The following is a 72,089-nucleotide window of genomic DNA, read 5'->3' as shown; positions in this document are numbered from 1 at the left end:
ATCTTTCAAAGTGGATCACCAGCTACAATTAGCTGACGTCAACTCTCACTCTGCCATTTAGCACTCCTCTGAAATCTGTCGCCTCCTTGAAGACCTTGACCTTCACGTCCTCCCCCTTACTGAGACATGGTTCAAGGCCAGCTCTGTCACTGCTTTTGACACTCTTCTTCTGAGGGCTACACGATCATATCCAACACCAGGCCCCTCCCGATCTGGTGGTGGAGTGGATCTGATCTTCCCTGAGTGGGTTCCTGCCTCCATCATCCCTACTCAATCTTACTTTTCCTTTGAAAGCCTAGTCTGCAGGCTGACTGTCTCCCCTTTGTTCTCTGTGACTCTTGCTACCATCTACAGACCCCCCAGTCCTTCCTCCCTCTTCCTCTCTGAATGGGCCGACCTCTCCTCCTCTCTTCTTGCCTCCTCCACCAAACTTATATTCCTCTGTGACTTCAACATCCATCTCGACTTCCCTGATGTGGCCACCACTCTCTTCTGCAACCTCTGAAACTCTCACTCCCTAACTCTCCTTCCCTCTGGCCCAACCCACTCTGCAGGGCACACTCTGGATGCCATCATCTCACCATACATCCCTCTTTCCAAACATCTAACTGCCCCTCTCTCCTGGTCCAAGCACGCTCTCCTCTCTTCCTTCCTTGACCTCCACTCTCCCCAGTCTCCTTCCCCCACACTGCAAGTCTTCTTCTCCTTTGCCTCCTCCTACATCCCTCCCCCGTCCCCTTGTTTGGATTCTCCCCCTGATTCTGTCCTATCTAACCTCCATCTCTCTATCACTGACACCCTGGACATCTTTGCCCCTGTCATGCTGTCATGAGGATCCACATGAAGCCTGCCACCAAATGTGACTCTGGGTATAACTCTGACTTAACCTCTTTGAAACAAGAGTGCAAAGTGGCAGTGCTGAAGTGGCAGACAACTAGCTCATCCCCTGAAAAACTGGTCTGCCGCCTACTCCAAAGGCAATCCCGTCTCTCCATCTCCTCCAAGAAAAGAGCTAATGTCCAAGCTTGCATCGCTGGAGCCAAAAACAACATAGATTAACTCTTTAAAATCTGCAAGGAGCTCGCCAATCTTACCACAGTCTCCTCTTCTTATCCTCCCTCCCAGGCCTTATGCTCTGCATTGGCCTCCCACTTTTCCTCCAAAACTCTCTCATGTACTCCCTCCTTTATCCACCTCTTCAAAGCCCCCACACTCTCCTCCCTCTCTCTCATTGCACCAGATGAGATCTCTGGAATTGTCTGCTCTATGAAAGTCTCCTCTAATCAGGTGCTACCGTGCTCCTCCAGAACCATCAAGGACAACATTGAAACCCTTGCCCCTGCCTTGGCTGACGTCTGCAACCACTCTTTTGCCACAGGCTCTTTCCCTCAACACCTCAAGCACTCCCTTGTGAACCCTCTCCTAAAATAAAGCCATCTGCTGACCCCTCTTGCCCAGCTAACTATCGACCTATCTCTAGCACCCCTTTCTTAGGCAAACTCATGGAGAAGTTGGTCATCCCCCAACTGACCCTCCACACCGAAATGGTGGGCTGCCTCCATGACCACCTGGGCAGTTTATGGGCAACCAGAGGCACTGAAACTGCTCTCCTGAAAACCCAAGAAGACCTGCTCTCTAATCTAGACTCTAACTCCTTCTGTTCTGTTCCTCCTTGATCTCTCCTCTGCTTTTGACTTGGTACAACCACTCCATCCTCATACACCATCTCTGTGATACCGTAGGCATCACAGACAGGGCACTGGCATGGTGTACCTCTTTCCTCTCCTACCGAATCTCCCAAGTTCAAATTGGTCTTTTCTCTCCCCCACCTCAATCTCTAACTGTAGCATCCCTCAGGACCCTACCCTATCACTAAGGCTCTTCAACATCTACCTAGACCCTCTGGCCCACCTGATCCCCACCTACTCTCCTCACCTCCAGTGTTAAGCAGATGACACACAGCTCTCTTTCCGGCTGCCTTCCCTTATCTGTTCCTCATTCTCTTCCTGCCTTATACCTGACTGCCTGGCTGCTATACAGGGATTGTGCTCTGCCAATGATCTCGGCCTCAACGCCAGCAAAACTGAGATCCTCCTCACTGGAACTCCTGCTCACAGTTGCCACCTCACTATCTGGCCAGACTCCTTGGGTCCCCTCCCTTCACCCACTTGTGAGGCAAAAATCCTAGGGATCATCTTTGACTCATCTCTCTCCTTCTCTCCACACATCTCGGACCTTGCCAAGAAGTCCAATGTTCACCTTCATCTCTTCAGGGGCATTCTACCTGTCCTCACCTTCCCCCAGAATCTCAATGTCTCCAGAGCAGTGGTTCTCACTAGGCTTGACTACTGCAACAGCCTCTTCCTCAACCTTCCTCTTTCCTCCCTTCGCCCCCTCCGACTGATCCAGAATCGGACTGGAAGACTTATCCTTGACCTCAAGCCCAGGGACTGCATCTCTCCAGCAGCCTGAAAGTCTCTGCATTGGCTCCAGGTGACTGCAAGGATCAAATTCAAATCCCTTTGCATCATCCGCATGGCTGGCTGGGGCCTGGAACCTCCCTACATCCAGCTTTCCCTCCCTAAATACCTCCCAGTCAAAATCCTTCAGACTTCTGGCTCCAACTCTCTGCAGGTCAGGCATTTCTCGAAGCAGAGCATGGGAGGTAGAACCCTCTCCGCAGCTGGTGCCTCCCTCTGGAACAGCCTCCCTCTCCCCATCAGACTGGAGCCAGATCTTTTTAAATTCTGAAAACTTCTGAAGAAACATTCTCCTCTTCCTTCCCTCTCCCCCTCCCGTGCTAAGCTCCCCACCTGCCACTGTGACTGGGGCCTGGTCCCTTCCGAGTCATAAAGGGACCATAAAAGGACCAGACCACCCCCCTACCAGTCCTTCCCATCATCCTTCACCAGCACTTGCCCTCAGGCTCCCTTTTCCTGAATGAATCCAACCCAGTCCTCCTGTCCACTGCACTTTTCCTCCCCTGCCCCTTTTTCCCCCGACACTAGCTGACCACACCCCATGGGGTCCCCTCACTATTGCACTTCTCCCTCTCCCCCTTTACCCCCTTGCACTTATCACTGTGTCATGCACCTGCACAGTAGGGTTGCTACATGGTCAATATAACCGTTTCTTTGTTCTTGTTGCTGTTTTCTTATGATATGTCTGCCCCCTCCAACCCCGCATTCTTGTCTTGTGGGGCCTGGAAATACTTGTGTATAGACGCCATACAAATGTTCAATAAATAAATATATAAAATACATAGTTGCCTCATAAAGTTTTATCGAGATTAGGATGTTGGCATGTGGAGGTCTGCGGAAGCTATGGTACCTCGTGGAGTTCAGACAGACCTACATCCTTCAGAGTGGAACTGAGGAAGTCAGCCTTTGCTGAGGTCGGCGTGGTACCTGTGGTGTGCTGCTGCTGCTGTTGGCTGCTGTATTGCTTGAGTGCCTGATTGCAATTGCTCTTGGTCCCCGCTCACTCAACCAGCAGGGATTACTCCTGGAGATTACCCTTTGCTGCAGATTTTCTTCAAAAACTAAGTGAGGACTCTAACAGAGTTTACCACTTATTTTCCCATTTGAAAATCATGCAAATTAAGGTTTTGTTACGTTGCTTTTCATCAAACTCAGAGAACACTCAAGAATGTATCACTTAGGTGGATGTGGTCAAGATAGCAACTAGGCATCATTATCTATATTATGCTCTGCGGTGTCAAATCATAAAATACCATATAGATGCCCCATAAAGTTTTATAGAGATTAGCATGGAGAGGTCTGCGCAAGCTATGGCGCTTAGTGGAGTGCAGACAATCCTACATCCTTCAGAGTGGCACTGAGGAAGTCATCCGAGGTTGGCGTGACACCTTTGGTGTGCTCTGCTGCATGCCTGATAGCAATCGCTCTTGCACCCCCCCCAACCACATGTGTTGAAGTTGCGCTTCAGAAAGCAGACCCTTGGTTGAACTTCGGAGCATGGTAGTGGCTCTGGTCATGTCTCCTGGGAACTGTGTGTGGTGGGCCCATGACTGGTACTTCCCTGTGGAAGAGCAGACTGTTGCCCTCTTTATCCCCTGCGGCTGCTGGATTGGCGCACCTGCAACGTGAGGTGCAGGCAGGCGGCTTTGGTCTCTCTCAATCAGCCTTACAGGCAACATAAAGAAAGGACTGTTACAGCAGTGGTGGGGGCAGCCATTTTATAACGTGAGTGTCCGTATGCAAATGCCTGAACTCCCATTGCAGAATTCATAATCTGGGTTGATTTACACAATCTGCCATGGTGTGGAATAATTGCACATTGCTATTCACTGCAAGGAAATATGTGTAAAGCGACTCGATGTACACGGCCTTTTCTATTGAACTTGATGGAAGAGTGTTAACCCTTAACAAAGGTGGAACAGGAGGACTCGTCTCCTAATGAGCAAACAGAAGAAGGTGCAGACAGTACAGAACCATTGTAGACAGTTTAATCTACAACGAACCAGTTAAGTTTTCAACAATGGCACCTAGCACTCTACAGGGCTCAGGTCCGGGTGGTAGATGTCTACTAATGATATGATAGGTTATTTATAACGCGCCTAATACCCAGAGGTTTCTAAGCGCAGATCCAGAGATCGAACCTGTGGTGCACCGTGTCATCCTGCTTCCAAGGCGATCACGTTGCCCCTGAGCTATCCTCCCGAGACGTATTGTGGAGCTTAAGGAATTGATACAGGGAGGTAACAAGATCAATGAATAATGTATGCAATGGCACTGTGTCTCTCACTGATGCAGCAAGGTATGAATAATTTCGGGGACGGGTGGAATCGCTACACCACAGGGTGTCTGAAAACGATGATGCTCCTAAAAGAAGAATGTCTACTACTATATTTTTACATGCAAACAAGCTCATCATTGTATTATTGAGAAGCTGACTGCTTTAGGGGAAATAATATTCCCATTTTGGGCCTAGTGGAAGGTACAGAATCTGCTGCAATTAGACATTTCTTCTGAACCTATCCCCGAGCTTGACGATCCAGCGCAACTGGCAGATATTGTCATTGTTGCGGGGCTGCAGCTGGTGTTAACGGTCAGGCAGGATAATCTGAATGTTAAAATATCCCGATAAAGTCAAGAATCATGTGACAGACCAACATCCAGGGGAAGTGCAGTATGATGGCGCTCAGTTGGCTTTCTATCCGGATTATTTATTTATTTGCATTTTTAAAGCACTCACACAGCCCGCGGGCATCGAGGCGATGCTACAGAAATGGTTTGTTTTTTAGTTGCGTAATTGTTTTTTTTGTGTTTTTTTCTTAGTTGCGTATTTATAACACGCTTAAATACCCAGAGGTTTCTAAGTGCGGACCTGGGGATCGAACCTCTGTTGCTTTGTGTCGTCTTCTTCCAATGCAAACACGTTGCCTCTGAGCTATCCTCCTGGGATTATAGTAGTGGCACACAAAAGATCCAACAAACATTCTATGGGGTGGAGAAAAAACTGTCAGACAAGAGCATTAAGTATACACTACATCTTCCGGCCAGACTTGGAATTGATCTTCTTGGCAAGAGACACTTTTTCAATGACCGTGATGCAGTTCATTGAAAACACGTCGGGGTGATGGGCTGATGAGATGATTGTGGACTATGCAGTTCCACCAGATTCATGGGTGCTGGCAGACAATAATTATGTTTAGGCAATGCAGCTGTTGCAGTGATTGATATGCTATGCTTGTTTCATGATAGGAGGTAGGGAGTGGGTTCTAGAAAGTGAACGCTCCTGTGCTGAGCTCTGTGTATTTGTTGTTATTTTTCCGTTGTTCTTTGACAAGGTCACAGGGAGCAAGGAGCAAACCCAATGCCCCTTGTAGAAATGTAGTAAAGAGAGGTCCTGCTTACCTTGCAGTTAGACGTGATATGTTAGACCCTTGTAAATAAAGAGGATCTCACGCCAGTTGTTGTGTCTTAACGTGTGATATTATTGTCCATGATGTGGACACATAGTTAGAATGAGGGTGGTCAGCCGACACGTGTTTCAACCCTGAAGGGTCTTTATCAAGGAAAAAGTAGTACGTCTGGGGGATTTAGCCCTGTGTCGTTCGGACGGCCAGTTGGCAAGTTTCTCAGTCTACAAAAGTTCCCTAAGGCTGTTGCCTTGTGTTTGCGGATCGCTCGTCTACACAGACGAGCGATCTACACAGACGAGCGATCCGCAAACACAAGGCAACAGCCTTAGGGAACTTTTGAAGGGTCTAACATATCAAGTCTAACTGCAAGGTAACCAGGACCTCTCTTTACTTGTTTCATGACAGCTTGGTGGTCGCTGCAGAGGTAGCATCCCTCTTTTTAGTGGAACCCTTAAGTGGGTGTTCAAGCCCAATTAGGTGCTTGAATGTTTTGTGGGTGCTAAGCGAACTTGATGCTTTCAGCATGGATGTTTCCATACTTGGGCTGTCTTTTTATGTTTTATGTTTTGATTTTTTTGTGCAGTGGCAGGTGGAGCATCAAACTGTGGTGAAGGTTTACGGAATATAAGTGAGACTCTTTGGTTGGGATATGAAATGTTGTTCGAGTGGGAGGAGATTTGTTGGGGGCTCGCGAGCATGCAAATTCCAGATGTCTGCATCTTACTGCGAGTTGCAGCATTGAGTGGGGGTCACAGTCATACAAGTTGGGGATCCATAGCTTGAGCAAGTGAGATTGCATGTGTCACGTGGAATCTAAGGGGAATACATGGTTTCATTAAGAGATAATGTATTGGATCATAAATTCATATAACAGGTATTAAAATTGCTATATTACAAGAAATGCATTTATAGGTTGCTGGAAGTTTGGAGTTAGGTCATAAGTGAAGTGGACAGCTGTACTTCTCATCTTTTGCAACTTCAGCTCGGGGTGTTCTTTTATGGCTGGATCCACTGATCCCATTCCAACTGGAACTTAGCATTTACGATGATACAGACCGATATAAAGGCCTTGTTGAGAGGCTGGATAGTAGACCAGTTTTTATTCTCAATGTATGCTCTACTACTGAGGAGGATGCCTTGTGTCAGAGATGGTGAGATGAACACACATCAATTCTCAGATATGGTTCAAGGGGACGTATTGGCAATTTAGCAGTGGGCCTAGTACCCATCCCTCTTTCTGTAACCTAGGGATTGACAATCCCACCCTAACACAGTGTAGGGAATTTCCCCATCACTCGCTACGCTGCCCTTCTGCTAGGTAGATTGTGGCAGGCACGTTGGACTTGCTGGTACCTCCCAGAACTGAGGCGAGTGCCCAGTGAACCTTATGTATGACTTGTCTAAGATGGCCGACTGATAGAACCTATCGGCCCAATCCGAGATAGGCATCAGGCCTCAGAATGTATTCCATAGACGAAGCATTACTCACTCGTACTCGGAATGGTGTCCGACTCGAATAAAAGGAAGAGATGTGCAGTGCACTGCATCTTGCCAACCGAAATAGGTAATTAGTGTGTGTTTGTATTGTTTGTTCCGTATTCTGTTCTTTTATATTCCTTTGATGCAATGGGCTTTCTTATCAGAGGTTGTATCATCTCACAAACCATCTTTAAAGACACCAGACCATTCAGAAAGCCTTTTTCTCTGTGAAAGAAGAGGAAAAACATGAACCGAAATCCTGGTGGTTCTAGAGAGGAACAGGTTATATGAGTGAAATTCAAGGAGGTCCCTATACGTTGGTGTGACAGTCATAATTAAGGTACAATTGTCACTCCTAATGCCTGTCACCTTATTGGTTTTCCCTTAAATAGCTCCTGACAGCATTACCAAGGTTCTAATAGAGGAGGCAAAGCCCTATGTCAGCCCTGCCCCCGAAAAGGAAACTGCCTGCACTGTGGTTTATTATAAAAGTGTCTTCCTTTTTAGGGAATTGGTAATATTTTCTTTAGCCAAAGACACTCCTGAGAGCAGTGCAGTGTCCAGGCGTGATGTCGAAAAGTCCTTTGATTCTGTTGTCTGGGATTATTTATGGCAGACTCTGGAGGAGTTTGAATTTTGAGGGGTTTTCTGTAGTTGGTGCTGGCTTGTCCATAAGAGCCCTTTGGCTTGGGTGAAGACGGGATGTGATATCTCACACCTATCTCACACCTTTCCCATATGTTGCAGAACCAGTCAAGACTACCCAGTATCACTCCTATTATTTGTGCTGGCAATGGAGCCCCTGGTATGTGCACTCAGGACAATGCACCACGAGCGTGGCATTGGAGTTTCAAGAGAACAACACATTGTTATCCCTGTTCATAGATGACGTGTTGCTACATGTATACAAACTGGAGCACAACCTTTTGTACATGCTGGATCCTGTGAATCCATTTGGAGCTATGTCTGGTCTATGTATAAATACCACGGGATCCATTCTTTACCCTATATTGAACTGTGATGTGTGCACATTGTCCGAGTTCACGCGACCTGTTCAAATACTTGGGGGTATGGATTGATGTGAACCACGGCAAAATGTATGAGGCTAAAGGGGATTATGTAGCGGGCGCCTGCAGAGCTCTGTTAAACAGCGGTGCAAATTGGCCTTACCCATCATGGGACACGCACCTCTCACAAAGATGCTCAAGCTCCCTAAAATGCTGTAAATAATACCGTCTATTCCTAATCTTCTTCCCATGAAACTAGGAAGAGGCTAGACAGGCTTCTACCCATGCTGATGGGAAAACACCCAGGTCTTCCCTATCTATAAAGAAGCTAGGTTATGAGGATGAAGGGCATGGAATGCCTGACCATCGGTTCTAGTACATGGATTCTCAGCCGAAGTGCTGTGCAGCCTGAGGCAGAGGGGAGCCGTTTGCATTCCTGAAAGGGAGCACATCTCCCAGGCTAGACGTAACGCCCACTGGCTCCTTGTCCAAGAGCGCATTCTCTTCAAAACGCTCTCCATCACTTACATGTGCCTATCTCACACTGCTGCTGCCTACCTATCAGAACAAATTCTCAATGCTACTTCTTAAAGACCCAAGCGAACCCAATACTCCAACCAGCTCTCTCTCCCAACTTTTAAAAGAACCAAAGCAGGAGGCCCAAGTTTCCCCTTCTTAGCACCAAAGAATTTGAACGCTCTAACTCTTTCCCTTAGGAAAGAAACCTCCATCACAATATTCTGCAGAGCGCTAAAAACCAAGCTCTTCAACTAGGCCGGCCTCCTTCTAACTCAAGAATTGACAGATTCCCATGTAACCCAGGAACCTGTCTATTCCTTAAGACTTTGTCCCATAAATGGTTGCACTACTGCCTGTCTGTAATAATGTCTGAATGTATCCTCTAACTGTATCATGTCTCACCATGCAAGTCCTGAATGTATCATTTCACTGCACCATGTTCTCTAAGCAAGCCATTCAGTAACAGCGCCACAATGCCCCAGTGCCCATGGTGTGCTTTATAAAGCCAAATAAATAAAATAAATAATTGAATAAATTTGATCTGCGCAGTAAAATGACCCATAAGCTAATCGAGCCAGGATTGCTGGCAAATTTGCTGTGGCCTGACTGCTTGTTTCTTTCGGGGTTTCCGAGGCAGATCTGCATGGACTGAGAGTTGCGGTCCTGCCCTGATAACAGGCAAGGCAGGGTGCCCTTATACTCCAATTATATATTTCTGTCTGACAGGCTTTTCAAGGGCACAAGGCTTTTATGCAGCAGGCAGCGCTGGGTAGCAAATGGGTGTCCGACAGTGGGCAATTTACACTGTTAAGGTAGAGGGATGTCCTTCAAAGCTTCATCGCTACATGGAGGTTGGGGTAGGGTCAGTTCCGAAACATTGCGGCTGTCACTGCAACAATCTGGAAAACTTGTTCAGGTTTTCCTCTACAGCCTAAGTTCCTCTACAACCATGCGTCTGCCTGGGAAAGGTAAACATTGTGCTACAACTTACAGAGCTCTGTTGCTTACTGGGACGCAAGTGCAACTCAAACGCATGGAAACATGGGAAAAAGACGTTGGGACACCAATAACTGACAAGGCTTGGGTGGCTATGGCCCTCATTCTGACTCAGGCGTTAAGGGGCTTAACGCCCGATTACAAGGTTCCCTTTGCGGGATGGCTTTTAACAGCTGCTTTTTTGCAGCCGTTAAAATCCATGCCGCAAAGGGACCTTGGCGATAATTTAAATTACGGTGCCGTAATTATCGCCTTTCCCCATTCCCATTATGCCCTATGGGGCGAAAATGGGAATGGGGAAGGGTAAAATGGGAAATGGGGATTTACCGCCCCACTCACCTTGGAATGGGGCGGTAAATCCGCCAACCACCATGGCGTAAACATAGTTTACGCCATGGTGGTAAGGGTACGACCCAGGCGGTAACTTACCGCCTGGGTCGTAATGAGGGCCTATGTGTAAGCACAGGAGCGCAGTGTCCAGGAATGCATGTTTTAAACGTATACAATCTAAATTCCTGCATAGAGCCTATATCACTCCTGTCCTTGTGAGTAGGTTTAAAGTGGAAGGTGAAGGAAGGTTTTCAATATGTTAACTGCTGTCTGCTAGCTTCTTTCATATGGTGTGCAGATCTCCTAGGAGTCCAGCCCTGTGCAAGGTGATGTTGTAGGGCTTGGCCAAAATTACTGGGTGGCGGTTCTGGGTAGGAAGGAGCTCCAAGAAAATAGAAAACAGAGCTGTATATAAACTTGCTGCGTGGGGCCTTATATTAGTCCAGAGGCGTATAGTGATGCATTGGGAGACATGAGCAGCAACAACAATAAACATGTGGTTGTGTGAAATTGTCACGTGGGCCACGGCAGAAGGGGGACAGTGCTACAAGGTGAACTTACCTATTGATGGCTTTGGTGACTTTGAGCCTTTTCACTCTATCCGGGACTCATTTCTTGATGCTTTCAGCACTCCCTCACATTTGATGCCACCATGATGCAATATATATCTGCACTTTTAGTTGAACAATTATATTGTAGATTAGTGAACACCGTCAAATTTGGCTTGATGTTCAACTGTATACATAATCTGTACGCCCTGTAAACCCTAAAATAGACCATGAATACAGTAGGTGTGTATGTTTTAGTTGCTGGATGTCTGGAATGTGCTGTTCTGTTGTATTGTTAATGGAGTTGTGTTTCTTTTTGATAACTTGTTTCTATATGTGCTTAGAAAATGTTTGCAGGGTTTTGTACTCCTGTATTGAACCTGTGATGGAAGACTAAAACATAATAGTCCACGTATTTCAAAAAATTAAAGTAAACCTATTAGAGATGTCTTCTTCTTTTAATAACACAATCTGCAGCAAATAGTGTATGTAGGTTTCATCTGCAAAGCCCTGACTTTCTATTGACATTTACAGACAGATACATTTTCCGTTGAAAGAAATCACTCAAAGTCGTTTTTACAGCATTTCTTTCCTACACGTTGTCAAAGGTTTGCTTGCACAATAATATCATCATTTCTCAATTCTCAGAAGCGAACGAATAATGCTTTTCACCCAGTTACGACAGTGGGATTTACAGGCCCCACACCCTTACTTTTATCTCATTTTATGTGTGTACTGGCTTGTTGGTGTAAACCTCATCTGCATTTCTTGTTCTCTATGAGTGCTCCCACTTTTCATGTTCGAATGGGGTAATCTTCCTGTTGTATCTTTTTTCTCCATTTGACTTCCTGCATCCACTCACAGGTTTCCCGTGATGGTTGCATACATGCAATGCGAGTTACATATGCACAGGTGATGTTTAAAAGGAGCATTTTAAATGCGTTTTCTATTTGTAAATCACACACAGTTTGCATATGCACAACGTGCACATTTTTTTAGAGCTGTGATTCCTTGTCATGCACATTTGTAGATAGGGCCATAGGGGATCTTGCCGTTTCTAGCATCACTGTATATATGTCTCTAAAGTCTCCAGGCCCCTCCTGTAATTCAGATGCTCTGATGATGCTTATAGGCAGGGTTGCTGTAGCAAACTGCATTGCCTTCAGACACACGCACCGTGGTCCATGGTGAATGCAGGTTTACAACGATGCCATAGTATATTAGCTACAGGAATTCTTATGCAAAACAGAATGTAAAACACTCTGGGGATGTTAACCCTTTCTCTCGGGTTCTGCTATGCAAAATCATTTTACGTGAGTAAGAGAGTTACATTTTGAAGAGCAGGGACTGACTGGGTAAACTTGCTACTGTCAATGAACAAATAAAGTTCTCTTTTGTAGTGTGCAGTGAAACCTTCAAGCATAGTATTATTCCGCGTCTTCTTGTAAACAAGCTGTGCTTAACAGCAGTAAGAGCCCTTTCCAAGAAATGAAACCCCTGCTGTACTGAAGAGACGCCTTAAGTAAAACATGGAGTCCCTTTTAGCAGAGTATAGTGAAGGAAACCTGCTATTCAGACCACTTTGCAATCCCTTTCATGCTCCCTTTAGCACACAGGATACCCCCACCTGCCTCACATCCCTCTCACTCCAGCCAGACAAACCAAACACATTACAGACACTGCCTTAGCACTACTCTCACTACCCCCGCCTCGCCGCGCACACACCCCTCCACTCGCCTCAAAATTACAACACCATCATCACACAGGCATTAGACAAAACCGCCCACTCAAATCACACACACCCTACAGCAATCATTGTGAATCAAGGTTGAACAATTCCCTCCTCCCTATCAAGCAGGAAGCCAGACATCTAGAAAGAGACTGGGAAAACAACCCGTGCTCCAGCCCACCACTCAAACACTGTCTAAACAAATACTAACAGCCATGCACAATGCCAAAGCCACCCGTTACTTTCAAGAACTCCAAACCACCACCAAGCATACTCAGAAACTATTCAACATTGTAAAAATCCTTCTTCAGTCCACCATCCACCCTTTCCACACACCCATCCACTGCAGTATGTAACACCCTCATGGACAACTTCAACTCTGAAATACAATACACAACATCAGGCAAGCCCTCCACACTGCTGTCCCACTCCCACCCCCTTCTTCCAAACTTTCCAACACATGGGACACCTTCCACTCCATCGACACAGACACCCTCATTACCTTTCCTACCAAAACAAAACCTGCACACTTCCTGCATGATGCAGGCACACCTCAAGCCACATGCAATTTCATCACCACCCTTGCTCTCTACTGGCTCAATATCAACTCCTGTCTCTCACATGGTACTGTCCACTCTGCACTCAAAACTGGGCAAATCCCACCCGTCCTCAAAAGAAATCTCTCGACCTCATACACCCTGTAAATTACTGACCCATCACTATCTTGCCATACCGTGCCAGAATCATGGAATGCTACGTCACTACATAACTGCAACAACACATTACCATAAACAACATATTCAAACACTTTCAATACAGCTTTCGACCTAGACACAGCATTGAGACCCACACTTTGCTTTATCTATGAACTACACATCACAGACAAATGTCAGAAAGCACTACTTGTACTTCTTGATCTCTCTATAGCTGTCGACACCATCGACCACACCATTCTACTCAACATCCTATGCCACATGATGAAACTCTCACTGCCATCGACTGGTTCACCTGCTTCCTTACTGCAGGACACACTTTGTCCCCATTCACATTTTTTGATCTGACCCCACCCAGTCAGGTACAGGGTCCTGCAAGGCTCCTGCCTGTCTCCACTCCTCTTCAACCTGTTTATTGAATCCCTTCGACAGATCCTTAGCAAACACAACTTCCATTACCACCAATATACAGGTGACACACAAATAACAAATCTTAACCCTCTCACACCTTAACATCATTAAAAGCTGTCTCTCCACAATCATCATCTGGGTGGTCACCGACATCCTCAAGCTCAATCATTTCAAAACAAACTACTTCCCCATCTGTCCCCAGACACATACCTGAACTCACCACTGAATCAAACAACTCACCACAGACAACCCACAAAAAACCCTCTCCACACCTGTCAAATCCATTGGCTTCACCATCAACTTAAACCTTTCCATCATACACCACATAGCTGTAGTCAACTAAACATGCAATCTACACCTAACCCCCTATGTGAGATCAGGCACATCCTTCCTCCTGATGACTTCTGCACCACAGTCCAAGCAGTGGCCGGATGAATGTTTCACCTACCCAAACATTCACACATCCCCCAACACCCTCCCAGCTCCGCTGCCTCCCTGTACCTCAAATAATTGCCTTCAAATAACTATGAATTGTTTTCAAAACCATCCTCCACAAAACCCCATTTTACCTTCACAACAAAATCAAACCCACAACCCACATAAACCATAAACACCAGACAAGCAGGCCAGCATCTCCTACACATTCCACTTTGAAAGGTAACATGCACACCAAAACAAGCTTGTACCCACTGGTGCCCAGGGCATGGAACATACTACTTCTTTACATCCACAAAGCACCCGCATTCACCACTTTCAGGAAGACCATCAACACATACCTGTTTCCACACATATAACTCCAGCCCTCCATCTCCGATCCTATGACGTCTATTCAAATCTGTCTATCCTAACATTTTGTAACTTTTAGAAAATGTGTATAAATAGATTTTTTAAAAAAATTATTTAGCAATACAATCTTTCAGCTTTGCTGCATTGTATTCTAAGAGTGGTTATATCAAAACACCCAATCAAAGGATCCTGCTTATTGTGATTTTGTAGTTGTAAGAAAAAAAACAAAATCAGCTGATTAAAGCCATTACTGTGAGAACATATTTAGTTTCACTTGTTGACTTCACACACCCTGGTTTGTGCCAGAACTCACAGCATCAGTTCCATCGTGCAGTTGGGGGACGTTCCTGCAACAGATAACAAATGCACGGCTACCATTAGTTGCAAGAAGAGCATGTACCATATTGGTTCAGCAGTCTAAGAATGTGCCTAGTGTGTGCTGAGCAATTCACTATAGATTCAAAGAAAATGAAGTACCTGGTACCTTATTGGGCCTTTCTCTATTCCAGCCTCGGAGAAGCCTGACAACAAATTCAGCACTTCGTTTCTGCTTCTGATACAGAGATTACCAAGTCTGGTGTGGCTATACCGATGATGTGCGTAAGTCACAGCGAGAGTGCTTTAAAAGCCATTCGTCATTCTCTCTCTCTCTCTCTCTCTCTCTCTCTCTCTCTCTCTCTCTCTCTCTCTCTCTCTCTCTCTCTCTCTCTCTCTCTCTCTCTCTCTCTCTCTCTCTCTCTCTCTCTCTCTCTCTCTCTCTCTCTCTCTCTCTCTCTCTCTCTCTCTCTCTCTCTCTCTCTCTCTCTCTCTCTCTCTCTCTCTCTCTCTCTCTCTCTCTCTCTCTCTCTCTCTCTCTCTCTCTCTCTCTCTCTCTCTCTCTCTCCCCCCCCCCCCTCCTCTACACAGTGCTTTAAATGGGATATAAAATTGAGGGGGTGCTTGTGAGGCAGCATCTTTGGAAGAACCACACTGCTTGATACATCTCTTGAATCTCACACTACTTTTGAAGGTTACAGGGTTTACAGGAGATCATGGTGGAACAATTACAGCATTGTTCAAATAGTCTATTTACTTCTTCCCAGCTCTCTCCTCTTGATCTCAGTTGACATTCTGAATTCTAGTCCTCAGGGCATCTTCTTATATATTTATTTATTTTAATTATGTATATACAGGAGGAACAGTGTTCTTTTATCACAAAAGAACATGCAATAGATAAAAAATCAGATTTGACGGGATGTAGTGAGCTTCTTACAGTGGGGTGAGTTTGAGGGGCATTTCGGCTAGGTTGTGGAAGGGAGTAAATGGAACAGCTACCAGGTTCAATACATAAGAAGACATACATAGATTAAGGACAACTGAACCCACGAATGGGCCCTTGTAAATCAGTTACACGTCATACAAGGATGGGGAAGCAGAATAACTCATACACCAAATAATAAGACTGACTCAAGAAGTTGGCAAAATGTCTCCTCTGACTGTTTTATTTTCAATTGTCTAAAACAGGGAGTTACAACAGACATCAACGGACAAACACACTTAAGTACTAAAAATGTGTCATAAGTAACATCATACTACGTGTCAAACTAAGAAAACCTATGTGGGATTGTGATAGGCTCATGGGGAACATCTGAATATAGTTTGTTTAAGGGGTTGGGTTATGATTGTGTCTCTACAGTCAGGTGGACAACTTATACCCACCACTAGTCCAAGTCATCTTCATCAGTTACTAGATACACGGTATACCGTTGGCTCTCACACTGTAAGGCCCTTCCTTATATGGCCTTCTACAATTGTTGCCATGCTCGTGCCCTTCTGGAACATTCGCCTCACTAGCAGCACGTAAGCTGGTACCGCAGGTGCTGGTGGGTGGACTTGACCATGTCTCCCCACCCAATTAGCCCATCATCTCTCAACAATCATGCCATCTGCCATTCTGTTTGTCTTTGAACTTGGCCTTGCAAAGTATGACTGAACCTGAGAATAAAAGGGAGTACAGGCATATCCTTATCGTAGCTCAGGTTTGCACATCCACTCCTATTTCCATTCTCGACTCATGGGACAAGAGACCATATTTTGACCTGGTTTTCAGCATTTCATTGTCTTGAATTAATAAACTTGCACTCATGGTGTTCTTTCCTCGCACCTTAACAGGGGCTGATTCAGCTTATCACGTCCACTGTTCTTCAAGGATAGATAACCAGTTCTTGGCCACTCCACCTTTTGACACCAAGCCAGATAGTTATTCCAGGGCTTTCCTTGGTCTTCAGCAGTTTTCTTACTGTGACATACAGCCCTCTGATCCTTCTTTCTTCACAGGTCTGAGCTTACTAAATATGTGACAATGATGTCCAGAATTCTATATAATGGCGGCACTGCCTGCAGTCTATTCACTACGTATAGCCAGCCTTTATGATCACTTAATCTACTTGCGTTACAGCATCTGTACAGTTATAAAACAGCTTGCATTTTCTGCAGTACTCTCCACATGTGCAATCTTCATTCCACATATGAAAGTATTCTTGATTCTTCACTTTGTGATCAGATTCTATAAGGTCTACGCATCTTCTTTGACCATTCTTCTCAGTGTGTCACGCTTATTTCTTGTTACGTCACCAGCCTCTTTTCTTCCCATCTTCATATTTCTTCGGGGATCTCCTCCAAGAGATTGTCATCTCTGCAAGGGTATATCACATAGGGTCTTCTCAACGGATACCTTGTCTCAAAGGCTCTTCGTGGAATAGGCACCATAACTGGCATTGTGCATGTCGCAATTTCTGGCTTGCAGCATATAGGCAGAATGGGGGTGGGGCTTGCTGCAAAGGCATTCATCTGCTCCTCTACACGATTGGACATTTCTAAGTGTAGGTAGGCAGAACGGCATGCATTTCTCGGGATGTGACCAATAAGGGTGAAGTGCTAGAGTGGAGGTAAATGAAGTGAGGGATAGAGTGAGGTTAGAGGCAATGGTAAAATGTTAGCTAGCATGCAGAAGAGAGGTAGGTTAAGAGGGTAATTCAGAGGAGAGTAGTTAGTTAGGCTTTTAGTTTGGTTGTTCTCTGTGTGGACTCATACATATCCTACTTCCTCCCTGTCTCCAATCTCTCCAGAACAGTCTGCAATCAAAAGGAGAAGGTAAAACTGTCCCTCCCTTTATTTTATACACTCCTCCCTTCCCCATTGGTCTTTCTTGTTCCTTCTTTGGTCTTGATTGCTGCGCTTCCCTCCTCCAAACAGCTCAAGAACCAGAGGGCTTCCACTGCTGTCCTCTCCCTACTACATGGCGGCAGTTCATGCTCTTCACTCTCCTTAGTAAGTGAGCATGACTCACACCTGTGAACTCCAGTAACCCAAGTTTCGACTTGGGGTTTTTCTAGGTAGGATGCCACGTCTCCATGCTTAGGGCATGCAATGGAATGGTGGGCTTGCTGGGCTGCTCCGTGCTGCATTGCAAAACTACACATTGCATTTCTGTGGGGCCGCTGAGTCACCCCACTGCGCCTCACAGTCCAGTGGGATCGGTGGGCCATAATCCGCTCATTCATCCCCCAACCAAAGACCTGACGATCGAGCACAGAGAAGGAAGGGGAAAGGTACTGCTCCTGGCCTTGAAATATCCCAGAATGTGAATGTGAATCATCATAAAGGCGTAATGGCTGCAGATACAGGAACAACTGGCGGACACAGGGGTCTGAGTACTTCTGACTGGACAGCATAACCAAAGGTGCCTGGTCGGTGACCAATGTGAAATGGCGCCCCATGAGAAAGTACTGCAAAAACTTGATGGCCCACTTGACCACCAAGAATTTCTTCTGAGTTCTGGCATAATGTATCTCATAGCGCATTCCTGCTAATAAAGAGGATATGGCAGTCGTTGATTCCCTGCTCCTGGAATAGCACAGCTCCAAGACCAATCCCGGAAACGTCTGTGCCGCATGCATTTTCAGCCTTTATATGGAGTCTACATTGTCTTTCTGAGGTCAGATTTTGCGGATCCCCACAAAGTATCCCAACTACTTAGTATGGAAGGTGGTGATAGAGGTTTTCTTAAGATTCATCTGAATACAGGATCTGGTTGGCGCTTCTATGACCTTGTGGTAATAGGTCATATGGGATGGGCAATCATTGAGGTAAATTATCATGTTGTCTAGATACAAGGCAGGATATTTCCCATCTGTGAAAGGCACAGTGAGTAAAAGCAGTGGCTGCGAACTCTCAAGTGGTTAATAACCACTGAACACGTTATCATGTCTGTTCTTGCGAGAGAGGGGCGCCTGCTACCTTTGTAAAACTATTTGTTAAGGAACCTGGGATTGGTAACCCTAGGTCTCCTGGGGGCAACCAGACGTGGTCTCCCTCTCACTGTGCTTAGAGAGGCATCAGCTTCACCTCACTGATGATCCCCAACAAGGGTGAAACACGTGTATGGGGTTGCTGGTGGTACTCTCGTTCAGATTGGAATTGCCATTGTATTTCGGTGCTGGACTGCCCCTGGGCAGGACAAAGACTGATATGCAAATGGATATTTCCCATCTGTGAAAGGCACAGTGAGTAAAAGCAGTGGCTGCGAACTCTCAAGTGGTTAATAACCACTGAACAGGTTATCATGTCTGTTCTTGCGAGAGAGGGGCGCCTGCTACCTTTGTAAAAGCATATTTATCAAGGTTGCAGAGGATCTTATCCATGAACCTCAGAAATGTGGCTGGTGCCACGTGTGGGCCAAATGGCCAAACAGTGAACTGGTATAAACTCTGGGGGGTGACAAATGCCTTGTTTTCTCCTTGTCCTCTGAACAGTGTAGTATTTGCCAATATCTTTAGGTTAGGTCAATTGTCATGGTGTATCCGGATTTTCTGAGTTTCTCCTATCCTGTGCATTGGGTAGGCATCAAACATGGGTACCCTATTGAGTTGACTGAAGGAAGGCTCAGTCACTCCTAAAGGCAGCATGCCTCCACTTTGTTTTCCACCACCTCAAACAGTGCCCCAGGAATCCGGTAGGTTTCTAAGCAAGATTTACTTCATGGGCAGGTATGAAAAGGGTGTCAAACCAAATTTCTATGCCTTAGTGTGGCCGAGAAGATCTCTTTGAAATTTTGCAGAAGCCTTTTCAGTTCTTGTTTCTTAGTTATTTCTGGATTGACTCTTAGGTCCTCTATGATGCCTCTGTTGTTATCTGATTGCATGTCTTGAGAAGGTCAATGTTCTTCTACACAATGTTCTTCTACATAAAACAGAGCGTTGGTGGGTGTGGAGTCATGCTATTTCTTCAGGAGTTTCACCTGGTATGTTTGTGGTAGTGATTTTCCGTCATCTTGTTCGAGACGTCACTGGGCCTTTTCCTTTCTCAATAGCATATGGTAGCAGTCTTCAGTAAGACCATCACTGTTTCTCCTGGCACAAATGTTCTCATGTCGGTATCTCTGTTATAATATCTTTTCTGCATTCATTGGGCATTTTGCAGGTTGGTCTCGTCGATATCATGGAGCTTCTGGAGATGGCTGGATAGTTGATGTGTGCATTTGTTCAAGGTTGGTCCCTGTGTGGTTTATTGCTCCTATTCTTATCCTCCTAAATATGAGAGTTACCTTGGGTTTCCATCAAATAATAGTTCAAAGGTTTAAAACCCTCTTGATGATTGCAGGGTATTGCTCATTATCATTAAAATTATCAACCGGTCCCAATTCCTACCTCCTGATTCAAGGTCTTCCTTAGCATGTGTTTGATTGCCTGGTTACATCGTGCTACCAGACCATTAGTTTGCAGGTGATGCACAGTGGTATAGAGACGGTTGATGTTTAGAATCCAATAGACTTACTACACCACTTTGGACATGAAGTTGGTATCCTGGACCTTGACCAAATCTTTGGGTGTACCAATCCTAGCCATAAACAAGATGAGCACATCACAGACTTGTTGGGCCAAAGGGCCCCAAAGCGGAAACACATCTGGCTAATGTATGGCATAGTCCACTATCACTAGTAGATACCTATGTCCTGTCCTCAGATGGTGGATCTAGTGGTCCAACAATATCCATCCCAATGCATTATGAATAGACATTGTTGACAGAATCTGAATACTTCCCTGTATATCCTGGGCCAATAGAATCTCTGTAGAATTTTTCTGAGGGTGTTATCGGCTCCTTGGTGCTCTTCTCCCACCTGGGCATTTGCTGCGTCCAAAATGTCTCTCTGGTATTTTAACTGGATCATTAACTATTGCTGCAGATCCCTCTACTGTTCGGGACATATCCTATCATACATTCAATTATTTGTGAAGAAGGCTCTTTCTCCTGGGGTTGCCTGGTTGGTCTCCTGGATGGTATCTCTGACATGCAAAAGGGTTGGGTCGACCTCCTGGTCTGTCCTGAAACTATTCCCTTGTTCGCCCAGTCTCCAATCCACAAAAAATGGCAACATAAACTGGCTGTTCAATGACTGCTTATGCTGCTGTTTTTTCTTTCCAGCTACATGTCTCCGTGGGGTTCAGTGGAACAGGTATCTCAACCTGGCTAAAGATTGCTTGTGTCAAGCAGGGCTCCACATTTCACCTGACCACCTCCTGGAAAATCAGGGCATCTGATCGTAATACCAAAGGCTCAGGTAGAGAGGGGAACAATGCAGCAATCAATCATGTGGTGTGTCCCAATACCCAAACCATGATTGCTTTCTGGGAGCATGCCTTAACAACCCTGGATGAATTTCATGTGTAATTTAAGGTCTTCTGAGCCCATATAACCACTAGGCTCTTACTTATTGAGGATGCCAGGCTTCCAGAATCATTAAAAGCCCACATGGTTCTTCTGTCAACTTCCGCCTAGCAGATGTATAGGTATAATGGATTTGCCTTAAGCCCACCGCTTGTATTTGCTTCTTCTGTAGTTTCTTATGTCCCTAATTCTAAAGGTTGACTTTCCACTTTTCCTGGGCACATTCTGGATTTATGGTCCCACTCCCCACACTTGTAACCTTGGGGTTATTTAGGTAAGGGGCCTTCCACCCACCCTTCAGTTCCACTGGTTTCACCTGGTTCCCCTGGTTTCCCTCAGGATATCTTCCCTTTGGCTAGAAGGGAGGGTTGGTCTTCCCAATGTACCTCTGGTGTTCGGGGCTATCGGAAAATACCTGAGTGCCTGGTTACTCCTCAGGGTGCTGTGAAGATTGGTCCGGTCCAGGCTTTTTTGGTTGGCCGAGGCGAAGTTGACAGCAACATCCAAATTGGATCTGTGGTTTGCTTGACTCATCGCTGTATGGGAGTGGGGGAGGCTCAAGGAATTGTTCCAAAATTATCCTGCTGACTATTTACATGGTGAGGGTGGTGTGGGTGTTCAGCCATTTATCCACGAGGTCCTTTACTCTATAAGTGGCATTTCCTACAGAAGTAAACAAGTATCCGTGAACTTGAGCGTGTATATATCCTCGTGATTTTTCCTGCAGAATTGTATTCATGTCCACTGAAGGTATATCCCTATTGGGTTGGCAGACTGCTACGCCCATTTTTGGCACTTGAGTTTGGGCAGCCATTGAGCATTCCTGGGGACTCTTTCAAAGCTCACAAGAAAAGGTTAATTGTTTTCCCACTACTGCTGTAGTCTCGCTGTGGGAACCAGTGATTGGGTTTGTGTATGCATGGCAGTGAGCCTGCTGTACCTGTAGAACCTGATGAAAATCTTGCCGTTGACTTTGGCCTGCTGTGTCTGTAACCGGATTGCTTGTTGCAGCTGGTGCTGACAAGCCGTTAGGCTTTTCAGTAGAGCATCCTGGCATTTTCCGGATTCCACCTGTGCCACCGCTTGTGAGGCTTTGTCTTACCAAGAACCACTCCTAAATAGATTTCTGGAATCTCATACTTCTTTAATAGGCTACAGCATAAGCACAAGGATTACAAGAGAGTATGGTGGAACAATTACAGAATTGTCCATATAGTCTCTTTACGTCTTTCTTTTCTCCTCTTGATCTGGGTTGGTGTTCTTCTGAGTTCTGGCACTCAGCCAAGTCTTCAGGGGTGGTCTCTGTATGGTCTTAAGGGCCCATGAATAGCCTCCTTCCTTTCTCTCTCTGATCTCCCCAGCACAGTCTGCAATCACAAGGATAAGGTAAAAGCATTCCTCCTCATTACCGCCCTTTCACTTCTTTTAAACACCCCCTCTTCCTCATTGGTCCCTCTCGTCGAGATTTACCTCTTACCTCTTTGGTATTGATTGATCTAACCCATCCCCTAAATACCCTGGGGATGCAAGGTGCTTCTCCTGCCGCCCTCTCACTCTCCCTGCTACATGGCGCCCCTGTGTGCTCTTCAGACTCCCTAGTCAGAGCCAGACTCTCTCCTGCAAACTTCAGTAGCCTGGAATTCGTGTTGGGGTTTAGAGAGGATTTTCCAGGTCGGCTGTCATGCCCCCCTGCTTAGGGCATGCCACAGTGTGGTGGGCTCCCCGCGCCAATCCATGGAGTGTTGCGGCCCTAGCACATTGTGTCTCCCATGTCACACTGCTTAGTGCATGCAATAGTACAGTGGGCTCGCTGAGCCGCTGTACAGTGTATCGAGGCTCTGCACATTACTTCTCATCGGGCCTGCTCCATCACCCCCGGACACCTTACAGCTCTGCAGAAATGGCAGCCGTGATCCCCACCCCATCCTACCAACCCAGAATGCCCCGCGACCCTGAATTCCCCTCAAAAGGCTGCAACAAGGGTGTGTGGCTAAAGAGCAGGATGTCACCTTAAGATTTGGGCATGGTCTAAAGCAGGGGCAGGTGGCTTAGGCACATGACATCTACCCCAAACAATACATAAATAGACCCAGAAATAAAACATATATTTTCGGTTGATCAGAGTTAAAAAGGATTTTCATAATCAGCCCTCTGGACATATTCTGAGAGACCTCCCTATTCTGATGAATAGGAAAATACACTAATGTCTAGCCAACTTTATCAGGGGACTGTCTGAGCAGAAAGGCTTATACTTAAGAGAGTGCCAGAGTGGGGAAGGGTTCAGTCAAACACAGACGCAGCACACGTAATAGCACAAGTTGGGCATAATGTACACACATACAATTGTGCATTTAGGCATCAGAAAAGCTCTTGGTAATGGAAAACCAATGGTAAGTAATACACTCAACCATTCACTACTATCATATACATAATCACGTTTGTACAGGCCTGGTATCAGGGCCTGCTTAATAGCCCTTCTTAAATATTAATTTAGGGCTTCCACTCCTTCTTTTGTTCTGCAATTCAGAGGCCAAGCACTAATCCCGTGATAATATGTAGCCACTTAGCCCTGAACTTCATGCTTTATCTAGGGTTTGGACACATAATAAAAACCCCAAGTGGGGCTGATGGTGTGCAGATATTCTCAAAGGAGGTATCAGTCTTCATAAACTAAGTTCTGTGTCACTTGGATTGGGCATTTGCTGGCCAAAGACAGAGCTCTTTAAAGGTGTTAACTTATTACTGGCATGTTTACCCTGATTGCTGACCTTTGGTGTTGGGCAGGGAATATGCTTGGAGAGTTCAAGATGGGGATTATGCTATGCACCTTCAATGATAAACTGAAGCAAATCAACCACTGCAGTTTGCATTGGAAATGTATAATATTTGCACCACAGAACTTCTCCAGATGGGGTAAGGAGGGGGAACACCTAACATCATTCGGTGCCCTTGAAGCAACTGCAACCAGCCTTGAAATTACCAATGGCAAGTGGAAGAGGGACAAATAGCACCCATGGAAGCTACTGTCTGCTTTGCATAAAATAAGAAAAAGCATTTTGGGAACATAATACCATAATTTATATATTTGACAACTAGGTCTGTGAGACTGATTCAATCCTGTAACTCTTCTGAACTCATATTGCACACTGATAATGCTGTTCATTGCTTGTGTGATACAATGTTTGCAAACTATAAATTATATCTACTGGTTTCAACAGCTTCAACATTCTAGGTGTTCGTTTTCCTGCATGACTGAAAAACGGTTTCTCGTTTCTTTACACATATTCTTTTCAAACCTTGCTCTATGATAAATTCACATTGGCTCCTGCTGAGGAAAAATGGCACTTATTCTTTGTGCAATGAGAAAGCCCCGGCTCAGGGTGCTTTTTGGAGATTGCCTAGACTCTGCCCTAACAAGCCCAAGCCTGCCTCTTCTTCCAGGTTTACTTCTCTTGTGCTTTATTGAACCTCTCATATTAGCCCTCTATGCCTGCCAGATATTCATTTACTTGTGCCCCCCACCCCTCGATTTGCCCTGATGTGCTTATATTCTGCCAATTCATGTGTGCTGCTTCCTTTTCTGCCTCTTCTCTTTTCCCCATGTTCATTACTTTTCCCCCGATGTTCCTCTCTTTACCTCATGCCTAGATGTATTAAACTCTGTTTGTGCCTCTCTCTCTGTCTCGATCGCTCTATCTTTTTTGCATCCACAGTCTCTAATCTGCAAGCTTGATCCCTCGAATCCTCTCTTTGTGCCTCATACATGTGTCTCTCTTTATGCCACTTGCGATACAGTCCTCTCAATCTGCTGAACTCGGAATTGCTGCAACCTCGCCAAGGCCCCGCCCCCCCCACATTGTTCCTTTACCGCTATCTTGCACTGCACTCCCTCTCCAAAATAATGTAATGATTTCAATTTAAATACCCTTTTATTGACTAGTACTTATAATTAATAAGTAAACAATGTATACATCAATATTTAGATAGGACATATTTGTGTTGTCTAAATGAAGGGCATTCTGCTTCCACAAAAGCGTCTATTGCTGCTGTAATCTTGTAGATGAGGGGTCAAGTCTAACCCTCATGCCCCCTGCACGACTCTCAACTCAAAGACAGAGCCACAACAGATGCACCTCTCTTTTAGGCCCATCACCCCAGTCATCAATGTATCACAGGAGTGAAAAATGGTATTACCTTCGACAACCATTCTGACCATACCCAATTGATGATTTGGACAACATGGAATTGACTTTGATCGATCAGGTCGACTGATTGGAGAACCAGAAGCCAATGACATCATCACTGACATCACAACGTAGCTGCTTATACATTAAGTACATATCCATCCATTCATGAAGCTACATGAGCCCACACTAGGGTATTGCATATAGGCATGAAGTACATGCTTATGACCCACTTAGGTGGAGGACTGACACACACACACACACACACACACACATATTTCTATATTCATACCTTTTTCTAAAGCGGAAACCAGAAGATGCATCAGAATTCATATGCATATATATATATATAGCTTTCACATGCTTACATTGCTACTAACATGGAGAAGCCACAAGGGACCATATAGGAGTTATAGACCATCAGAGCCAGCAAGGAATGGTATGACATGATAAGATATAATAAGTAATTTATAACGTGCTTGTACACAATTGTTTTTAGCCGCGACAAGACAAGGGAGGGAAGACAGAGGGAGGACAAGAGAAACAATCTTACTAGGCTATGTGTCATTAAGATTGTGCAAGTGTGAGAACAAGAAGTGCAAGGGGAAATGGAGGGGGAAGAGCAAGGGGGAGGGGAGGGAAAAACAGGGCAGCAATGCTCTAAGTAAGTGCAGCCACGGCAGCACAGCTCTGGGTAGTGCAAGAAAAACAAGGGACTGTAGGGTTACAGTTACAGCCCTTAGTGTGTGGTAGACCCAGAGCCAGTTCAAGGGTGACTGATCAAGAAAGAGCCTGGTACCAAGTGAGACTCTGTGGGTAGCGAAGCAACCAGTCAAAACAGCAGACAGATAGGTCAGGTAGGTCAGCAGGGGAGGGAAAGAGAGAAAGCAGAGGAGAAGAGGAACGTTTTGAGCTGCTTCGGGAACTTCAGGTGGTCCGGCGTAGGTTTGAGAGGGGAAGGGAGGCCATTCCAGATGGAGGCACCTGCAGAGGAGAGAGATCTACTCGCACTCTCTGCCTGGAGAAGCATCTAACCCTTATACAGTTGGTAGTAGCTGAGCAAAAGGCTTGAGAAGGAAGTTATTTTGGAAGGGAGCATTGGATGTAGTGTGGAATACCAGTGCTAGCAACACAGACAAGCAGACATGATCACCGCAGCTCAAGGCGAACAGAAACAGGACACCCAGCAAAGTACAACGGGGGAGCAGGAGAATTCCAGCTACCAAGATAGTGAGCCACCTGTAGAAATGTAGGCTACAATCCTCATAATTACAGATGAGAAGGCTTCATTTTGTGGTCTCAACACACGTGACTTAGACAGAGATGACTTTTCCCAGAGAAACAGAGGAAACAAGATACAAGTGTTGCTTAGGTTTCGTTAACTGACTGCACTCTCACAGGCTTGGATGAACAGAGAATAGCAACATTAGAGAACACCTCGCACCTCGATGTTCCTTCCCACCACATTGAAGAGATACATGCAGTCTGAGAACTGCCTGGGCTCCAAGGGATGGGTGGGACACGCTCAGTCCAATCCAAATTCACCTTCAGCATGGGGATATAATTTATTGCAAGGGCCAATGGTCTTCCTGCGACCCTGCAACATTTGAGGGTTTCTCGTAGAGGTGGTCCTAGAATAAGTCACCGGACATGGCCAACCAAAACCTAAATTAACCTATGCACTTTCTATATGTAGCTTGCACAAACCGACCAATAGGGAACCTGTGTTTGTGATGTCGTCTTGCAACAAAAGCAGTTGACACAGGCTTAGAAGCTGAGACCTCTGGATGAACCTTTTTTTTCTTTTCTAATCACTGTTTGCTAATAAACCATAGTAACTTTGTCCTATGGCTGAGACCTCCGTTCTTGTGGCAGGTAGTTTTTGATGGGCCCAAGTGTACTCTGCTTTTATCAGGGTTGACTACTAGATGAGCCTGGCCATGCTGTACAATCTATTTTTCTGACAAATGTTTCCCTCATTTGAAAGTGTAGCAAGAGCCAGTAGCTCTCTTCAGTAGGTGAAGACAGTGCTTAGAGTCCTTGCTCTGGCAGAAGAAAGAAAGGTGAGTGTGACGTAAAAGTAAAAGAGCTAAGCAGAGGTGAAAAAGAAGGCAGTTCCCGGCTATATTTAGTTGAGATCATAAAGAATGCCTTGAAACTACTTCAAAGTGCTATAGGGGTAAAGCAGATAAGTAGGAAGCCTGTAAGGTGAAGAGGTAATTTTGCTACATAATCTGAGTACCTGGACAAAGTATTACAATACATTCCAAATGATGTGAGTGCATGAACATTTATTGGGAAACCTGGTATATGATGAGAGTATCTGAGTACGGGATGGCAACATTTAGTAAAATGGCATGAGTAACAAGGCATGTGATGGCAACAGCCAGCTAATGGGGTGAGTACCTGGGTATATAAAATGAGTTATGGTAAATAGTTGCATGCCAGATGGATAGCTCATGTGCACTGTTCTGGTTTGAGGAATAGGACAATGCCATGCAACTCTTTTGAAACTCTTGTGGCACCAACTAGGCTCTTCTTAATTCTGAAGATGATGAATCGAGTACCGTCAAGGGGTAATGACATTGATTAATATAGAGCTTAGAAGTGGTTCATCTACATGTAGGTCTATAAACATCACCACATTATAATGAAATGATGGAAGTACAATTCCAGCATATTGAAATTCCTAGTGAATATTGCTAGTTGCTGTTTTCCGATAGCAAAGGCTGGCTATTTGTGTGAACACATGGCAATGATGCTAGTTCCGTACTGTATGTTATAGGTTTAATATTGACATGTCCTGGTAAAGCCTATCAAATGATGGTAATGTGGACGCGTAATTGTAACACTAAGCAATGTACATAAGCATGTGATCTCAATACCTACAGTAGCAAGACAGAACACCTTTTTACCGGACCCATGTCAAAACTGCTGTGTTTGTCATTGTTTCCTACCTTTGCACAGTACACACACACAACCAAAGAAAGAAAGATGTCCCCATAGCCTTCAACCCTTCAATTATTTCCAATTCCTGATCCCTTTGCTGAAACATAAAGGGCAGGAACAAACATAATGTGTAAAAATATTGCATTTTCTCCATACTTACTGGAAAAATTATCTTCCCAGAAAAGTGCATAGTGTGTCAAGGGGAGTCCATGTCACCTGAACACGTTTGTCCAGTCCTGGGCGTTTCTGCAAAAGATCAATGCATTCTGGAATTTGTAGAGGTTTGCTTCAACTGTAATAACATACAAGAAAACACTGATTTTTAAAAGAAGCCCAAGTGGGGGTTCAGATGACATGGAATCACTCAACTGATTGCCCTAAATATCCCACAAATAGGAAAATGAGGCTAGTTAGCTTCTAGAGTACCATAAAGAAATGACAATACCTCCCCATGTCATATTAAACCTTAATTTGGTCATTTACCCTGGATCCCCACTTCTGTCCCCACAACCCCCTACTCCTGCAAGCTCCTTTGGCCCTTTTGATTATGCCAGCAAAACTAAACAAAACAAAACGTTGCCCTTTCAGTCCACTTCAAATGCCCAATCATCCTTTCTAGCATGGCTGACATGATCACACACTTTAAGCAGGATTAATTTCACAAAGAGATGCTAATTTGGGCAGGAGCTTTCTCTACCAATTTCTCAGCAGAGTGCAAAGCCATTGGCTGCATCATGGGAGGTAGATTGGATATAGGCAGGACAGGCTTTTGTCGCTTGTCTCTGTCCATTTAGTGTTCAAAGATATTAATGTGAGGGCTACCTGCCCCTGCCGTTCTTGCTCTTCCCGATTTGTCGCCCTTAAAAAATCAATCTCTCTCTCTCTCTCTCTCTCTCTCTCTCTCTCCCTTGTGCCTTCTCTTACTCTCACTAACATGCACTTTCTTTAACCCGCCCTCTCTCCCTTTCTCCCTCATTTGCATCCTCTATCTCAGGGTTGTCCAACTCCAGGCTTTGAGTTTTGGAATCATGATGGGTGTTCAAGCTCTTGCTACATTAATATACATGAGAAGAATAGCCATACATTTAGAATCAGTGTATGCACATTTTTCTCATGAATATTAATGAGGGGTATCCTGAAAATCTGACATGTGTTAAGCCCTCAAGGCCTGGAGTCTCATCATCTCTCTTTTCCTCTCTCACCTTCTCTTTCTTTTGATTGCACCTTCTGTCTCCCCCTCCCTCTTGTATCCTCTGTCCTGCTCTTTAACTCTCTCTCTCTCTCAAGCACTTTCTCTCTCACAGGTGCCCTATCTTCTTGCATGCACCTCTCTTATGGCTACCCTGTCCCGCATGGGCCACTTTCTCTTCTCCCACACACTGCTGTGTTTCTCTCTCACACTTACCCTCTCTGTCGCTACCCCCCACACTCTCTCACCATTCTTCTTGCAACCTGTTTCTCTCACAACTCATCTGTTTCACACACACACCCTCTCTAGCATCCTGTCTCTCTCTCATATCCTCTCTTGCACCTTGTGTTCTTGCTTCCTCTCTCTCTTGCACATTCTCTTACTCCCTGGCTCTCTCCTGTACCCTTTCTTGCATTCACTTTCTCGTATGCCCCTGTTTCATACTTGCCACCTCTGCCACATGCACACGTGCTCTCTCATACTCCTTTCTCTTTCGCACCCTCTCTTGCACCCCATCACGGCCAATCTGTCTGTGTGGCTCTCTTTATTGCACACGCCCCTCACGCAGGAATTCTCACTTGTACGCATGCTCTGACTTGCATCCCCCTCGCCCTCCCTCAAACCCTCTCGTCCACTGTCTCTCTGACATGTCTCTCCCAAACTCATTTGTTCACCCACTCCCTCACCCTCCCTTCTCCCTCGCTCAGTATTGCCCCCTGGCTCCCGCGGCCTTGCTCGCTCGCACTCTACCACTGACACTCTAGCTCGCTTAACTTTCTTTAAAACATGTGAGTTTCAGCTCAAGACGAAATGTGATTTAAAAAGTCACATACATACAATTGTGTGTGATAAAATGCACATTTGTATGCAGCATCATTGGACATTCCAGGATTGAAATCTCTGCACCGGCTCCCAGTGGCTGCGAGGATTAAGTTCAAAACCCTCTGCATTTTCCATAAGGCCATCTGGGGCTTGGGGCCTCAATACCTCCAACTCTACCTTCCTAAATATCTTCCTTCTCAACCTCTTCGCTCATCCACCTCCAACTCCCTCAGGGTCCGTCGCTTCTCCAAGCACGGAGTTGGTGGTAGATCTCTCTCCTCGCTGGGGCCTCCCTTTGGCACAGCCTCCCTGCCTTCATGAAACTTGAGGAGAACCATCTCTGGTTCCAGAAGCACCTTAAAACCTTCCTCTTTGCTTCTGCTTTCTCTCCCCCTCTCCCATGCTGAATTTCATGGCTGAAGCTGCCCTGGTTACCTGGCCACCCTTCTGATCTCAGGCCCAGGCCCTGCCACTTGCACACCTGCACTGCCTCCCTGGCAACCTCCGCACCTGGGGACTGTTTTCTGCATCCCTTACAGTCCCCCTATCTGCACTCATGTCTGCACTTACCTTGCACTTGCCACCAGCTGGCCGCTCTCTTATATATCTTATTTATTCTAGTATCCCATGTACTGCATTTTCCCCTCCCCTTCATGCACTTTCCCCTCCCCATGCCCTAGCGCGACCTGAATGACACCCGGCCTAGTAAGATCGTTGTCTGTCTTCCCACTGTTCCCCCTCCCTTGCTGTATCGCGCCTTGAAACACTTGTGTTTAGGCACGTTATAAATGCCATATCATATCATATCATATCATTATATACTGCAATATACAGTTTGATCTGCCAGCGTTCATTTCATACGTGCAGTGTCGCAATCCTGCCAACCCTATGGAATTCAGAGCTGTGTGACCTGCATGCAGTGAGGTGATATTCGCTGGGAAAGCCTGCGATACCCCTTAAAACACATCAACTGTCACCGCAAATGGGATAACATCATTGCTCCAGCTTGGTCTAGCGCATCGTGGCCGGTGCAGACTTCTCAGACGGATGGAGGGGCCGCGTGCCGTGTCCGCAGTGTGCAGAGCTCCATCAGAAATGCAGCACCCAGGGAGGTTTACTTCCATATCTCAGCCGGCGAGAGAGCTGGCTCCGTCACACTTCATAAAGTGAACATAGCGGGCTGTTAAAACCTGTCACTGAAGGAAAATGGGCCTGACTGAGAACAGAAGACAGTGTGTTAGACACGCATGATGGACGGCCTTGATGTCTTTTGAGTGTCGGGCATAGGTCAGTGGACCGAAGGCGAGCACAGCCGGCACTGGGCTTCGAGAAGCAGCCTGCATTTGATGTCCTAGGACCTGTGGTGTCCAGAAAGGGCCCCGAACGTCAAACTCGATAAAGCCTATGGGCCCGTTTGCTTTTGCTGTACACTGAAAACCTTTTCTATATTGAATATATAGATGTAATGTGTCCACATTTTTACAAAACCCAGTATTTTGAAGGTGGCCCTGGCACTTTTTGGTATTCTAAGTGCAGAGCCGTGCTGGCTTAATACAGGTTGTGCATACATACCTGCCCACAATCATCTCCTCTTAAAAACAGGTATGCCTGCTTCATTTTGCAGCACCAAGACTTTAGATTCAACTCCCTAAGGTTCACAGGCAGTTCTGAAGGAATACGCATGCAATATTGTCATTCTTCGCAGGCCACGTCTTCTAGAATACACTGCAGTAACTGTACACTATGCCACCGCGAATCGTGGATGGCCCATCAGAACATTATCCGATGGAAACCCAGTAAACTGATATGTGTGCCCATCAGTGAAGCAGTACCTGACACAGTATGCCACTGCCGCACTGGTGCACACTGGGTAGTGTCATTCAAATCGCATTTTCCTGAGTTAGTTCATAAAATGCGATCAGAATGACCAGAAAATTAACTAAGAGCAGTTAATAAATGCTCCTGTTCAGTTGCTATACTTTTCCCTCATAATTATCTCGCCTGTCTCGCATTGCCTCCATAAAAATGTCATGCCAGTTTCCACAGTGTCCTTCCAATTCTGTTCCAGTTAATAACATTGTCGTGCAGTTTCAATTTACCTGCAAAGTAGCAACACACCCCTCACTCCAACACCTCATATCATGTTTGTTTGTTTGTTTATTTATTTGTAGCGCGCACCAGACCCGAAGGTATCAGGGCGCGAAGGCAAGGCTACTTTAAGCTTACAAGTTACAATTGCAGATTACATGGTTACAGAGAAAATAGTTAACAATATGAATATATGGTACAACAAACTGGATGTATGAATTTACAAATAGGCAATGTACATAATGATATCAATACACAAAAGGGATGTATATATTTACAAATAGGCGACGTGCAAAAGAAAGCAGGGTTTCAGTTAGGCAAGACTCAGGTGGTCAGGAGGGCTAGATTTATTGATCGTTTTCTTTGAGCCACTTGATAAAGTTTAGTCTAAAGTGTGTGTACGACTGGTCAGACCTTAGAGAGGTTGGCAGGGAGTTCCACAATCGGGCCGCTTTGACCGGGAAACTGTTTCCTCCGGTGCTAGTAATTTTGAATGAAGGCACCTCTAGGCAGTTGGTGTACGCTTCTCTGGTAGGTCTGTTTGTGGTTCTTCTTTTGAACCTTTCTGCTAAATATTAAGCTGCTAAGTGAAACACTTGTGTATAGGCGCGTTACAAATGCCATATCATATCATACCATATCATATCATATCATTGATGCATTTGAAAGTTAGTCAGGCTGTTTTCAGTTTGATTTTGTCAGCTGTATAGAGCCAGTTAGACTGTCTTCTAACTGCTGATATGTGTTCTCTTTTTAGGATTCCTAAGGCTGCTCTAAGGGCATTGTTTTGCAATATTTGGATTGTTTGCATAGTATGTTTGTTGGAGCCCAGGTTGAGAGTGTTGCAATAATCCAATTTGGATAGTACAAGTGCTCTTGCCAGAGTGAGGCAGCTAATAGTGGAGAGATAGGTTTTTTTCTGCTCTGATCAGCTTGCAAATGTAGGAGGTGGCAGAGGCCATCGCATTCACTTGCTTTGTTAGAGTAAGGCAGGAGTCGAGGTAAAAACCTAATGTTTTACCTCTTTGGCTACTTTGATATTGTGGCCGTCTATAACAAAGGAGGAGTAGTCTGGTTTCAGTTTTTGATGTTTTGTGTAGTCCCCAGTATGATGAGTTCTGTTTTGTCATCATTCAGGTATAGACTGTGACAGGCCATCAATGCCTGGATGATGAGGTATATCTTATTCACCAAGGCCAAATCCTGTCTATAATCCCCCGATAGTGGGATGAGAATCTGGGTGTCATCTACATAGTGAGTGTAGGTGACACCTAGAAGGTCCAGATCATCAAACAGGGGCTTAGTGAACATGTTATACATGGTGGGCAAGACACAAGAACCCTGGGGCACTCCACATATAATAGGCACAGGGTCTGCAGATGCTGAAGTAGAGAAGACCCTCATAGTTCTTTCACTTAAGAATGATTTGATACACGCTATGGCATGTGAGGAGAAATGTGCAGCTGATTCTAGGTGCGTGCAGAGCACTTTATGATCCACCGGGTCAAACGCTGCTGAGAGATCCAATAGGAGGAGCAGGGTAGTTTTTCCGTGGTCTCTCAGCTCGTCAACCCGGGTTTTGATATCGATAAGTGCAGTTTCAGTACCATGCTGTGGTCTGAAGCTTGTTTGCCGGGTACCTAGGAGTTGATGCAGCTCCAGAAATGTTTGGATCTGTAGGTAAGCCACTATACATTTTTTAGTAGCAATGGCACTGTGGTGATTGGCCTGTAGTTTGTGGGTATGGCTGGGTCTAAGGTTTGCTTTTTAAGTAGCGGGAAGACCCACGGTTGCTTAAGTTTACTCTGTATCATGCCTGACAAAAAGGAAGCATTAATGAGTTTGGAGATAAATTCTGATAGATCTCTCACAGCATCTTTTATTAATTGTGCTGGGCAGCTGTCACCTCCGCAGTTTGATGGTTTGAGCGAGAGTATTATTTTCTCAACCTCTAAGATGGTTACTTTAGTGAAATGAAATCTTAGTTCAGGATTTGAAGTAGTGGGTGGTTCGCCCTCTGATTTGTAGTAGGAGGTATGTTTTTATTTTTTTTAATCAATTTTGAATTGGAGGGTAGTCATTTTGTCATTCAGCGCTTTCTCAGTGTTGGAGCACCACGTTTTATTTTTGTCACAGTTATCGGGTACAGGGATAGGGTTTTCTAGTTCCTCTAGTATAGTGAATAGCTCCTTAGTACCAGATTTTGCTTGCATTATTCTGTTATCAAAACTTTCTTTTTTGGCTCTCCGTATTTCGATTTTGTATTTATTGGAAGCGTTGATGAGGGCTGCTTTGTTAATCTCTGATGGTGTCAGTCTCCAGGAGGATTCGCACCTGCGTTTTTCGTTCCTTAGTGATTTGAGGTATGGGGTGAACGAGGCATTTAGATGTGCTCTAGGCTTACTATTTCTCAGTTTCAGTGGGGCAATGGTATCCAGGGCATTGGTCATGGCTGAGTTGAATTTGTTAACTAGGGATGTAGGGTCTAGTGTGTCAAGTAGAGCGTTTAAGGTTGGGAAGATCAGTGGTAACAGTCTGTCTGTGGTTATGTTTTTTTTATTTCTTGTTGGCATGGGAGGAGCTAGGGAATTATCTTGAGGTTGGGTAGTTTTAGCATTTATAGTAAATGCTATAACAGCATGATCAGTCCAAACTTGTGGGCTGATATCAGTAATAGTCATGTTGCATTTGTGGTCGGCTACCCAGTCGAGTGTTCGACCTTTCTAGTGGGTAGGCTGTGATACTCTTTGGGTAAATCCAAGTTCTGTGAGGACATTGGCTATATTAGTCGCCTGCAAATCTTTGTGGTCATTGAAGCCTACGTTCAAATCTCTTAATAGGATGGCTTGTGATTAATTTTTTTAATTGTTTGAGAGGATCATAGAGATGTCCTCTTCGAAGGATCCGATAGGGCTAGGTGGCCTGTAGATAAGATGTATGTTAATGGATTGAGAAGAAGATGTTAGGAGTTCAGCGGTTAAGGATTCACAGGATTTGGTGTGCAGAGGTGTTTCTACTTTTATGGTTAGGTTGTTTTTGACAATAATGGCTATGCCTCCTCCTCGAGATTTGGTTCTATCTTCTCTGTAAATATTGTAATTAAGGGGCAAGGCGAGCATCAGGCCTGGGCCAGCCGCTTGGTGTAGCCAAGTTTCAGTAATAGCTAGGAAGTCATAATCACCTGTTTGGATAATCTCATCAATTTCGGTGGCGTGGGCTATTAATGACCTAGCATTAATGAGTGCTCCTTTGAGGAGGGTGTTCAGTTTAGGTGGCGAAGGACTGGCAGGTCTATTATTTTTAGTTAGGCTGGTATGTGATTTGCAGTATTTATTGGTATTACGGCAGTCTCTTCTGTTGCTGTATACAGTAACATGCCTAGCTAGTGGTTCGTACATTTTGGGTAATCTTGAGTGTAATTTGGCATTTCTACGTTTAAGGTCACACGGGGTGTTTGTTATAGCAAGGTTGGGAATGGGTAACTTTTTAAACCGTTGGTCAGTATCTAGGATGATCACAGGTCGGCTCATATCACGGTGCAACATTGTAGTAGTCATAACTTGGAGAAGCTGATTTGTTAGCACCTTTGAGGACCAAAGAGTGGTCAGATAAAGGAGAGTGATGAGCTTTCTATCCTAGGGGGGAGTATCTATATCTGGTGGCGAGCCTCGGTAATGGTTGGATAATGCCTGGCAGGTTTAATTTGGCACGGTTTCTGGCATTGTAATAATAGGCAGTACCTTGGCAAAATTATGGTGCAGTTGGTGATTCACTGGGTTAGCAACACGCAATTAGATTTAGATTCTTCTGCAATAATAACAACTCCTATATGGGGTCAGTGGAGTAGCATTATTAAAGACATGAGCTAACAAACATTGGTCATGGACTAGAGTACACCGTTTTAACATAGGTACAGAACATGTTTTCTAGTTTGCCGACATTGTGATTCTAGTCGCCAGGTAATGTAACTGTTATGACAAGCGGGCTAGCTATATTTTGCGATTTTAGTAGGCTGGTATTCTTCAGTCTAGAAATATCGCAAGGAGCAGGTAATGTTTGGGCTGTGCTCTAACAGGCATGCAGTTAATAGTTAATGACATCAGTGAATACATAAAATGTGTATCTGCAGGGCCCAGTAAATGGGAATTTCCAGTTAATACAGTATACATAGGGCTACAGGATTTGAGCACAGTTCGATAGGCATGTGGGACTTATTAGAAGTTTTTTGAGTCTATGCAAAGTGTGCACTTACTTAAGTGGCTGGGAAAGGCGGCACATGTAAAAGCGGCCAGCTTGTCCGCGCCTGGCGCCTGTTGCGCTCAGGCAGCTCTGTCAGCATGGAGCCTTCTTTCCTGGGCCGTCTGATAGCCTGCCGGCTATTGGCTGAGTGTAGAAATGAAGATGCTCAGCCAATCCGGACGAGTATGGGTCAGGCACACGGTGGAATCACTGCCCCCCCCCCCAAAATACGAGCTGGCATTGGGAAGAGGCAACTGCCAGCCAGATATGCCCTGCAATAGCTTGTACCTCATACTCTGACAGAGTGTGGCACACACACAAACACACACACACACACACGCACACACTCTGCTGACACACACACTCACACACAGCCCTTCACTTTGACTCTCCTTGCTTCATAGTGGAATTGGCCATGCAGGGAACTTGGCCTCTGCTCCAACATTTTCCTTTATGATGGTGTGTCGGCTTCATTGAGAGGTTTCATAGACATCCTGTCCATGGGCTATAACCAAGAATAGTGGCCAGAGCACACTGTGGGATGTTTTTACCCATGCATCCAAGCCCTACCATAAAACTGTGCAGTACTGGCATGGAAAACATCATGATGGCCAGAACTCCCCAGAGAGTGCACAGGGAAAACATGAAGAATAGGCTGCCATCCATTTTTGCCTATGTTGTGAGCACAGGAGGGCACTGCCTAAAACCACCATTGGGCTACACACACAGTAGCCTGAAACCATTGGGAATGGCAATGCTGATTGCCAAAAAGCAACTCAGAACTGTGGGGAATTCCTTTTCTTAATCCCAAAAATGGTTGCAATTCCGGTACTCACCACTTTTAGAAAGCCGGTGTTTTAAAACCACCAGACTTTTGTGTAAAACTGAACAGAGGAACCGAAACCAGACCAAGGAAAGACTTGCTAAGAGGGGGATACAATGTAAAACTATATTCTGAAATGACTTGAAGGAAGTCATTATTTAATGTATAGGTAAAAATTGTAAGTTTGATTTAAACTGGGAACTAAAGTGACATTTAGCTGAATTCTGCCTGACAACTACCCCGACAGGAAAAACCTGCTCAGCCACTCTTCCCAGGCCTAGCTGCATCCTGCTTCCCCACCAAAAGGAGTTGACACCTCTCTGATTAGATTAGTTGAGGGGCACCGGCAGGAGGTTGAACAAAGCCTTGTCCTGGACCCAGGCAAATGTTATATTGGGGGGCCGTAAAGTGGCTTCCTCTTGGGAGAAGTGGGAGGAGAAGTGCCTTTGGGAGCCACCCGAGCTGGAGGCGGGGGCAGACAGAAGCTTCCCCCATGTGCTTTGGAACCTAAACCACACCCATCTGGGCCAGAGCATAATTTTAAAAAAGATGGATAATTCATACTGCGGACTTGTCAGAATTATATAAGTAATATCATTATTCTTGTGATTTTTCTGTGCACGTTTTAAGAGGTGTTAGGACCCTGTGGTGTATTCTGGGGGGTTGCTAGCGGAAAATAGGGTCTTACTCCAAATGTCTGCATGTTAAAAATCTGACACTTCATCAATTAATGTCCATACTCCTTGCGCACATGTGTGTAATTTTTGGTAAATGTCCGATATTGGTAAACCAGTCAAAAAACGCAAAATGTTGTCATTTTTTAATGCAAGCCCCCAGGAAGATCAGAGGCGGACAAGCATGGAACATAATGAATATATATTGTGTACATGTAATTTCAACAAATTGTGTATCTGGGAAATATGTATTTGAATCAAATATAGATTTGTGGGCAAATTGACCAGGGGAGGATCCTCTGACCCATAAACAGACCTCATCATGATGACAATCCATTTCCTTCCCCCAATCATGGGAGAGGGGAGAATTGGGGAAATGACAAGTAGAGAGGGGCCGGCTTAGCTAGGCCCAGGCACACACCCATTTTCAAAACACATAAAAAGAGACTGCTGGGACAGGTAGAGACATTCAATTCCATTTTCTGCGGGACGCTCTGCCGGGAGACTCCAGACTTCACATCCATCAATCTTGAGAGACCAGAAATTTACTTCAGAACTTAAAGCCAGGGCCTAAACCCACAAACTGAAAACTCTTCTCAGCATCCTTAAAATCATTTGCAAACTATTCCACAGCCGGGCGAGCTGTCTGAATTCTTTTGCTAAGAACTTTTGCCAGTACCCAGAAAGCAGTGTTACATCCGGAATCCACTTGATCTGGACCGGAAAGCAGAGCAGTATCCAGAACCAGAGGCCGCTGTACCCAGAGAGGCTAGACCAGCAGAGCAGAGCTGACCCAGACCGCTGTGAGCAGAACCAGAGATCCGGATCGCTGTGAGCAGAACCGGTGCCTGATTGACCCGCCGAGCAGACAGAACCGCCGCTGGACGTGTTGACCAGATCCGTGACGAGGCCCATTCATTTCAAAATTAGGAGTGAGTATCCGCCAGAACTGTGCAGAACCCAATCTCTTAGTTAAAATAATCTAATCCAAACTATTTTAACCTAATTAGAACAGCCTCCTAGAAATCGTGTCATCTGTCATTTGTAAAGCTGCACAACTGTCACTTGTCAATTCTGGAGCTGCAAGCTGTCACCTCTCATTTTGAGTTTTACTTTAAATCCGAAAATCTACCTTTATTAAATCGTCCGTATCTCTGGAACCGTTTGGGGTAGGAACGAATTTTAACTTTCATACTCCTTATACTTTTACCGCAATCGTGATTTACGCACTCGCGAAATTTACCGCGATTTGCGATTTGGCTCAATTTCTCTACTTGTCAAAATAGCAGCTCCATTCTTTCCTTTGTTAAAATCTGTTTGCAACCTGGTAATAACTCATAGAGCATTGCTAAAATGAGCCTGAACTAATACCAACAAGCATCTCTCACTCACCCTGAATCTCTAGAGGGAATTAAAATCAGTTAGCACATTTTCCCATCCATTGCCATCACATTTAAAAGCATTTTGGGCCTGTGTTTCAGACTTCTACCTGTTTTCCTCAAAGCTTGCTGGGGGGGAACTGCATTTCGTATTGCATTTTGTTGGGATTCTTGAAGACTGTGTGCTCCCCTTCCATTTCTTACATTGCATAGGGGGGGGGAGTGAATTGTCAAGGAAAAGTGATTATATTGTCTTTTGTTGAAGCCATATCAAGTTACTTTCTGTACTGCATTTCATTCATCATTGCGTTTCCTTGAACCATATAAAGCATTCTTTCCCACCTTATTCTTCTGTTCCTATTCATAAGTTACCTATTGCCGATTACTGCTCATATTCACAAGTGTAATATCCATTATCAATTTATTTATAGAAGTGTGATATATATATATATTGTTTAAATTTTCAAATAAACCTATTAATTTGCAAAACAAACCTACTTCTTGGCTCAGTGGGGTCAGGGGGATTCTAAGAGGGGGGTGTTATACAAAGGTTGTCATCCAGAGTACATGAACTGGACCTAAAAAATATATCAATAAGGGTTTCCCTCAGCATCCCAGACTAGGCATTGACTTAGCTGTAGTGTTGAAGTGAAGCCGCTTAACAACACACTGGTAGGTAAGGTCTCCCACTCTTTGTTAATGCTGTGTCAGCGTCTTGAATCCCCTTGCTGGTGTTCCATTGACCTTGTAGCCCCTCCAGGGCCATGCCCATTTCAAGAGACTTTCTGAATATGCTCCTGTGTGTTTGGAACAGGGTTCTGCTCCTCACACACTGAGGCATGTGCAGCAAGTGTCCGACAGACAGAGACTGTGCTGAACCATCAGAGATCATCAGGCTCAGACTCAGTGCCGCCGCCACATCCCTGAGGATAGACAACTCTCTGCTTCTCTTCTCCTCAAAGGGTGTGAAACACGGGGAAATGGGTCTTTGTCATGAAGCCATCACTGTCAGAGAAGGGATTGGCTGGGTGTGCAGAATGATAGTCTGCATGCCCTCTAGTTAGTACGCTCATTAGTCACAAGAGTGAGAAGCGGCCCTCTAGTCTTGACCTCTCTGTGGCTTTCAACCATGTCACGTGTCAAGCCTGTCTCAATATCCTTGCAAATGCATGGATTTCTGCAAACAGTGCTACCCAGGTTCGACTCATCTTTCTCCAACATACAACTGCTAGTCCAGGAGAATACCACGTGCTTTCGTCAGTGAGAATCGCTTGCAGTGCTTCCGCAAAGATACATTCTCTCTGCCATTGTCTTCAACTTCTAGGCTGAATCCCTAGGGAATACTCTCCATCTTCAATGTCGATATACACCAATATGTGGGTAAAAATGTCCTCCCAAAACAAAATCAGATGACTCAAACATTGTCTCTCCCTCGTCCACTTTTGTATGCCTTAGATTTGCCTCAAGCTAAACCCAACAAGACCCCCATTCATCCTACTCAGCAGCATTCACGCCACCAAAAAACACATGCTCAGACATGGCAGAAATGCACCTGAAAGGATGGCAAAGGTGATGACCAGCGTTCACTCATTTAAGACACAGGTAACAAAGAAATCTCAAACTTCTTGGCATCAACTCCCTCATCTTCATAAATAAATACCTTTCTCAACGAGGAGAACTTCATCACCGTAGTCCTTGCGGCAGAACAGGCCTCCCGGCTGAAAACAGTCCACCATGCTGTTGTATGCATGGCATCTGCAACCAAAAGGGGTATTGAAGAGATCATCAAAGTGATGATAGAAATGATTTGGCATTTGAAGGCAGGCTCACCCAGCCACCATCCTATGCAGCAGTAATATATCGTGAGGCCATCGCAGCACCTAAGGCCAAGGAAAATAGGCTTATTCTGCAACAGACATACGATCTAGACCAGCTTACCAGTCAATATCCAACAGGTGCCTCAAAAAGTCTGTCCTATATGCTTGTCTGTACCATGTATCCCCCACACATCACCCTCTAATGAATGGCAGACTATCCACCCTACTAATGTTCGGCACGTAGCTGAGTCAGGACTAACCCACTCTCTGTCAAATGCTATGTTTGAGTGTTGATGGGCAAAACACCTCTTTACCCTCAATTAAGAGATAAAAATACCCAAACATGGATTTCCGAAAGGAATGAACGACCCTGCTCCTCAGACAGCACCTCATAGTTTCCTTATGACCCCCCACCCCACCGCATGGCACTTATTCTCCAGGCGCAGCGCTCTGCAGCTTGCAAGATCATTCTTGGATTTTATTATGTAATGGGACCTGAACACGTCACAGCAGCCTAGTTGTAATTTAAGAAGAGAGCAAAAGCATTTGCCAAGCTGTTTGCCATAGTTTTAATTGGTCAATACTAGCACCGCTAAGCAGCACTGTGGTACTTTTACTGGGACAGTACCACAACATTTCAGCTGGAAGAGATGCTTTACAGTAATCTAACTTCCCAGGATTCTCAGGAGGGATTTTTTTTTAAAAAACTTTATTTATATTATATTTTTAATCATATAAATGGACACATAGTGCAAGGTTGTTTTCCCTACATTAGAGAATGACATAAAGTGGTGTCCCTTTGCCTCTCATGCACTGTCTTGGCTGAGCTCCTCATGAATGCTTTTAATGGAACAGCAAATCTGCAATCATGATCTTATCTGTACATTTGACAGGACCATAAAAACAGTTCTCAGTTGGACGGCTCTCCTCAGAGTGGGGCAGTAGGTGTGCTTGTAGGCAAGGCTACTATGTGCCAATGTGCGGGACTGACACCAAATGAGGGCAACTGTGCTCAGATGTGGGAAACGCAGCACTGATTAAGGAGTGATGCCTTGCTCTGAGGTGTGATGCTCACATCCACTGGGTGAGACTGTGCTCCCGGAGTGGCACGCACACCTGAGTGGGACTTTCCGTCATGCATAAGGAATTACACACAAAGGATGTCACTGCTGTGGGGTGTACAGCTCGCATCCATTGAGTGACACTGTGTTCTGAAGTGTGAGACTGATGTACCCTGAGTGAAGTTGTGCTCTGAGCTATGGAGACCACAAAGTCTTATTGAGACTATAATGTATGAACAGATCCGAGGGTTTGGGCGAACGGACATGAGTTGTACACTGTGGTATATGCGACTTAAGGCATATGCGACAAAATTCCTTCCAACCTTCCCAATGGTCCTCAACGGTAGTTCTATGGACACCTTTATGTTAAGTTTCAATGCGAACACTGCACCACTCTTTTCCTTGCAGTCACCACTCTCTGCCTTGCAGTCGCTGACTACACCACAAACGACACACGCCTTCACTAGGGGAACATGGGAGAGGATCCTGGATAAACAATTCACCACATTCCCAATGGGCATGCTCGCTGTAGCATGTCAAAAGAGTGCAATTATAATACTCCCATAAGTTACAAAAGTTTAAGTTTTGGCCGCAGTGCTATCATACCCCCACCACACTTGCTAAATGTAGACAGGCTTATGGCAGTGACTTTGAAAGGTGTAGCTTTGTAGCTCCCAACTTCCTGCGCATGTTGTTATCCTGTCCACTGGTCTGGGGAAAGGTTTGGGACATAAGTCAGGAGGTTTTGGTGGAGAACCAATCCAAGTCACCTGAGGTGTGTATCTGAGGAATAGCCAGCCGATCATGTAAGCAAAATACACAGGCGGTGTTCAAGCATTGCGTGCCTGATTGCAACATCACTGTTAGCTGAAAGATGGATGGGGGTCCTCCCCTCACTGCTAAAACTGGCAGTTGAAGCTTACATGGTGTAATGCCCACATGCATTCTAGATCTAAAGCAAGGCCTCAAAACCTCTGGGGGTGGAGGGTTCGATCTTAACATGCGTTGATTCAAGTCTAAGGCAACATAGGCAAAACTATTACCGGCCATTTTGGTATACAGTGTTTATATCAAATCTGTTATATAGAAAGCCCATATATCGAATATTTTACATTCAAAACCTTTATAGTGAATGTATTTAGGATGGGGTAAAGGGGTAATGTTTTTGGGAAACGGTCTGGATGGGTTTTTAGGGGTGGGAAACAAAGGTTTGCGGTGACCCCCCCCAAAAAAAAAGAAATACAAAAACAAGTGCATTCACTATAACATTTTTCCATATAAAAGATTCGATATATGGCCATTCGTTATAAATGACTTCGGTATAAAGACATGTAACCACTATTTTGACACTTTGTTACGGTCAAGAAAACTCCAGTTGTGCCTAATACTATGTATGCGATGAATCAGTGGTGTGATATTGGTGACTGGCTGACGATTAATCAGTATTATGATGTCGGTACCTGACTTAAAAGAGAACCTGCTTAGCTGTGGATCCTTTACCCATGCAACTGTATTATCACATTACTACTGATTGGTTTGTTGTGCTAACATAAATTATAGTAAAGTTATAATCGAATGAGTGGGATCCTGCTATTCTGCAAGGTGTGTGACTCCTCTATAATGAACGAGGCTCGGTTCCCTGCTGCATTATTGCCTACTAGTGTGAAAGCCTGTGCACAGGGGCAAAGTGCTTGAGGAGAGAAATTCCCACAGTGTTAAAATATTATGTGGTATATTTATTGTAATTGTTTGTAATTCATGTTAACTAATATATATCCTAACGCAACAGCTCCCTCTAACGGTGACAACAGGAGAAACAAAACTGCAGGGACAAACATACATCTGCCCATATATATTTCCTCAGACAACAGCTTAATTCCTAAGGCAACAGCTCCCTCTAGCGGTGACAACAGACAAAGCAGGCAATCTCTACTGAGCATGACTGCTTCAAGACAAACATACATCTGGCCTTTTTATTATATTGCATGATGATTTGTAAAACTGTACTGCCAGATATTAATAAATAATGTGTGTATAGAGCCTACAACCACAGTTTTAGTAGTTTTGTGGAGCTGTAAATCACAGGTGACAAGCTGATGGTAGACTGATTATTTGGCCTGCTTGAACACAGGGAGGTGGGAACACTTTTTGACAACCTTTGGGATCCCACCTCTGAATGCTTGAAGGCTGCTTTGCCTTGCACAGAAATTGGTGAAAATGCCGAAATCACTAGAGGGTCTACACTATTTAGATGGTTCTGATGAACAATGGGATGGCTTGGTTTGTTGGGAGGTGTAGCAGGTGACTTAGTAGTCACAGCAGCAGCCTTGCACAGCATTAACAGTTTGTCGTGGTGGGACAGAATAGATTCTCATCAAAGTGTGGAGGGGGCATATATTCTTATTTATTTTTGCATTCGTAAAGTGCCTAAGCCTGAAGGCATCTGGGCTCTGTTGTGAAGCAAGTTACACACAGAGAAGCAAGGAAAAAAGAATAAAAGAGTAGATAACACTATCGGGGTACAATGTATATGAAGAGGGAAATCCATAGCCTCAGACCTATACTTCAGTTTAGGGCAGACTAGGCAGGTAGGGGGGCTAGGTGAAAGTTTCAGGGGTTGTCTTGATCCCCAGTTTTCAGTCACAATGTGAAGTTTGAGCAATGCATGTCCTGTCTGTAGATTTCAGTGTACCGGCTTCATGCAGGCAAACCGATACAGCGAGGAGAGAAGTGGAGAGTGGTTTCCCCCACCCCCTGGACAATTTCAGAGGGCGTCGCCCTTCTGGTGATGGCACGTGCATTGCAGTGAATGAGACAAGACAGCGGCTGCATTCACGCCCCCCTGTGGCCGGTCACATATCACATATCTCCTGGGCTGCTGTTCATTCTGTTCATCTTCAGTTCCAAGAAGTACGAGAGCTCTGAAATCAGCGTCCAATATTTATTTTTTATTTTATTTTAGTATTTGTATAGCGCGCTGCAACCCGTGGGCATAGAGGCGCTGAGGAGAATATGTATGCAGGCTTGCTTAAGGGTTACAAGATAGCGGCCCATTACAATGGATAAAACAGTTACATCGATTACAGTAGATTACAAGTCGGGTGCAATAAGCATAGACAGTCATAAACTGAGACAATAGGGGGAGCCAATTCAGACAAAAAGCTTAGTTTTCAGGGCTTTACGGAATGTTGTGTGTGATTCGATCATCCTGAGTTGGGCAGGGAGGGTGTTCCAGTGAGTTGCAGCCAAGGTAGGGAAACTAGAGCCACCGGCTCTAACTCTTTGTGTGTGAGGAACAGTGAGGCGATTGGCATACGCAGACCTGAACGGTCTGGGGGGTGTTTTTATGGTGATCCTCTGAGCTAAGTAGGTAGGTGCCGGTCCATCGATGCATGTGTGTGCAATGGCAAGTGTTTTGTAAATGATCCTTTCTTTGACGGGCAGCCAATGGACCTGCCTTCTCACCCCAGAGATGTGCTCCCTGCGATCTATACCCGTTGCGGCCCTCAAGGCATTATTCGGAGCAACTTGAAGTTTTGACAGGTTCTTTTGGGAGGTACCTGCATAGAGTACATTACAGTAATCTAGCCTAGATCCTATAATGGCCCTTGCAATGGTGATGCAGTTGTCTTGTGATAAGAATGGCCTCACTGCATTGATTAGTTTGGAGTGGTAAGCAGCTGAGGAAGCGATGGCAATAACCTGTCTGTCCATGGTCATGCTAGTTTCCAGGTGTACGCCTAGAGTTTTGATGCCTTGGGACACGGTAATGGGGATGTTGTCTATTGTAAATGCGCTGTATTGCGCACCGAGTTTACTGAGTGTGGCTGTGGATACAATTAGCAAGAGTTCTATTTTCTCGCTGTTTAGGCACAGCCAGTTTGCAGCCATCCAGGACTGGATTGTGGAGTAGATGCGATTGAGAGTATTCGTGTCTGTATGGTAGCGACCAGTCAGAGGGATGAGCACCTGTGTGTCATCAGCATAGTTGGTATATGCGATGCCCATGGTGTCAAGAAGTTGGAACAGTGGCCTTGTGAAAAGGTTGCAGAGAGTTGGTGATATGCAGGACCCTTGAGGGACACCGCATTTGATAGGGCTGGGGGCAGCACTCAAGGAGTCAGAGAACACCTTCATCACTCTCTCTTTGAGGAAGGATGATATCCATTTGCAAGCTTTCAGGGAGAAGTTGGCAGTGGAGGACAGATGATGACATAGGGTCTTGTGATCTACCAAATCGAATGTGGCCGACAGGTCTAACAAGCGAAGGAGAGCAGGCCTGCCGGCATCTCTTAAGTCATCAATTTGATTTTTGAGATCCAGTAGGGCGGTTTCTGTGCTGTGGTCTGAAGCCAGATTGGCTTAGCCCTAGGAGTTGGTTTTCTTCCAAGAATTTTTGAACTTGCAGGTAAGCTGCTTTATCAAGAATCTTTAGCAGGAAGGGGACAGTAGTGATTGGTCTGTAGTTCCCTGGGACCATTGGGTCAAAGGATGTTTTCTTTAGGAGTGGGCGGACCCAGGCCTCCTTCAGGGAGGTAGGTACCTGAGCTGAGTGGAAGGATGAATTAATGAAGGCGGTAATGAGGGGAGCCAAGGAGTGGGCACATTCTTTAATGATGTGTGCCAGGCAAGCATCCCCTTTGCAGTTGGAAGGCTTAATGGATTTGATAAGGTCTATAACTTATGCTTCAGTCAGGTTAGAGAAGTCAAAGGTGGGTGTTTCCTCGGCTGCGGTGGGTGGGGGGTAGGGGAGGCTGTGTTTCTAAGATGGATAGTAAAGCTTTTTGGTGTGCTATAATTTTAGCGTGCAGCGTGTCAAGCTTGTCTAGCATGGCGGTTTGAATAGTGTTGTACCAGGACTCATCCTTGATGATGGTTGATGGAGGGGGTGGTAGAAGTCTCAAGTTCCCTGAAAATTGCAAAGATCTCTTTGGTCCCGGATTTGGCATTGTCGATCCTAGAGTTGAAAGATGCAGCTTTAGCCTGAGTGATGGCTGTTTTGTACTGTTTAGAACAATTTTTGAAAGCTATTTTGGTTTTATCGTTAGGGTTTTTTCTCCAGGTCGCAAGCAGGTGCCTTTTTGAGGACCGTAATTCTATAAGTTCTTGGGTGAACCAGGCATTCGAGTGCTTTGATTTTTTCGCTTTCTTAAGTGTGAGTGGTGCTATGGTGTCTACAGCGCAGGTGATATGCACCCTATTTGCTCAAGGAATCCCAGCACTTAAATGCATTTAAAAGGTATCATAACAATGAGATTCTGGGCCTTATTTACAACGCATTTTTCAATGGAATATTCTCATTAAAAAACGCTTTTGTAAATCAGGCCCTGTGTGTTTGTCTTCCAAATGCAGGTCTTCTTAACATGGTATCACAATCGCTCTTGAGATCAGTCTCAGTATAAAGGAAAAACTATCTTAAATGGACAATTGGCAGTTCTATTGGGTAACTTGATATGATATGGCATTTATAACGCGCCTATACACAAGTGTTTCAAGGCGCTTTTTATTATTTTTATTTCAATGAATGCAACTTGTATTCACATGATGAAAAACAATATGATGACTCAAGCAAAAGCTAAGAGCAGGCGACCTTATCACCCATAACAACTCATAAACGAAATGAAACACAACTTGATTCGGCCCATGCCCAGTGCGCGGTAATCAGCCAGTCTTGGAGACTTTCGACTCCCATTAGATTGCATTTTGGTAACTGTAGGCCGGATTTCACAAAAGGACCCATCCCCGAGAACAACTTGAAAACTGTCTGTGCGCATTTGTTTATCCAATAAGTGTGAATATGCAGAACTTTAAATGGGTTAGTCCATGGATTCCCTCCCTCCAAACAATTGGTGTACTTAGGTGAAGACCCTAAAACCATGTTTATCTCCAGTCTGAAAAGGAACTTGTTTGAAACCCAGTCACACTCCGACCCTCTTTTTCCCCGTTCATGGCTTGCTGCGATATGACCGTCTGTCAAGTATAGTGCAAACTCTCGGGCATTTATTTGTAGAATTCCCTCAGCGCCAGTAAAATCACGAATATTATTTCAGGAGCTTTACAACAATTTGTGTTGTAGACAATGGATGTCTAGAATCGTATTTTTATTGGTAATCATATCTCATTGTCCATGGTTGCTTTACATTTTATAACTAAGATTTGAGAACTATTTTGATGAATTATGTGGTTAATATATTATGACTGATAATTTACAAATCAATGTTTTATTTTCTTATGTTCTTTCTTCTCTTTTTATTTTATGCATCGGTGAAAGCGTTCATTTGCGAAACCATAACAAAAAAATGAAATAAACAAAAAACAAAGATGTGACTTCTGTCTCAGAGCAAGGTTGAGCCATAGGATTGTGCTCCGAACACAAAATATCTAGTAGTTGGCACACATGCACAGAGTGTTAGTTGAACCCTTGCCAGACCACTATTCTGAGAGCAAAATATGCTGGAGCTAAGCTAAAGATGCAAAAGGAGAATGTATAGTCTGAAACCAACAAAATGACAAACTCTACTTGTGATCCTGATCTAACATTACGATGCTATAGAAGGCTGCACAGAGAAATGACAGTGGTTATGATTGATTCAAAGCCTTCCATACATCATCTCTTGGATTTAGACTGTCTCATTATGTGAGCGAGTGCATGGCCAGATATTAAAACCAGCAGTGCCCTAAGCACAGCCAAAGCAATACTAAACATCAGGATGGATGGGACTCAGAACAGAGTGAAGCCATGTCGGGGTCAAACAGCTTGGGGGTCTTGAATGAAAAAAGGTACCTTTCACCTCCCTTAAGGAAGCCCAAGCACTTCTAGATTTACCACATTTCAGTTCAACTCAGAGGTGAAGCATTGGTGGACCACAATAAAGCCAATTAAAAAATTGTGTAAAGAAGAACTAGTTTGAGAAGCGGTCAAATGGTGCTTGGATAGAAAAATCTTCTGGAGTTGGAAAAAATGCCAACCAAGGGATTCTCAGACAGATGTTGATAACCATCCCCAGATTGTACAGTAAAGACACATGTTTACATCATGCAATAAACTAAAAATGCTACCCTGAAAGGGACACTTCTTCACAGTGTACCAGGAAAAAGAATTGAGAACAAAAAAAATCATGAAGTGGGAAGACTACAACTCCCATGATCCCCAACCATTGACTTTTCTGGGTTGGGCTGGTGGGAGTTGTAGTCCAAAACACCTGGAGATCCGAAGGTTGCATACTCCTGATTTGCATCACTTTATCCAGTTTCTGTTATTTCTTTCTGCCATGATATTAAATAAGATGTCCAGTTTATTTCAGCAGTTCCGAAAGAGTTTGAAATGCTTCATAACAACAGATCCAGCTGCACCATGCACTGCTGAGTCAGCTTTGAGTCACCATTGAGTTCCCACAGACCATTGCGTAAATAGAACAATATGGCAGCGAGCAACATTACCCCAGTGCCCAAACATGTTCATTGAAAATAGTTACAGAAAAGTTTTATACATCTCTGATAACCCTACAGAACACGCACCGGACACGTGTTACCTTGTATGCAATTAACACAATTTGCCAATGAGCCACAGATTTTCCTTGTGGAATTGTTAACTACGAGCTCAGAGCTATCATTCCACATTTGGGAAATATGTTTCTGTGCCCGGTTTGATGAATAGGTGGTCTTTGGTGAATTATTTCTGCAATATCAGTGTCTGTCGCCCGGTGTTTGGTGGGGATGGTATATTGGTAGTGACACAGACACCAAAGAATAAGAAATTATTGATAGCGACTCAGCAGTTGGGTATGGTTAGCCAGAGTGAGTAGATTGCATTTGCAATATGCTATGCTGAGGGGATTTTTCATGCACTTATTCCCTCTTTATCTCCCATGAACTTCCTCCTATGCCCCATTCTGCACTTACCGGAACTGAATGTTCTAAGGCTTACAAATCACTGACAAATAAATAAATAAGTATAAAAATTGGGTTTATTGGTTGAAAACATATAGATTACACTTGTCTGAATATGAATATAGTTACGTGTATCTATTCTATAAGGTGTCTGTGGGAATTTATGCTGATTTCATTTCTTTTGTTGTCTATTCATTATTTTCTCAAACAGGTTTCACCACTCTTCTTTTTTATTTCACCCTTGGTGCAGTTGCTATATGAAGATTGCGAAATTAGATGTAGAATAATAACAATAATGGCGTTAGTTCCTGCCTTAAAATAATAATAAGATAAGCACATTAGGTTCTGCTTGGTGGCCTAAGGCGATCTAAAATATGTGTACATATATCAGACCGTGTTCATTACATTCTAGTTAATCTGCTCTGTTTTGTTGGCACCTATGGGATGACAGAGTTCAGGAATGACTTTGCATAGGTTGAAACATAAGGTGAATGCGTAAGTACAATTGCACCTCGGAAAAGTGCACAGAATAAGTTACCTAATCAATAGGAAAAAGATCCAAAACCTCTACCTAATCGAAGATTCAAATTGCATTGCTTCGCAAGATTTATCTCACGTAAGAAAAAGCAGATACAATGTATCGCAAGCGGAATGGCCAACCGAGTGAAGATGCCCTGTCTTTGTGGGCAATCCTGCGGCATATAAACTTCCAATGCTAAATCATAAAAGTTGGAAATGACAGGAAATGCAGATATGTATTTGTTCATCACCAAACAATCAAAACGCTGGTTCTAGCAGTAAATGCATGCCTCCTTACGATCAGAAGAAGTGCTGTATTGAAAATGTTTCCCCACAAACACAGTGTCACAGTGTATTACTCTGAAGACGCCAGCCAGGGAACTCCTTCCTCTACAATGAATGTGGCGCACAATAAAATGCTTTTTATTTTTAGTATTCGACAGATTCTTTTTGAGTAGGCCTCCAACCCGTCCCGCACTCAACCGCCACCCGCACCCTGAGTCACAATGGACTAGGAACCAGGCCGGTGTGTATTAATAAGATCTTTTATTAATGTATTATTTAATGTAGATGTGGATAATCAAAATACAACAGCCACCAACATTGTGGCAACACAAATGCAATATTCTATCGAGAGCGACCAGGTTAAAAATAGACTGTTATACTCACTTTTGTTTTAATAACAAAACAGGAAAATAACAATTCCACACAACGTGATAGCACCTACAGTTAAGCACCCGCCCCGCAACACTCAGCCACCAACATCAATTGGACTTAATTCCTTTGAATGGAAGGCAGTGGCAAGGAGTAGGAATATAGGGGGGAAATCGGTTTTGGGGTGAAGAACACCACCACAATATGGAAAGCAAGCAAATAAAGGGAACTCTGTTTTTGGAGCAAAATGGAAGAATTTTTTTTATTATTTCTCACAACTTCGATGGGACAGAATAGAAGAAAATGTGTACTGCTCACACTTCGGTGACAGGCAAAGTTTTAGAGAACACAAATCAGCACACCAGGGAAAATAGAAATAAAGTAGGAAAATCGTGTTTTGGGAGAAAGCAAATGCAAAGGGAAAAGGCAGTGGCAAATGGAAATTTGTTTACACTGAGGCTTATAATGAGGGGTATTCTCTGTGAAAGGGGTTTAGTGCACAAAACTAAAATCGGTTTTGGTTCAGGCTGACAGATGCAAAGAGGAATGATACTGGCAAATGTAAATTTGCTTAGCATGGCATAATTTAAAAACAGGGACACATTCATTTTTCAGCTCATAAGGGGATTGATTCTATTATGCAACACTTTAATAACTATAACAACACAAACACTGGTAAAAAGATTGATAGTTTGGACTCCATCAATCCCGATCCTGTGAAAGTCAATGGGGAATTAATTGATTTACTTACAAAAATACAAAGAATTTATACAGACAAATGAGGGGGTTTTCAATGCGGATATTCTAATATACACAGGCAAACAAAAGTTTATTCTATGGGTAGATGACTGAATTACACTGCCAATTGGGGTTTTCCATTGGGAAATACTGGATGCACTGCTACAAAATGAAGGGCTTATGCAATTTAGGGCTGGGGTTATTGCTACTTACAAAGCAAGCCTTTGTTTAAGTTTCAGGAAAGCCAACTGCATCTCAGGACACCCTGGAAAGAAAGGCAAGGGGGTCTGGTCACTCCACTCTCAAAGATGGTAAGATTCAGAAGCCTTTTCTACGTCCTCCTTTTTCCTGTCTTCCCCGGTTGTTATGTGTCCTGAGTCCTAGTACAGTCCCCCTCATATAGCAGAAATTACATCACAAATGTTACAATCTAGGGCAGGTACCATGCCATAACCCCTGCGACTAGGATTGGACAGTTACCCTCTCTCTCTGCCCCCAGTCAGGATTGGTTTTGGGGTTTTGGAGAAACATCTATCTTTTCCCATTTATCACCATCCTTTGTTCTCCTTTCAACCTTTTGGCAAAAACTAGTTATCTATCATAACTTCATAATTGTACTAGCAACTGCAATGCAAAACATATATTATGTTTTAGCTGATCATGAGAAACTAGATAAGCCGACCGTCAACTCCGTACAATGTAGCATAGCCATTTGTCCCATGTGTGTCATTTTCATAGAATTTACAACAGTTATGAATATGTAAATTATTAAGCATATTCCTAATTTCATTTTCCACCTTTTCACCAACTCTCAGATTTGTCACATGTTCAGATCAGCCAGAATCGTAGTCTAACTGGCCATTACAGTTACCAGAGTCACAAGTAGATGCATTTTATACCCCAAAACTGCCTGAAAAAATGTAATTAATCCTCAGTCTGATTGCTGTGCAAAATGCCTAAAAATGAATAGTCTTTTATACTAATGATTAATGTCTCTGTCAGCAAATAGGATGGCTGCTTAATCCCCCACAGCCATCTGTTCCCCTGTGGCAGCCTGTGGCCAAGAGATTTATGAGTCTTCTATGAAGTTAGTGTGAGCTCTTGAAGTGGGTGCAACAAGACTTCACACCTTTCAGTCATGATTCAGCCGCAAATGGCCTTCTTTTGAAATCCCTACTTTCCTGCCAGATGTCCGTAGAATAGGGAATTTTGACACCTCCAGCAGCATCACATTTTATTGCGTGGTTATTAGATGGGAGGTATGACATCCAGCTGGAGTGGGGCTTTTCATTGTGAAGTTTTTGCACCCAGCCAGAACAGGTTTCTCCTGAAGTACGTGTCTCTTCAAATGTCATTGGGGTTTGGTGGGTGAACATATATACATTGCTTTGGTCAACCCACACATCCTGTTCTGCTTTCCTGACATTTTTCTGTGAGCAATGATATATTTTTCCATTGTACCTTTTTAAATCTGTTTTTATTTTGCAAACACAAGTGCAGGCTGTTTTTGCTTCAATATTTAAAAATCCTGTTTTCTATGCCACACGATTTCTGGATTGCTCTTCCTTTTGTGTATTAAACTGCTGCTTGTCCATTGATAATGACAGGTAGGCCCCTTTTCCCATGGCTCTTTAACCTTACATGAAAAACAAAAGAAAGAGGCAGGGCGATTTTGATGCAGTGTTTAAATTACTGCCATTCATGTAACAGGGAAAGCAAAGCCAGGCCGTTTTTGGTTGCAGTGTTTAAATGGCTGCTATTCATGTCAAAGGGACTTCTGTTTGGGGCCTTTAAATTCACCCCACAAGAGGTTTAAAGCACGGGTGAATACTCACCCCTGCTTTATTTCATCTATTCATAGCAGACCTGGGCTTCACATTATTAGTGACTTGGGGCCCGATTCATAGAATTGTTTGCACGGTTCAATGTGACTTTGCACTGCCGACACACAGCTTGATTCATGGAACTGTGCAAAGTGTATTTTTGCAGTGCAAAGTCAGTGCATAGTCATTTTTACAGTACAAAATGACTTTTCAATTTAAACCGTGCAAAAAATTCCATGAATTGGGCCCAAGATCTTACCCGCCATGCATACAAGGACACACAATTAAATGGCTACTATATGCCGACGTCTTAGTCCTTTTGGATCAGATACCAATAGAATTAGAGGTTGCTAAATGCCCTGCAAAGGTATGTGCAAGAAATTAATCTGAAAGTTTCTAAATTCAATGTCATTGTTTTAAAATCATCTAAAGCTAAACAAAAGCATGTGCATTTATGGAGCTTATGTCATGTCCATAAATATACCTGCTTTCGTTTAGCTTTACAAGTTGTAACTAACTACCGTTACTTGGCTTTCAATGTGAGCCACAAAGCGCGAGACTGTGCAAACACATTGGAACTTAGAAGAAAGGCAAAAGTGTTGGCAGCTAATAGTAGTTTTATTATAACAGTTGATTTCGGTCCCCTGGTTCTGTCTCTCCAGGTTGGGTGGTCGCTCTTTCTCTGTCTCCGCAGCCAGACTGTGGAACTTTTTACCACCGACACTTGGGGCCGTGGAAAATCATCTTCAATTTAGGCGTCTGTTAAAAACCTATTTTTCTTTTTGTGACTCCTGTTCTGTTGGTTATTTTTAGCACCAAGTTGCCTTTGGTGTTCATGTGCTTAATAAATGTATATAACATAATATAACATTTAAGAATATATGGAAGATTCTCAATTGTGCCCTTAATCCATTTTTACAAAATTAAGGTGATTTCATGTCTGGCTTTTGGTGCAGAGTTAGATCTATGTTGTTCTCCTCTACTATGGAATATATTAGGAGGGATATATTGTAAAAGAGTGTTAGGCCTCCCTAGAAGTACTCTGGTACAGATCATACGTTATGAACTAGGTTTGGTATGTATAAATGGTATGATTAAATGGAAAGTCTTGTCACTCTGCCACAAATGCCGATAGGTGATAAAAAAAAAATAAATAAAACATTCTACTCAGTACTAGGGAAGGCTCTACAAACTAAATGTGATTCCTTCCTTTTGAATTGGGAAAGAGAATGTTTGAACTGTATGTCTGATGCAGGAATAAGTAAAGATCTACTTTTGAACAATCCAGATGCAGTGAAATGGTAAATCTGTATATGGGACAGGATTTCAACGAGAAACCGATGTTCCCGAGTCTTTTCCCCAACATTTTATGTGAAAATAAAGCCCTAAACCAGTTACCTAAAAGCTTGTGGAGATTTCCCAATGCAAATTTTAGACAATGATTTATGAGACTCTGCTTTGATTTTTATCCTATTTAGGATGTTTTGGAGAGACACGCAAAGTTGGATTAAAAAAACCTCTGGCTGTAGATAGATAGACATGACAGAGATACTAAGACATGTGGTAGTATGTTTTTAAAAGATAGAATAATTAAGAAAATTAAATTGATGTTTGGAAACATTATAGACCAATATAAACCTATAGATAGAGACGATTGTTGGAACCTGCTTTTTAGTGGCAAATATGTGAACAGTGTTTTAGCAGTAACTAGGTTTTTAAAGCCCCTCTGTATAGATGAGCAGATGAAGGAGGAGTATAGCTTTTATAGTATTTTTTTTAAAGGAAAATGTTTTAAACAATTTTAAGATTTGATTTGAAAGAATGATCATTGAAGGTTTTGTGTAATATGCTTCTTTGCTTCTGTAATTGATGTGCAACCATGTGTGAAAAGTTGTTGTTAAACTATAACACAATAAATAAAAAAATAAAAGAACTATTGAACATGACTACAACATGTCATTGATTGAATATGCTGACTCAACACTAACCTGGCTAAGAACATATGAACAGATAGATATGAGGGGCCAGATGCTCAAAACATTTTATTTCGCCAATGAGGAGATGTGCTAACTATAATGATTTTGTTTTAAGTGTTGACAGCTGCGGGTGATACCGCAGTTCTCACAAAAAAGTTTTTTTTTCCTGTTCATTTCACTGAGATAGGAATTTTAATGGCTCATCTCTGTGAAATAAGATCCCAGCAACCACATAGTTGCTGGAGGCCTGTCATATATAGTGTTGGGAGCATGCTCCCAATACTAATGTATGCAAGGGAGCAGGGCAATGCATATTTGCGCCACTGCCCAGTCCTTCCAGAAATGCTCAGACCACCTTTGTGAATAAGGTGACATGAGCATTTGTGAAAGAAGTGCCAATGAAGCAAGCACATTCTCTGCGCTTCTTCGATTTGTGCTGCTTTTGGAAATCTGGCCCAAGATGGGTGAAATCTGTGCAAAGCAAAAACAAAGAGGTGATGGATGGAAGGTTTAGAATGAATCTTAACCACTGGCATTGCTCTGGGCAACCCTCCAGACCATCTTTCTTCGCCTGCCAAGCCAAAGTAATGAAGATTCTAGAGAAAGCCCTTTGTTACTAGTTTGTAAACTCAACGATCTGGAGACTATTCCAGGAGGGAAGGTACAGAGTGCATTGGTCAACATTGAGGCCTCCTTACGAAAATGAGGACTGCTTCTTTGCTGTTATGAAGGTCTTGGAGGAGATATGTTAAACAAAAATGCACACCTCAAACCTAATAAAATGAAGGCATCATAACATTGGTTTACAAAGAAACTAATTCCCCTTCGAAAATAGGTTAGACTAACTGACAAGAAGTGGGGGGTGGGTAGAACATGGAATGAGGCAGGAAGGGCCGAATTGTGCCTAACACAATATAAACAAGCTATTTTTGTGGTCAAAAGGTGTTTTTACATAAGGAAATAGATGTAGCAAAACATCAGTCCAGGATGCTGTTTTCAGTAGTGTCCACATTTTGTCAGCCAAGCTGTATTGCCTCAACTACTGAGCCATCTTTGCCACAGGAAAATGCTTTAAACACTTTTTTAAAGATAAACATTGACTCTATTCAGCAGTCCATTCTAGCATATCTCCGGTTGGAGACATAGTGTACTACTAGATCAGGGATTGTCCATTTGGAATTCCACCCAGTGACGGAGGAGTGATGACTTCTGTTTAAAATACCCGCCTGTGCATGCACGGCATATGGCCCAAGAGATCATGCCATGTATGACTCTTTTTTATAAATAAATATTTTAATCGGGGAATATTGACTCAACAGCTGAAGAACGCAATTATTATTCAGCTGTTCAAAAAGTCAAAATGGACCTAGCCTGCCTCCAGAATCTTTGGCCTATATCTGGACTTACATGGCCCGGGAAAGTCCTGGAGAAGGTTGTTACTCACCAGCAACAGGACTTTGTTAAAGGGGAGTCATTGTTGTACCCTTTTCAATCTTGTTTCCGTCCAAACTTTGGACTGGGGAAATCATTGCTGGCTGTACAAGACAACCTGTTAGGAGCCGTGATGAGGGAAAGCTATCATCTTTAGTGATGCTGAACCTATAAGCAGCCTTTGATACAATCATCATACACTGCGGAATCATCCGAGGTCTGTTGGCAATGTCTCTGACTATGGGATTAAATGGTTTGTATCTTTCCTGGCTGATCACCATCAACAGATCAAACTAGGGGCAGTTATTTCAGACCCTATTTCAATGGGATGTGGAGTACCGCAAGGGTCATCACTTTAACCTTTACTTTTCAATATGTAAATGCACATCTGGATTATTGTAACAGCCTCATGGCAGGCATCCCAGCTAAACAGCTGCAATGAATCCGAAAAGCCCAGAATGCGGCTGTCAGAATGATCTGCCATTTAGGTAGATTCGCTCATGTTTCACCGGCTCATCAATCACTTCACTGGCTGGCCGTAGAAGATAGAGAAAAGTTGAAGGCGGCATGTTTAAATTTTTAAATGCTTAAACAGTCTTCCCCCGATTATCTGAGGGATAACCTCAGTCGTTACTAGCTTATTAGGTGGTTAAGATCAGAAGACCAGTTGTTGTTGACTGTCCACCTGTCAACGTTTGTCTCAAAGGGAGACAGAAGGTTTTCCATTTTTGGCCCGAGATGATGGAACAGTTTCCCACGAGACATTAGAGCTCTGGAATCCTTATACCAGTTTCATCAAGCCCTTAAGAACTTTCACTTTAGATGATGGGTGTGGCAGGATCTTAGAAGAGGGGCGGGGTCATGTTGTTCGTTAAGAGGTTTGGCTATTTTCAAACGGTTTTTTGGTATCTTGTTTATATTCCATATGCAGCTTTATAATGTTAGGTGTGTTATGAGCGTGTTATAAATAATGAAAATCAAAATCAACTAATGAAGCAAACATTGACAGTACCACTTATTTACTTTTAAGTTCAGAAATGCTAGTGGATTAACCAAATACCTAGCGAGTAAAGAGCCTCTTGCTTATGGAAAAAGAGCCATAACTAACAAAATAAAGATTTGTCTCACAGGTTTCATGGAGATACATGTTGGCGTGTTAAAGGGTGGGAATTTAGAATGACATTCTGTAAAGGCATGTGCAAGAAGTATCATAATTGGACAAGTTTAAAATATGACAAGAAAATCGGAAAAGGTTTTGGCTGACAAGAAAACCCAGTTGAAGGACCTTGAGTGAGAATACACTATTAACTAAATGACATTGGCATGACACCAAAGGTCACAAGCTTCAAATATGACAGGAACTAGGAATGCAGAAACTGATGCAATGTACTAGAACAAGGGTAACTGAAGCTTGAGACTAACACGAGGTAATCAATAGCAAGGGTCTTCAAATAGGCAACTCTTTCAAGGAATTGCGACAAAGTAACTCCAGTAAGGGACTGGAACAAGGGACCAGAACAAGGTAATTCCAGCAAGGGACTGGAACAAGGGACCAGAACAATGTAACTCCAGCAAGGGAGTGGAACAAGGGACTAGAACAAGGTAATTCAAGCAAGGGACTGGAACAAGGTAACGCCAGCAAGGGACTGGAACAAACTCTAGCAATGTACTGAACAACGTGACTCCAGCAAGGCACTGGATCAAGGTCACTAAAGCAGGCTGTAAAACTGGACTGGAAGCACAGAAGCTAAAGAATGCAGGGGCACAAGACTAAGGACTAGAACTAAGTGGAAATATATGAACATAAGAAAGACAAAACAATATGACTAAACAGGGCAAAGCTTGAGACTATAAAGTCCTGGAATAGCAGGAAAAGGACAGATCAGGAACAGGGAAGGAAACCAGAATATGGAAGCTGCAGGGAGACAGCACAATGATTAGGGTCTGGGAGCTGCGGGAGATCAGCATAAAGAAAGGGATAAACACTGGTAGTTAGCAGAGAGGGAAGGGCAGAGTATGCAATGCTGGGCCGTGGCAGCTGGAGCAAGGCAACACAGGAGTTGAGATACGTAAAAGGCAATGCACAAACACAATGGTCAGTACTGCAGAGAGCTTCCAAATGAGTCCCAGCTTCACATGGTTCGGAGATGAATGCATGAACAAGAACCTTTAGGGCGTGGCATCTTATAAGCAATGCTAGCAGGAAGGAAAACTGTATGACTGGGCTGCACACATGCAGTCACAGTTGTGGTTAATGCCAATCCCTGGCTTGGACTTTGGGAGAGGAGCCAGTGTTGAAACTCCAGGAGTGGTTGAACAGAAGCCAAAGCACTGTAACAACCATAACATTTTGAGTTATGCAGTACACTGAAAATTGCTTTCTTTCTTCTGATCATGAAGGAAACAGTGTGTGAAATTTTGAGTCCAAGAGCGTTTCTGTATTAGTCTGCCATGTTATCCAGGTATCTTGCAGGTGTATTACATGAGCGGGAGTCTGTGTTTCTTAAATACAGATTTGTGCCAGGAGATGTTGAAGGATGATTTGTGGTCATGTCTGTTGAAGGTTCACAATGTGCAGCGGGTCTGCAAACGGTATCACCAGACACAAATGCAGAGTCATGACACCTTCATGTGTTTTAATCAGCTTCTGTTGTGTGTCTGAGAACCATTTCCAATTGTCTCTGCGATTCCTGTGTGAATTCATTTTTTGTCCCAAGAAGTAACTTGTCTATGTTGCTTTTGTCCAATGTTAGAAAGTGAGTGAAAAGTTGAAGTGTAACTTGGCATTGTATTTGGAGGAAAGGTGAACAAGGAAGAGAAGGTTCACTTCTAAGAGCACAACGGTGTATTTATCATGTCTAGGGAGAGAATTGTGTGCCACTTGTGGTTGTGAGTGTCCGTGCCAGACACCCAAAACTGGAACAGGTGTTTCCTGAGGTCAGAGAGCCGCTGGAGGACAGTCCTGGAAGAAGGGAGGAGCAAGGACTAACAGGAGGGTTGCCATTGCCACAAGAAGAGGAAGAGGCTGAACAGGAGGCGGAAGAGTGGGAAGAGGTGGCGGAGGCAGGGCCATCAAAGTGAGCGATCCTGGGAGCCCTTCTGCCAGAGTTGATTGAATCATGTCTAGGAAGGAATGCAAGGCTCTCAATGTCTGAATACAGGAGGAGGGGAATCATGGCTGTGAATACACAGTGACAGCAGTTGCTGGACACTGCTTAATAGACCCTGGAATTAGAGACGGGTTTGGGGGTAACACAGCAAGTGCTGGGCACCGAAGAGTTGCAGGGAAGCCTTGAGAAAGAAGAGCTATACGTGGCAGAGACAGATGTTGTCCTCCAACAGATGGCTGATGAGCAAGACACGACTGTGGCTTTCACTCTTGGGCACAGGGGGTGTGGACATGGCCAGTAATGGCCCACTAGTCGGAGCCATGGAATGGCCGAGCAAAGCGAGGCCCCCGACCCAAGCAGTGGGCCATTACCAATCATGTCCACTCCCCTATCCCACCGGGGCATGAAAGCCATTTGCACCCCAAGATTTAGGCGGGGTACACATGTTTTTTGTTTTATTTTCCATCAGGAATTGAGCTTAGAGTGGAGTATGCAAGCCCATCTCATGTGGGCAGGAGAAAAAAAAAAGAAAAAAAAATGGCAGCCATCCTTATTTTAATGGTGACTCCCGAGGAAAAAATCTGTCTGTTGCCATTCAAAAGGGACTTAGTCCCTTTTTTCTATTTTATTGGTGGCAGTCGGAGTGAAGAACGAACGGGTGATGGTGGTGATTACTGGATTTGGCCCTTGGAAGACAGTTACTGATTGGATATTTGTGAATTAGCCCTTTGTACCTCTGTCTGCCCTTACAGAGAGGACGAGGCAAGCACAGGCATTTATTGTCGGGTTGCACATGGGACACTGAATATCCCAGCATAGGATAGTGCCTATCTGTTCATGGGTTTGTGAGTTCTTTCGCTTGCTGCAAGGTGCAAATCATGCATGCTATACTGAGTACGTGTTATGACTTGGGAATCACAGCAATGCAGAAGCACATGACTAGGAAGCATCGTGTAACTAGTCTTATTGCATACATTTCAGCGCCTGTTAACGCCTATTCCATAACATCCTCCAGAGTTGGGAACAAAGCTTAGGGAACGTCTGTATTGTTTGCAGGTTCCTTATGGGAAGACATGTCTGCTCATTGACAGAAACACTGGCACAAGCAGCCCTCCGTCCCCCCACCTTCTGATCGTACTCAAGCACGTCTGTCCACTGTAGCATTTTGATGATGGTGGTGGTCGCCTTGTGGGTATGGCAGTATTTAGCAGCCATGGAGGTACCGGCTGCTGTGTCATTCTGGTATACACTGCCAATATTATTAGATCAGTCTGGATGAGTTGACCCACTTGGCTGCAGAGGATGCCATGGAGAGTTACATGCTCAGCACCAGGGGCGTTGCTAGGGGGGGCTAAGGGGGCTATAGCCCCTGATCTTTTGGTTGTAGCCCCGGAAAGAATCTCAGGAGCTACAGCCAAAAGACTAGCTAGCCCCCAGTCCCAACAGTTCCGACATCAGCGTAGCCCCAGGTCTTTTCCAGACCTAGCAACTCCCCTGCTCAGCACCATCCTACCCACATGTCTATGACTGACTGGGAACTGAGCAAGAGGGTATGAAAATGGGAGGTGGAGTGACCGCCTGAGAGCTGCAGGGATAGTCCCCAAATGTTGTTGTTTTGCCAACTGTTTTGTCTATTGTAAAGCCTAACGTTTAGATTAAAGAAATGCAACTATGGTCAACAGTGTTCACTCTTGTGTGCAGAGTTGAAAACTCAGTGGAAAAAGTTGAAAAGTAAATTAAGGAATTAATCCAAGTTAAAGAAGCGAATTCAGAATCAATATAGTGAACAACATGTTGTCCTGTGACTGTAATACATGTGATAAGCTATTAATATTCATAGAAGACAAACTAAACTCAAACAAGTTATGGTTTGTTTTATTTGTTTGTTTGTTTATTATTTTTGTATGGCGCAGCGAACCCGAAGGTAACTAAGCGCAAGCAGTACAAGGAGGCTTTAGGCTTAATATACATAGAGTTGCAGGCACAGAATTACAGGTACAATGATGGAGATATTTACAGTATATTACAGGTAAACATTGAAGATATATACAACTACATTACAGATATGTACAATTACATTGCAGAAAGCGAAATAGGAGGAAGTTACAGCGGCAGGATTTGATAACAGGTACTTATCTTAGTATGTTGTTTAGCACTAGGTCCTAGGGTGAGCGTCATTAGTTCTGATCCATTTCTGTATGTTGCGTCTGAAGCTAGGGTAGGTTTGATCAGCCCGGATCGATTGGGGAAGTGAGTTCACACGTTTGGGCTGCCATAACTGGGAAACGTCTACCGCCGGATTTGGCTAGATTGAATCGTGGTACACTGAGTCAGCATGAATTGGTAGACCTAGTCAGCCGAGTGGTTGTTTTCTTGATTATCCGGTTAGGGAGGTACCGTGGTGCAGCATTATTCAGGCCTTTATGGGTCAAGGAAGTTGCTTTTAGCAGGATTCTGTCCTTGATTGTCAGCCAGTGGTTTTGACTTCTAAACACAGATATGTGATCTTTATTTGGGATATTTAGTGCTGTTCTTAAGGCATTATTTTGTAGCTTTTGGATCTTGTTTAAGATGTACTTGTTGTCCCCCAAGTAGAGGGCATTGCAGTAATCCAATCTTGAAAGTATGAGGGCATTTGCTAAGGTGAGTAAGCTGTCTGGGGATAGGTAAGGTCTGCTGGCCCTGATTAATTTGCAGGTATATGCTCATGTAGATGCTAGGGAATTGACTTGTTTGCTCATGGTTAGAGTGGAGTCAAGGTAGAATCCAAGGGTTTTTACTTCCTTTACAACCTTAATAGAGTTACCATCAATGTTGAAGGAGGAATAATCCTTGTTAAGATTTTTGAGGTTGGCCGAGGTTACTAGTAATAGAAGTTCAGAATTGTCATCATACAGGCAGAGGTCATGGGTGGCCATCCATGCCTGAATGAAGAGGTAGATTTTGTTCACAAGAGCTGTGTCGGTGATGTAATTGCCCGAAAGGGGTATGAGGATCTGGGTGTCATCTGCATAGTTAGTGTAGGTGACACCCAGATTGTCCAATTTGTCAAACACTGACTTTGTCAAGATGTTGTACATGGTGGGCGAGACGCATGAGCCTTGTGGAAAGCTGCATGTTATGGGGATAAGGTCTGCTGAGTCTAAAGGGGAAAAGACTTGCATGTTTCAATTGTTAAGGAATGATTGTACCCATGCTACTGCATCCTTAGAGAAGAGAGCGGCCGAGGCAAGGTGCTTACAAAGGACTTCATGGTCCACCAAGTCAAAGGTGGCTGACAAGTCAAGGAGGAGTAGCATGGCAGTTTTCCCTTTGTCTGTAAGTGCCTCAATTTGTGTTTTTAAATCAATCAGTGCAGTTTCAGTGCCGTGTTGTGGCCTAAAACCTGATTGGCGGATCCCGAGGAGATTATTTGTTTCCAGAAATGGTTGTATCTGAAGGTACACTACTCTGTCAAGTTTCTCCAGAAGGAAATGCACTGTTTTAATGGGCCTGTAGTTGGTTGGAATGGCTGGATCTAATGTTTGTTTTTTCAGTAACGGTAAAAACCAAGATTTTTCAGATTGCTTGGGACAGTATTAGTTGAGAATGATGCATTAATGAGTTTGGAGATAAATGGTGACAGATCTCTGGCTGCGTCTTTGATTAATTGTGCTGGGCAGATGTCACCCTGACATCTAGATGGTTTCAGGGAGGAGATCATTTTCTCCACTTCAAGGATACAGACTTTTGAGAATTTAAATTGATCTGGTTTGTTAGTTAGTATTTTGGGGGTCAGAGTGTGCGCATCTTGTTTGGTGAGAGAGGATTTCTTGTTCGTAATCTTTCCTTGAAGGAGTACAATTATATTGGCTAAAGCATTCTGTATGTTGGTATCCCAGACTTTGGGCCTCATTACACGGATGGCGGTAGGGATTTACCGGTACCGGTAAAATACCGGTACCGGTAAATCCCTACCGCCTTACTACGAGGTCCCTTAGCGGGTTGGTGCTTTAACGCCTGCTTTTTGCAGGCGTTAAAAAACAACCCGCTAAGGGACCTCGGAGCTAATTACGGCACCGCAAAATTGCGGTGCCGTAATTAGCGCCTTCCCCATTCCCATAGAGCCCTATGGGGCAGAAATGGGAATGGGGAAGGGCAATGGCGGAAGGGGTATTTACCGCCCCTCCAACCTTGGAATGGGGCGGTAAATCCCCTTTCCGCCAAGGCAGTGCCGGTATTTTACCGGCATGAGCCATGGCGCTAATAGCGCCATGGCTCACCGCCTACCGTGTAATGAGGCCCTTTGTCTTTAGTTATGTTGTCAGCTGGAGGGATGGGGGCCTCCATTTCTCGTAGTATGGTAAAGAGCCCCTTTGTTTTAGAGCTAGCCTTACCAATCCTGTCATTGTAGAGGTCTTTCTTTGTGCTGATTATTTCTTTGTTGTAGTGGTCAGCAAATTTGGTCAGGTTTGATTTATTTTCTACTGACGGGGTGTGGTGCCATAAGGCTTCCAGTTTCTTTTTTTTTACCTAAGTACTTTTAAATGTGGGTTGAACCAAGTGTTTAAATGTGCTTGCGGTTTGCTTTTGCGTATTTTGAGAGGTGAGATGGAGTCCAACGCTTTGGGCATAGTTGTATTATAGGTGTCAACTAGTATGTTGGGGTCAGAGGATGACGATAATAGACTCAGTGAAGGCAGAATGAGTGGTAGCAGCTGTCCACTGTAATATCTTTTTTGTTCCTGGTAGGTTGAGGAGGGGCTATGATCGTATTAGGTTGTAGCTGTTTGTTTAGTACCATGGTAAAGGCAATCAGATGGCGATCTGTCCAAGGTAGTGGGAAGGAAGAGTTAATGGAGAGGTTACAATTTAGGTCAGCCACCCAGTCGAGGGTTCTACCTTTGGTGTGTGTTGGTTGATTCACGTTTTGGGTAAGTCCTTGTTCTAGGAGCATATTGGCGATAGCTTTGGCGTTGCAGTCTGTGTGGTCCTTGAAACCAAGGTTGAAGTCCGCCAGTAGGAGTACCTGAGAGGATCTTTAGTATTATTGCAAAGGATACTTGAGATGTCATCCTCAAAGGATCCAATGCGTCCTGGAGGCCTGTACACTCGATAGATTGTTAGTGTCTTAGAATTAGATATTGGTATTTTCGCTGTGAGAATTTCACAGGATGTGATTGGAGGTGATGGTATAAGCCTAATTGCTAGTTGTGTTTTGGCAATGATGGCAATACCTCCTCCTTTCACGTTGGTTCTGTCCGCTCTGAGGATTTGGTCGTTTTCTGGGAACGCTAGATCAAGGGCTGGGCCTGCTTCATCATAACATGACTCAGTGACCGCTAAGAGGCCGAGGTTATTTAAGTTGATTAGGTCGGCTATGTCTGTAGCATGTGCTACCATAGTTCTGGTGTTTACTCGGGCCATGTTAAAGTTGACGAGGTTGACAAGGGTGCTGGTGTTTGTGGATTTAGGTAGGCTAGATTTAGGTTTGGCTAGTTTCTGCATTGTAGTTGGGGCTGGTTTATCAGGATAGTGGGGTAATGTGGATTTTGATCGGTTATTGTTTGGATAGTGGTCCTGGTTAAGTAGAATGCTCGCTCGTGGTTCGTGGAGTCGAGGTAACATACCTCAAAGTTTGTTGTTCCTTTCTATGACTGGGCAAGGTAAGGATCTGATACTGGCCATGGTCGCAGGTAAGGAGCCTGTTGTGAGGCAGTTAGTGATGGTGGTCTGGTAGATAATTATTATAATAGTAATTGTAGAGAGGTTTGAAGGGTGTTTCTACTAGTCATGTTTGGAGTAAGGCACAGGCGGCTAGAATTGAGTTTAGAAAGCAGGAGAGGTATACTGCAACAAGATGCACAATGGGCCAGATTCAGTGTTTAACTGATGCACAGTGCACATTAGAGTATAGTGCAGTTGAAGCATTGTAGGCTAGATTCTGAATTTCTGGAAGTGATGCACAATGAATGGTACAGAAAAATGCAGTTGAGGTACAGTAGGCTGGATGTGATGTTTCAAGATAATTCATCACCATCAGGCATAATACTGCGAGCAATAAATGTGCCCTGTGACAAAGTCCCTGCCTGATCCTTGGGGTGTGTCGGGGGGCGGTGGGGGCATTTCAACATGGGGGCTGGGACTGCGGGCCATTTTGTGACACAGTGGCCAGGAGTGGTGACGAAAATGCCCTGGTCACACCCGCACCACAACATTCAGGTAACAAGGTAGGGGCACATCACATTGGTGTCAGTGTAACTTCTGGGCCTTCAGCAAAAATGTTATAAAAGATACACACTGTGTTAGTAAAGTTATGAATCTTGCAGGCCCTTTAAGACAGACCATGCTTGGAAAATATATTGTGTTCCACTTAGGGAACTTATGATGCAAGCAGAATGGCAATTACATGCATTGTTGTCAGATTGAGGAGAGCTATCACTGAAGCAGCTGCCACCAAAAAAACACTGGCTCCTATGTTCCAATGCAGATCTCCTGCACATGAATATGGCTTGCAGGTCCAGCAATCATGGGAACACGTCACTAATCAAAAAGCTGCACCTGAAACAGTGACACAATTATCAACTGTCTAATCCCACAATAGTAAAAAAAAAAAAAAATCATACACGTGTGCAAACCATACATGAGACATCTTATGTAGAAAAGATGTCAACCTCAGATGATGAATCGAACACAGGTAGTAAAGATTAGAGATAGTAAGGAACCTTGGTGTGGGGCACCGAGAGAGAGATGTGGTGCAGTAAAGTTCATACTGCAGGTAGCTGAGATTGACTTAAAGAATCCGTAAGCTGCAATGAGATTGATGCTCTTTTACATATGGATCTTCAATATCCAATGTATACCATATGTTTCTGTACCATATGGGGAGACACCCAAGGACAATCTGAACCCTTTTTGAAACACTACTTTCCGGAGTATCAAGACCGGCAAGATCAAGTGGAATGTGACATTAGTAGTTGTGTTTGGATTACTTGAATAATGTGTACTTTGTTCTTCTTTTTTTTGTGAAGAGTTTAAATCGATATATTGACTCCTGCCCCTGACGAATTTCCTACACTTCAGAAAAAGGGAAAGAAACATGTTGGATCGTATGAACACACGTATCACAGAATGAAGATGTGTTTTGAGATATGAAGGATGTATTTTAGCATGAATGCAGCAGTGTGAATGGGTTGTAAGAATGATGGTGCGAATGAATGAGGTTCAATGAGTACACATCACTAGACTTTAAGTGTGGCTTAAAAAACAATTCCTGCCTTTTTTATATGTTGTGTGTGTTTTTGTGTTTTTCACTCTTCGTTTGAATTGATTTAAGTTGTAATGTTGAAAGACAGTTTTATTCTTTGCCCTGTTTTTGAATCTTTTTTAGATGTATATTAATTATTAAAATATGTTTTTTTTTATTTTGATCTGTACTAGTATTTAATGCAAATGTACAGCGGCTAGTGGTGCTCTTCTCCCACACAGCGAAAAATTCAGGTATACCACAGGCATTTTTTGTCTGCAAATTTTAAGGTTTAATTCCTTGGTGAAGGGTTTGCCTGTTTGTATTATTTCCTTCAAACCTCCCTTGGTTGTTTTGTTGCACCTGAAACAGATACACAATTATCAACTGTCCAATCCCACAATAGTAAAAAAAACATCATACACATGTGCAAACCATTTTGGGGATCACAACATAAGGGGAGGGGACAGATTCATATGAAAGAGATCTCACAGAGCACATGTGTGTAGGTGTTTGGAAAGAGAGTGTGTGTGAATCTGGAGGTGGAGGCAGGAGAGCCAGGAGACAAAGAGGAGGATAGAGGAGGTGGAGAGAGTAATAGCTAAGTAGGAGGAGCTAACATGAGGAGTGGAACAGGTGTTGAAGAGAGTAGGAGTGAAGGAGGAGGGGCCAGAAGGAGAACAGGAGGAGCGGGTACAAGTAATAGATAAGAAGGTGGTAGTAAAATGAGTAAAGGAGTTGTTGGAACAAGTAAGTAATAAGGAGAAGAGGTTAAATAGAAGAGCATTGGCACTTGTGGAGAGTAACACCCAAGGAAAAAGATATGGAGGAGCAGAGGAGGAGTTGGTGAGAGGAGGCGACAGAGAGCATAGGAAGTATGTTAAAATGACAGGTTAATAAAAGATCATCTCACGGGTAACACATACTACACACTTTCTGCATGTGTGAGTTAGGTGGGAGGCAGTACAAACATTGTTTTTGGGCATTGAAAAGTCCAAGATGTTCCTAGGCCATGGTGGAAGAGGATACCTAGGAGAAGGACCCTTGTATTTGAGCCAGTATCAGGGTGACACAGGGAAGAGTAAGATTGTATTGTGATTCCCTAGGATCTGAACCTTCATTATAGGGTATGGCCTTGGCCCAAGCAATCATTCTCTAGTGCCCCTGCCCAAGCATCTTCCAGTGCAGATTTAACCGCCCCACCACTAAAAATAAAAGGGTGATGTCTTGGCTGGCAAGATTGTTAGGACTCTTGTGGGAAGCTTCACTAAGGTTCTTCAGTATTACTGATCAACAACAATGAGCCATCAGCAACGATGAGTCAGTAACTCACAGAACACAGAAAAAACAAGTAATCCACAACCCTGCAGGTACCTTGACATGCCACCCTGAAGAACTGACTGTTGTACTAAGAGACTGTGAGTGACACCAGGAAGAGACCTGGAGAGACTTTTGAAATGCATTGCTTTTGGTTTGACTAAGACCTTCAGGGGCTTTGAACGACTGGTCATTCTGACTACTGTTATAGAATATTTTGTATTTAACACATTTATGATCCTGTCTAAGAAGAGAGCTGAGAATGGGCAAATGGAAGTAGCATGTGTGGGGAGGGGAGAAATACCAATTGCAGGGTGAAGATATTCTGCCTGTGTTCCATTTTCCTTATGCTTTCTAACTTTTCCTGACCTAGTAAACCTCTTGTTTAAGAAACCCTGAATAAACAATATTGTTAAAACTGAAAGCAGAGTATGTGCTGACAGAACCTTTTGTCCTTATTTTGTTATGGCCGAAAGAAAACACAATGGAGCTCATATTGTTCCTGGTGCACCGTTAGTGGTAAGTATGAAAGTCCTGCATAGGACTTTTGTGCATTCCATTAACAGTGCACCTCTTTTTCATTCTTTTGTATGGCTAAGAAGAGGGGCTGAAAGTAACATACATTTCCTCAGCTCCCTTCCTCTTCACCATGCAAATACTCCAGCATCTGTGCGCCATGGATGGCCATGCCGGTGTAAATGCTGGGGATTCCTATGGATTCCACCGGCCCTTTCAACAGGCAAAAAGTTGGCTGACTCCATAGGAATACATTGTAAACTCTGCTTGCCATGCATACCTGCTAGGCAGCGTTTACTTCATTTGCACAGCAGAATGTAAAAGGGCAGCATAAATGCATGTAGGCCACCTTTTTGCCCTCCCCTTTTGCATTCCATCATGCAAATGATGAAAATAAATACAGCACGGCCCAGGGTGCATTGAAGGGGAAATGTAACAGGTTCCCCACAGACGTTTTACGCGAGACTCAAATATGAGCTCCAATATGTAGCAGAAATGATGGAAACGTATGGAAAAATGTGTCAGGTGACCAATAAATCTAATGTCAATATTAAATGGGCTGAACAGAGGGTGGTGTGTTATTACACAACACCAGTCTAATTAGACTGATAGTACAACATACGTGGTAAGATACAGAATTTGTAATTTTGCTGTTAATGGCCTGAGTCTGATGGTTATATGCTTACGCAACTGTAACAAATGTTTGCAACTTTAGAATATTACAAGACAGCGGGTCATGAAATAGGGCAATAGGGCAAGAAGCAACACCACTGCACATTATTGCAGTTGAAAGTTGCTCTAATATACAATTGAAATGTTGACTGAGAACATTTGACTAAGTCATGCTGTTAGAACATGTTATGCTATGTTAAAGGTACTTATACCGTGCACTGTTGCCACCTATGTGGTCTCTGGCGCTCTGGCAGATCTGAGTGGGTAAAAGAACAAGATGGCTGTGATGTTCTCTTGACAGCTTCAGTTCAGTGATACCATTCACTGAGCGTTGGTGTGTTTTTTGGTTGGTAGCCACCATGTGGTGTTGGCTGAGACTATGTGTGGTTTGTTTTGTTGTGGTGTTGTGAAGTGTGTGCGGTTTGGTGTGCTGTAGAGGTATGTTTGTATTTAGTTTAGAATTTGAGAAGGTGTCTGCAGAAGGGTGAGGTTTTAATAGGGTTAGTTTGTGGCAGTACTTTTCCTCCCCCTGCTATTCTGACTAAATTCGGCCTTCCCCTGTCGAACATTCTGGTGTGCAGCAATTACCACTCCACGGGTTCTTCCAGGGGTGATGTGTGCCTTTTGCCCCATGGTCCATCTGTGCAAGATATGAGCCACTAGCACAAATGGGCTAAATGCGAGCCATAGCTCCCTAACACAGATGGGTCAAAAGCAGGGTTTGGCACACCGGCACAAACGGTCCAAATGTGAGATATTGCTCACAAACACAAATGGGCTAAATGCAAGATATGCCTCACTAACATAGATGGGCCAAATGTGAGATATTGCTCACTAACACAGATGGGCTAAATTCAAGGTATGGCTCACTAATACAAAAGGGCTAAATGCGAGATAAGGCTCACTAGCACAGATGGGCTAAAAGCAACATATGGCTCACCAATACAAATGGGCTAAACGGACAAACACATACTGGAGCTGCGTCTTTGGGAGTTGCCCTTTGCCTTGGGCCCTTAGCGGAGTGCTACCCAGGCATGGGCTGCCCTGATAGGATGTCCTAATTGGGACACATAGCCCAATCAATGGGCGAGAGTGGAGAGTTGGGCAGGAGAGTAAAGGAGGCACTAGGAAATGGGTCAGGGTAGACAGAGGGAGCATGGATTAATGCTGCTGAAGCAGTGAAGAGAAAAGGAAAGAAAATAAAAATGAAAAATAAAATGAAATACACACCCCATGGATACTGAGCAGGAGCTCAATGCTAGGCACCAGGGGATTACACTCACCTGCACCAGGCAGAGCTAAAGTGCCTGGGAGGCAGTGTTCGGCAGAGCGTTCATTGTTTTGTTTTGCACGTTTCACCCCCTGCCTGGTTGCACCTTAAAACACTTGTGTATAGGAGTATTATAAATAACAAATCAATCAATCTATCAATCAAACAAGGCCCTTGAGATCTTACAGGCTGGGCTCACAGGCACAATCAATGGGTGAGGGTGTCAAGGTGGCTGGGAGAGAAAAAGAGGCACCAGGAAACATTGCAGGACAGGCAGGGGGAGCCTAGATTCACACTGCTGAAGCAGCAAAGAGAAAAGGAAAGAAAATAACACCAAAAGAATGAACTACGAACCCCATGGACACCAGAATAGGAGCTCAATGCGGTGTGCCAGGAAATTACACTCATCTACACAAGACTGAGCTATGAGCCGTCCTTAAAAGAAGCTCCACATACAAACCACTTGTGCTTATGAGCTAAGTGAAATTTGGGGAGTGCTCACATTTACACATTTCCAGCTGATCTATAGCAAGGACAAAAGTAGCAAAGAATGTTCATGCCTGCAGCTCTGGTTTAACAAGAAGAGCTGAAAAACAATGCCTGATAAACGTCC

This window comes from Ambystoma mexicanum, chromosome 2q (genome assembly GCF_040938575.1).
Source record: "Ambystoma mexicanum isolate Mex_15411 chromosome 2q, UKY_AmexF1_1, whole genome shotgun sequence".
In the NCBI taxonomy this organism is placed as follows: domain Eukaryota; kingdom Metazoa; phylum Chordata; class Amphibia; order Caudata; family Ambystomatidae; genus Ambystoma; species Ambystoma mexicanum.
The sequence above is the reverse complement of the archived record's forward strand: the minus strand, read 5'-3'. Positions refer to the sequence as shown.